This window comes from Sinohyriopsis cumingii, unplaced genomic scaffold (assembly GCF_028554795.1).
Source record: "Sinohyriopsis cumingii isolate HCF-2022 unplaced genomic scaffold, ASM2855479v2 utg002887l, whole genome shotgun sequence".
NCBI classification, from domain to species: domain Eukaryota; kingdom Metazoa; phylum Mollusca; class Bivalvia; order Unionida; family Unionidae; genus Sinohyriopsis; species Sinohyriopsis cumingii.
In genome coordinates this window covers 360,001-423,290 of record NW_028316330.1, presented here as the reverse complement: position 1 = coordinate 423,290, position 63,290 = coordinate 360,001, and the positions used below count along the sequence as shown (strand labels likewise).

Sequence of the window (63,290 nt, the reverse complement as noted above, 5' to 3'; positions counted from 1 at the left end):
GTTATTTGTTTTTGCCAATGATGGAATTCCATCCATCGTTTGTAATGTATAAAGTTAGCTTTCGCCCGTCCATGAGATCCAAAGTACAAGTATCAGGTCTATCCACAAGATGAGTCCTTTTCATCTTCTTCTTCCTCCTTATCTCGCAGCGCTCGGTAAAATACCTCAAACAAGTCCCCCAAGCAGCGCTCTAGTCACTATTTTGATCAAGGGTCCTAACAAGAGCATAAAAAACCATCCACGTTGCACCAGCATTGTTTTCTTTTGACCGATGGGTATTTTCTTTTGGACCATTTGGCGAAGAACGTTTCAATGCTTTGCTAAGTGTTCTTTATGGCATTTAGACAAATGTGTCGTTCCTTCCAAGATATTCAAAGAGCATTCACAAACGGTATCGACGATTTCTTGCGAGGCAATTTGAATGAGTTGTTTTGCATGGGCGGAGGGGATTTTGACAGGACCGACAACACGTCCCAATGTTTGTCTAAACGAAGAGGCAGTCCTTTTCTTTGTCCTTTTTTGACAGGAGGGTGTCGATGGTGGTGTGCAGTTCTTTTGGGTGACATCTGTTTTCTTTCAGGAGCAAAAAAGCACTGAAGTGAATTGTCTGGCACTGGTCTTCATACTGGAATATGTCTCCATTGATTGTATGTACATCGTATCATTTTCATGAGAAGCATAACTCGATGTTGAGAGGTGTGCAATGGACTAAATCGTGACAGTTCTTGCTTGGATAAATCCAGTTAACTCTGTAACACTCCTGATCTCTCTTGGACTTTGATCTTATGGGAGGGTACTTTTTATTGTCTGCCGCTGTGCCTAAAGAGGAAGATGATGTCGTCGCTGGAGGAGAAGTTCCTTAAGAAAGGGGTTTCCATTTTTCATCAAATCGGGAAAGACGATTGTCAAATCGGGTTTGGCTGACATCAAGATCAACGGCGAAGTGGAAGAAGCTCTTGAAGACACGGTCACCGAAGGTCGTGGGTTGGAGGAGTAAGGATGCGTCCGGGCAGCACTACATCTCTTTCGGGTAGAAACTGTTTTATTGGGACTTTTCTTTTTCTGGGGATGTGACCTAGACGTGCCACTCTTTTTCCTCTTGGAACGTCTTTGGGGATAGGCTTTTTTCTTGGGGGAGGGTGACTTCTGATGAGGCATTAGGATCCGATTTGAAGAAGGAACGAATGATGATACATTCTAGAGAGCCGCTGCCTCAAGGTTTCAAAATGATTTGCTTTTTGGTTTGAGTATCAATTCTGGGGTCTGCCAATTGCGACAAGTCTACTTTATGTTTGTCAAAAAAAGCATTTAGTTTTATGAGGAATGTGAATGATTCCGAGAAGTAATTGACATGCTGTCACAGTAAACCATTGCAAGACTTTGGGACTGGCTTCTAAGACACGAGCACACACTTATGGATTTTTTCGCGACTGACGCCGTGCAAGGCACAAATCAGTTTGGCTGGAGATGGGTTTGTAAGGAAGTCATGTTCGCGATTGTGAGACAGAAATAAAGTGTTATGTTTTTATATGTTTTTCACACCGATGGTGAGGTGAAAATGACAAGCCCTTCTTTTCAAAATCCAGTCGTGACAAAGATAATCACGAAATCGCAAGTAATCGGATGTGGTGGGTTTTAAATCGACAAGAAAATAGGCGTATCGTGTTTGAGAGGCATAAGTCTGAAAAGGAGTTCCTAACATTGTTTGGCTAACATTTATCTCTGGGATTTTTAAACTGATTCGCGTAATGAGCACCGAGACTGATGGTACGATGTGATTTACTTTGTTGAAACAAATTTTGGGTAAATTAAATGACACTAGCATTACGATGATGCTCTTTGCGTGTAAACCAAAGTTTTATTTCTACTTCGTCTTATCCTAACATATCGTCGAAGTTGACCAGTTGTGTTTGACTCGTGTCAGACACGATCCCGTCGTCTTCGCGAGGAATGCCTCCCACAAAGACGATGGAATCTCCCTGACTTTCTTGAAGGAGGCTGTAGGCCAACTGCCATTCTTTGCAACACCAACCGATGCGTTGGTATAGACGATCAATGGAATGGGTTTTGTGCCAGATCTAACGTTTGACAAATTCAGTTTTGCCTGAACAACTCGGTCCAGCAATGAACATGTCAAAGGGATGACGAGGATACGGTTCCTCCCAACTTGAAAGATCGAATTATTCGTCAATCACTTTGAAACCAGAGGAAGAGGGAGAAGAGGAAGGTGTAGAAATAGGAAAGGTGTTCAGAATTTTGAAAGCATAAACATAGAGAAGACAAGAGATTTTATATTTTTCATGACACGTTTATTGAGTGTTAAAATATAGCGATTTGACAACGATATACAAAAATACATACGAGCAAAATGGTTAAGTACATGGCTAAAATGCAAAACAAAACGATCAAAATGCAATACATACAAGTCACTGTACAACATTTTCGGTGGATGTGTGGAGTCCTAGAATTTCTAGGGACACTCTGTAATGTTCTTGAAGTCTCTACACTTTTGTCCTTCTCTAATTTTTCCTCTCAGAATGGCTTTTCGTTCGTGTCTATGTCGACGACGGTACAGCTGTCCTGAACATGATTTTCCTCTTTGACGGGTTCTTATGTAGTTTGACTAACACGGGATTAAAACTCTACATTTTTCAAAAATCAGTTACAAATGGCGTTGGCATAGTCATGCGTCCAAGCATCGAATGCAACACTTTTCCAGTTACGTACCTGCATCTTTCCAGTGAGGGTGTAGATCACATGCTGCACACACATCTTCGTAAGCATTCCAAAGTCGATAAAGTTTTACTAATATTTTCTTTACATAGTGGTTGAAAAATGTCGATATGAAATCGCAACGTTTTTAACTGAATGAGTGTCTAGTGCACATTTAAGGAGGAACGGTGATGTCCTTGTAGATACTATTCGTAATTAGTCCACAACGAATATGCTGGCAAACGAAATGCTAGAATAATACTCCAAAGTCTGAATATGGTCGTTGACTTCCTTCAAAAGAATCTGTTGCAAAATTACTGATACAGGTCATGGCATGTCAGCAAGCTTTTACTTGGTGCCACAAAAGGAAGATAGCGACAGTGCAGAGACCATCGAGCATGCTCCAGGTAAGCCGTGTCTGTCTGCCCCCACTTGTGAAGTGACACACCGCAACTGAAGCGCTTGACTTTATCTTCTTCTCCCATGCAGATAAATCCAGCTCTGGCTAATTCTTCGGGTGTAGGTCCTCCCAAATATTTCACGCCACTTTCCCTTGAACGTTTGGAATCGAATTGCAAAGTCGTAGTAGCCAGCCAAAGCCACAGACAACGAGTATTCGTCTTTGACGGGTGCATTACGATGAGGTGATGGTAATAGCCCAAGTAGTTTGCTCAGGCATGGATGAGAATCGTAGGGTGGTAGAAGCATGGTGTCACTTTAATGACTAAAATTGAGTGGCCGTGTAGCATTCAATCCGTTGACTGATGAACGGAAAATAAACGGCATCACTTTCGCATTCGTAATGTTTGACACTCACAGCATCACGCTTTTATGGTGGTACTAGTGTTGAATCGATGATGTCGCTGGGTACTGCATCGCTGAAATCCCACAGGATTGCACTCGAGTTTATCACTGAACTTGAATTCATCGTTCGCTTGTGTCTGTGTGAAATGATCCATCTTTCTAGCTCTGGACTTCACTTTGTACATTAAGTGATATTCTTGGAAATCTTCCCATTGATATACCGGTCAATATCGGCGTGTTCTTACAGTAAATTTAAGTGGTTGGGAAGTCACACTCACTTCTATTACACGATTTTATATTGTTTTTCCAAGTGCGACTGATGATTTGATAAGTTGGTAAACGTACAATTCTGTGCGGTTTGTTGGTGGTCACTCTAAGGTCTTGATCCTCTTCAGACTGCAAATCTTCTTTCAGCACACCAAAGTTCACCAGTTGACTGGTTCGATGATTCAACATCAACCCTTTGACTTTACAGTCGGTGCAATTCACCTAGTTTGACTCGGTATTGGTAGCCGTAATTTTTGGGACCGCCGCGAACAATACTCAGATTCTTGTTTTCGTGGTGCCCGTCCGTCCATGCTCCTAAACGGTCTCCTTCGATCTCAGGGTGAGGATGATCAGAGCGATGGATGTAGATTCAACTGTCCTTGTCAAAATACAGAACACAATCTCTTAACTGGTGTAAAGCTTCATACATTTCTGCCCGCAATGATTATATTGCTCTCTATGGATATACCCATAGTCACATTTCTCACAGTAGTATTGGTACTTGAGGAATCCGGTGATATTGGTGATGGTATCGAAATGTTCTTCGTGATGATAGACGTGAATATATTTACCGACTGAGAAATCGTCGCCACAAAACACCAGAGGTCCGCGCACTTCTTGAGCATGCACTTTTAACATTCAACGTGGAGCTAGGACATCTTGCAGTTTTTGCATTTCAGGAATACCGCAGGTAGTGACTTTGGAAAGGACAAACTTGCTGTAACGGCAGTTCAGCTACTCTTCGTTTGTTTGGCTCGGTCATATTGTCGAATGCCTTTCGATGTTCTTTTCCATTCTGCCATGCTGTTCTTGTCTTCATACGTTCTTCCCACGACGATGGTTCGGGCTCTGCTCTTGAGTGTTTGTTAATTTGGATGATGCTGCGGTTCGTGCTGGGAAGTTCGTCCACCAATAACGCTATTCTGCGTCCAGTTCCTTTCGGAGTGTAGCTTTCCCATCAGTGATGTGAAATATACTTGAAGTATCAGTGTGGTTTCTTTGGTAGCCGCCATATCATCATTCCTCGTCTCCACTGAAAGCGCATCCCAATACATCGTCTTTTTATTTTCAGAAATGCTCCATGTTGCATCGATTCACTGCGCATAGACGCTTGGGCACCTATATAGGGTATGTGACTTTTAATGTAGTTCTCTTCTGATTGGAAGTGAGATCTGCACTCTGACTGAATTTTGTAACGCGCGTTTGGATCGGTGAAAAATGTCCATCTTTTTCGATCTGGCCTTAAACAATAAATACCCGTGACGCGCCTTATTGATTTCACCTGTTTCTATGACAAGATGTGTACAAACGTTGAGTTCTCTACCCTAATATTGGTTACACTGTTCAGCACATACTACCCCATGTATGTGAAATCATCATGGGCTATCACAGATATGTCTATTTGGAAGAGAAAGATTTATGTAGAAAGACAAGGCTGTCTGAACAGAGTCTTGATATACAGTCCTTCTGTGAGACGGAGTTTAAGGAAGAGAAGATGACCAGTGCAATGTGCCGTATGTTAACTCGGGTTAAAAACTACCAAAGGCCCTTTTCAGGCCCCTTATTTGCCTCGAAAAGTTCGACTCATTGCCAATGTTTTGTCTTTATGTTAAATAAGAATTTATTTGTTTGTGTATGTTTATGTTTTTGTCCTTATAAAATCCGTATGACTCTATAAACTCTTCTGCCCTATAAAACCCATTTGTCCCTATAAGTGCTTTTGTCCCTATAAACATTTCACATAGAGTTTCCCATACCTACCAAAGGTATCGTGTATTGAGTCAACTCGAACACTGTTGCAAACTTCCCGCCCAATAGAGGTCAGCCCCTTGTAACACTGTTCCCATTTTGAGGCTATAAACCCTTTTGATGCTATTGTACCATTCCGATGCTAATATCCCGTTTGAGGCTATAATTTTTCCGCCATTTTTCCTTATACGAAGCCAAAGTTTCTTATATAACTACTGATGTAGGATACTTGTGAACATATATCTGATGAACACACAAAGGAAACCGGATATCACCGCAACACACAAAGGAATACGGATACCACAGTAACTGTTACCAAGGGTTTAGAATAATCCTGTCTTTGTTAAAATCATCACCTGTCTCAAAATTCATAATGAATCGATTCAATCTTGACTGCATCTTTTCCACAAAGAAAGATGAAAGAAAATGAAAAAGAAGGAAGTGTGGACAAATGAAGGTGTTTCGAAGTTCCATTGGCTAACTTTGGTTAATGTCCGACAATGTGCCTCCTCAAGCTCTTCTACATTTACTGGGTATTTTTTAAAACATTCCTGTGGCTGAATCTATCGAGATGTTTGGATGCGGTTTGTTGTTATCGACAGATGACCTGTCCAAATATATTGTCCATGTGCGCAAAATCCACTGGCTTTAACAGAAAAGAATCCCAAAAGGGAATGTCACCACACCCCACAACTGTCTCGTGATTTACCCTAAACTGGCCACTTGGGGTTTCCTTATATATTCAGTCAGGAGAGTAAGTGTATCCTGAAATTTGCAATGCTAAACTATGTTTTTTTTTCTTGTATGGCATAGCCTGAAGCATAAAAAAAACATGCCAAAGAGATAACTCGTGAGGATGGGGTATGGTAGGCCTAGCTGGCCCAACTCCTGAGGATGGGGTATGGTAGACCTTGCTGGCCCAACTTAAGAAAAATCAGGACACCATTTAAAAAAATTTAAACTAGTATCCGTTTGGGTGAATATATTTAATCAAATTTCCTGGAAAATATGTATATCTGGCTTGACATTTAGAACATTAAAACATGAATTGCCTGCTGAAACTGGTCGATGGACAAAATTCCAAATGAAGAAAGAAAATGTACCAAATTTCAGAATAGTTTTCTAGGTGACGAGTTCCATTACTTCACTGAGCGCAAACTCCTATGTATACATACTTCTGAAATATCAACGTTTAATGACAAACAAAATTAAAATAATGGTGACAAATCTAAGCATATTTAGCGGCGAAATTATGAATTAAATAGTCACTGAATATAGGTCTCGATAACTCTATCGTTACTCTCTAATATTTTAATTGAAATATAGATTTTTTAAAAACGTTTCAAGTTTATCTTTGTTATCTTTTCCTTTTGATACTGCGGTACTTGTCATTTTGGGGAAAAAATAGTATATGCTCTCTCTCGATCGAGAGAGAGAGAGAGAGAGAGAGAGAAAGAGTTACCAAACTGGATGTTAGAAAGTATATCCTGGCCAGTTTGAAAGAAATTCATCCCTTGCAATAAATATAATTGTATTTTTTAAAAATCAGTCCTATGGTACTCTGTCTGCTCACAGTTATTTATAAAACGGCTCTCAATAATTACTAAACTGGATGTTAGAAAGTATATCCTGGCCAGTTTGAAATAAGCTGGGATATGAAAGACAGACAATTCATCCACTGCAATAAATATAATTGTATAAAACAAAATCAGTTCTATGGTACTCTGTCTGCTCACAGGAATTTATTAAACGGCAAAATCTATGTGATGTCAACATGTGGCCCCTCTCAACATGTATCTCATCTCAACATCTGGCCCCTCTCAACATGTATCTCATCTCAACATCTGGCCCCTCTCAACATCTGGCCCCTCTCAACATCTGGCCCATCTCATCATCTGACTCGTGCTGGAAATTATACTTGCATACATGCTTGTTAATGTAAACTTCCGACGTGTAATATTGTCCAAGATGGAAATTATGTTTGTTCATATGTTTGATAATGTAATATACCGCGTAATCTTCTCCACGCTATCAAAATATCTATTTTGTTTCTTCTTCAATAATTTTTCGTTGATAAAAGACAGCGATGAAGAAATGTAAAATGTTAAATAAGGCTTAATTCTAGAAGTTGTTTCTAAATTATTACATTTCTTGGAATCAAAACATACCGCAAAACGTTAATTACAATTTAAAAAATCCAAGTATCGTATAACGCCTTTAAATCACGGGGTAGCTTCACTGTGATATTTAAATTCCTTTTATATACCAAATGGTATGTCCCATAATATTTTCATGAACAAGAAATTATTTCTTTACTTGTATAGACGACGGCATCTATTAAAATGTTTGTTTAGATTCAAGATCAGTGAAACTTAATCATTATATCATAATTTTAAAATCTAACCATTATATCGTATCATGTTTCCTTCATTATATCCATCTGTCGCAACTATTTGCAATTTCTGTCAAGTTGAAAATATTTATGTCGTAAAGAGAACTATTTAACGAGTGCATGATTAATCACTCCTCATTTGTAAAAGTCAATTAAAATCTGTCAAATGTCAATAAGGAATCATTCAACTAAATTTATTCCAATTAATGAGTTAATTCATATTGATGATTAAAATCGCAATTGAACTCTTCATTGACTGGTAGCTTTCTCTACGAAATAAATTAAAATGTAGAGAAAAGCTCCTCATTTGCTCATAAATTTGTCTGCTGACTTTCTAAGACGGATTCGAACTTGTTTATTCACAAAATTATTTTTTCTTAATGCAAATAGTTCTTTATTCACCATTAGCAAGCCTATACAGAGAAAAAGTAAAATGAATCTGTATCGTTCTTTTCGTCGTGGATATGGTTCTATTTAGAAAAAAATATTGTAATATCGAGAAAGGGATTTAAGAAATATAGAAATTCGCCATAACAGAGTACACTAAATGCAACTCTTTAGAACACCATGATGCAGTGCTACAACAAATTTCATCTTTTTTCGGACATCGTTCTTATTTTTCTTCTTCTTTGTTAGTTTTCTTCTGCTTTGTTTATTTCATCATCATCGTCATCATCGTCGTCGCCGTCGTCATCATCATCATCATCATCATCATCATCATCATCTCGGAAATTAAACCTTTCACTTGAGACAGTATACTAAGTTTTAAAACGAACCATGTCAATTAGAATGTGAATTGTTTCCAATGTCATTATTTTAGTCCGCTGATGATTTCTCTTTTAAGTAGTTTTTACTGCCTCTCTCTTCCTTTCTATTTACTCTTCTTTATCTGCTTTTTATTTTGTGATATTTATTTTTTACTCATTCAAATGTTCTACTCGCCATACGCTTGCATTATTGAGTGGTGATAAACTTTTAAGTTTTTATAAGATTCACATATTATTTCATGTCAATATGATGTGTAGGATAGACTAACAAGTCACAGTTTCTTATATTTCAAGTAACCCTTTTGCTGTTTAGACGATATCAAAGAAGGGAATTCCGAATTTATGAACTCAACTTACACTAACAAAATAACTGATCTTTATTTAATCATTCACGTCGAATTTTTTGTTCTTGTAGAGAGATAAAGCGATCCACGATAAGTGATACTTTTGCAGATCAAAGACACATCTGACTGTTGGGAACACTTGATACGTTGATAGTGATGCACCATCAGAACAGATTAATTGAAAGACTACTCTTATTGTTATCTCTGTTCTTTTTAAAGCGATGTTGTAGTCAATACCTAATACAAATGTATGTCCCTAAATATATAAAACCTTTTTTTGAGATTTAATAAATCTGACACTTAAGTTTAATCGATTTTGGAATACTTCCTCCCCTCGCTAGCATGTTTATTAGATTCCGTGAGTTCGACTATTTAGCTTGACAGCAAAATAGGAGGTTACTTAATTGCTTTATAGATAAAAGACCGACCGTGGATAGGTTTTAAATTTTCACGTCACCTTTTCCACTCTGTTGAATACGAATGACACTTAAGACGACAAGCAAATTCCTTTCTAGCACAACTTGAGGTTATGCCAATTTACCTAACAAGTTTGTTCTGGTCGTCGAATACAGTAGGCTACTTTTGAAGGACTGAAACGTGAACTAACATTTTAAGACGGCTCTTCACTTTACAGAAGACACACGGGCATGGCTTTTAAGGATGCATGTGGAGAATATGATAGCAAATACTGGTTAACTCCGGGCCATATTGTATTCAACTTGACATGAATATTTGAGCGATAACCTGTCGTTATCAAAGCGTCCATATAAAACATGGAGAGGGCCTGAGAGAGCCATTTTAGGGGCATATAATACGTATTGATAAAAACAATTGCACACAATATGATTTATAGATCCATCGAACCGCACGAACGCGTTGGTTTGATTTTTCAGAAATCTGTGGTGGTAGTAAACAACGTCATTAGTGTTACATACCTAGATTACAGTGTCTGATCGATTTACTATGGAGTACTTCAACCAGAGTTGCAGTTCTTTCAAGTACATTTGTTTCTTATTCTCCCTGATGTGAAGATAGCATCGTTATATTCGAGGGATGAGAAGAGAACAGTCACAACAATGATATCGACAGCAGTTAATAAAAAGGATCTGAGTGGGGCTTTAGAGCTCAAAAAATTCCAGTATGTCATCTGCTTTTGAGCAAATTTTTCAGGAGAGTTTCGTTCCCCTGGATTCCCGTAAGCGAGTTGGAGATTACGTTTTGGGAAGTATCATTGGTGAAGGATCCTTTTCCACGGTCCGACTAGGAAGGAATGTCAGTACAGGAGAACAGGTGAGAACTAAAGTCGGAAAACAACTTTATTTATCTTACTATTTAAATGCACAAGAAAAGGTGAGAAATCAAGTCTTAGTAATCTGTAATGACTAACCTATTGACTTTATAATAATATATCGCATCGCTTGAGACCTGGGCTTAATCCTACTTACACTGCATGTCAAAAGCAATCAATAAACACAGATGTATTCCATAGCACGTAGGTTCATGGTGTTGGTAAAAGTTTTGCTCGTTCATATCATTTATGACTTTTATCTTTGTAAAGTAAAATTTTTATATGTTAAAATCATTTATCTTTCTTGGTTTTATTGTATTTTTATATGTCTGTAAGATAGTGCAAACTTGGATCTGCTAAAAATGATGAAGAAGAAGATGATGATGATGTTGATGTTGATGATAATGATGATGATAATTCTAATGACACTACTACTACTACTAATAATAATAATAATAATAATAATAATAAACGAAATCGTCTGCAGACGGCGATCAAAATCATTCCCAAGAAGACGGCATTGAAGAAGCAGAGCGCCAGGCGGCGATTTGAAAGAGAGACTCAAGCCCTGAGGATAGTACAACACAGCAATATCGTCAGGCTTCTGGACGTCATGGAAACCGATGGAAACTACTACATAGTTCTAGAGCTGATGGAGGGAGAAAATTTTAATTCATATTTGAACAGGAAGTATGTATGTATGTATGTATGTATGTATGTATGTATGATGCAGTCAGTTTGATAGCTATGCTAAAGTCCCTTTCTATTACGAGCGTAAGACAGTGATCATCATGAGCTAAGTCTGGATGTTGGCAGATAGGTATGATTGTTGGAATTATACAGAAAATGTAAATAGTTCAAACAGCGATGACAAAATTGCACCTTGTCATTTTCCAAGTTTTCAGTTTCCTATTGTTTTGAACTACAAACTGATAAGAATACAAAATTAACTCTGGTATACAGTTTAACTGATTGGAACACAAAGTTAAATATGGTATTCAGCTACAGATTAACTGATAATAACACAAAGTTAACTGTGGTATACAGCTTAACTGTTTGAAACACAAAGTTAACTGTGGGATACAATTAAACTGATTAGAACACCGAATTAACTGTGGTATACAATTTAATTGATTGGAACACCGAATTGAATGTGGTAAACAGTGTAACGGATTAGAACACAGAATGAACTGTCATTTACATAATTTAACTGATTAGAACAAACAATTAACTATGCCATACAATTTAAGCACAAAAGCCTAATTCAAATGACAATGTTTATAGGTAAATGTCGGGACTATATAGATTTTGACGGACTTTTTAAATACAAAACTTATCACACTGCAGGGGTCCACTGGAGGAGAGAGAAGCACGTGCATTCATGAGGCAGATGGCCGATATAGTTCATCACATGCATAGCGTGGGAGTTGTTCACAGGTATTGTTTATTTTTTATCTTGAGAAATTAAAAGACTGATAGCGATGCCAAGCCTGAAACGAATAATCAAGCCTAAATTGAGCTTAATCGAAATGTTTCGAATGAAATAAGTTTATTTCGCTGGTGTTCGGTTGATTCGGTAATTTTATTTCCATTCATTTTCTCTCACCTAATATTTGCGGTTGAAACTCATTTTGTATTATTTCATTGAAATATGTGTATTATTTTGTTAATGAATGCTAATTATATCATGTCCATTTCTCCTTTCTAATCTTACGGGTTTCTTTCATGGTGGAAAAAGAAACTGGGTGTTCTCTTACATCATCGTTTATGTTTTCTTTCAGGGATCTAAAACCAGATAATTTTATATTGACGTGCGGTACGATCAAGCTAGTAGGTAAGAAACTTACACAGTAGTACTAGTAGTAGGGGTAGATGTAGTAAAATAAATTCACCAGAATACGATTCAAGCGAAAGTGTTGGAAAACTCCGCGAATGATAACATATAAACACACATTAGGAAAGCAAAACATTGTATTGTCCTAGCCGGAGTCAGACAAAGCTTTCAATACAAACTTTGAATATACATTTGTGTGTATACTTGGGAAATTCTTGCCACAATATGATATAATTATTTGTATAGGATCCAGGAAAGCAAGAAAGAATCGATGTCTTCATTGCTTTAAAAAGAATTATTTTTGAAGTATAACTGTGCGAGAGTAATATTACTATACTTCGTGTGTATATATCCCACATGCCTGCATATTATTGTATTATGATTTATGTATATAATCCGAATCAAATGCTGATGCTAATTCACACACACACACACACACACACACACACTGGTATTCCGACTGGCAATAAAACAGCGTCTACGTGAATTTTAGCATTTTGTTGACATGCGCTGACGATAAGTGCAAGATAATGGGATACTTGAAAAGCAATATTTGATAAAGGATAGTTGATTTCGGCGAGTATATTGCTATTTAAATGGAGAAACAATCCACAATTGTGAGATATTCACTTTGTAAGGCATCGATTTTCTCTTAACGCAATGGCCCACATATAGGGTATCATAATGGAGATATAGAAAATACGGTGTTTCAAAATGACGGACGTTGGTGACCATAAGACTAATTTGGGTACTGGTCGTGTTCTACGCATTAAATGGCTAGACAGAGCCAAACCGACCGTTTTGACGTATCACAATGATATAATCCAGAATGTCTTTGAATGAATTCATAATATCCTAAGGTAGTGTTTTAGTCCAAATAGTCAATGAACAGGAATTAATAATTTTGTTTACCACATAATTATATATACATTTTACTTTGCCTAAGGCTCAATCAAATGATCAGGATGTGGGTCACATGATCGCTTCAAGAACATTCTAAATTTGCAAAGAAAACTTGACCTTGAATTCGAATATCAGTAAAGAACTAATTTATAATTTACAAACATGACAAAAAACTGGTATACACCAAAATCTGTCTTCGGTCAAAGGTCAAACACACACTATTAATTAAATACACAGAATAAAGCAGTGCGATAGACGTGATGATAACGATCTCCTATTAAGTTTGGATTCTGTCTGGAACTTAAGTTTCATGAGTAAAATCACTTTGGCCTAATGATGTCAAGAATGAAGCAAAATTACAGAACCATTAAATTAACGTTGCATGCATTTGATTTACCCAAAATCTAATGTTTGAAAAATCAAATTAAAAATGTTTAATATCTATCTCTGTCAGTGCATAACGAACTAAAAATATGGCTCTTCTTTTCATTTTCAAGCTATGTTTGGTCATACCATATAAGTAATTAAAGACTTTTAATTTGAAGATAAGTTCATTAAAGTTTTAAAAGCTTCCAACTCGAATAGTATTATTCACTATCAAGTGTGTCTTTAAGAGCATCGTATGCTGTTTGTTTGTTCGTGACGGGTTTACAATCTGACGAACAAGTTTCTTCCATACTTCCTTGTTATTTGATATGGTATAAACATGGCTTAATTAACTATTATATATATATTTACTGTTCTGTAAGATGAAATATAGGTGTAAGGTCACACTCTAAATATGCCCTCGCTACCAAAGTAACTTGTCCCGGACTCGGCAACCACCAAATTACAGGTATGTCTATTAATGAATTATTTGCTGTGCAATGCTAAACGGAACGTTTCACTTCGATACCGGTAAATACACGAGCACGGTAGTTAGTCTACAGGTACGCTGTCGATAAGACAGGTATTTGAGACTTAACCCACGGCTTTTCTCTACCTTTTATCAACCAATATTGACTTATTGACAGCCGTATTTATTATGGGTGGACTCGTTAGTGACAGAAGTCACTCTGTAAAAAAAAAGGCCAAAGCACATAGGAACTAAAAGAGAAGAACCAATTTGAATGCCACAGAAAAGAAAACTGAGCCATCGTGCTTTGTTGTTGTAATAGGGTTTAACGCCATTATTCAGCACAAGATAGGCTATACATGGCGGCCAGTATTAATGGTGGAGGAAGAACACGGGAAAACCCCGGAAAGAACCACCGACCCACGAGAAGCTACCGGCAAGCTTTCTCACATATCCACATTGGCCGAGCCTGAGACTCGAACCTATGCAGACAGAGGTGAGATGGCAGTGATCCTTGACGGAGAGCTATTTAGACCACTCGGTCACTCGGGGCCCCTGAGCCATCGTGCGCAGGAGTCGCTGCATTATCCGATATATAATCGGTTTAACTAAATAAGAACGTTGTTATACTAGTTTCTATTGATTTGACCGCTATATACTCTGGCAATCAGATGGTTAAGTTAAGGGCGCGTGGAAGGTTTATCCTTTGTGTAGTCTTGATGATTTAATTTTCATTAGTGAGGATTTATCTCGATCTTGTGATATATTTGAATGAAACCGATTATTCGTGGGAAAGTAGTTTCAATGAAGGAAACATGTCAATATTTAAAATAATAATTTTTCTCCTTTGCAACTGTAAGCATCAAGAATCATTAAGCGCATAATTAAGATCGAAAGCTAAACTTTTATTCATTAAAAATCTACTGTGAAACAATTTCGAATGAGATACATAAACAATAAAGACCGAGACTGTATTAGATAAGATCACATACACGCACAAACACACACACGCTTATATATATATATATATATATATATATATATATATATATATATATATATATATATATATATATATATATATATATATATATATGTGTGTGTGTGTGTGTGTGTGTGTGTGTGTGTGTGTGTGTGTTCACGCATCCCCAACATTAGTAGGGAAACGTGTGTGTGTGTTCTTACACATGTAGAAGAGGGGTGCAAGTTATTGTCAGAAAGAAAGTGAATGAAAACACAGGGGGTTTTTTTTGTATTATTAACTCGTTTTATGAGACTGTAAAATTAAATGTGTGTACATCAGTCTGCTCTTTCCGACATCGACAGAGTCGAAAGGAAGATATAGAGTGAAAAGACAGAATTCCCTCTGGCAGTTGTGCAATTATTACAAAGTCAAAGTATATGGGTGCATAATTAAAACAAAGACAAACGTTGTGTTTGATGCTGGCCACTTTCGTGACTTTGTATTGAACATAAATGATACTAGTGAACCAACAATTTGCTATGTATTTACAGCATAAGATAACTATTTCTACAAAGTCTACTGAGTAAACGTGTAAAGAAATTTAACAATGAGACATAGCGTATAATACAGAAAATTGTTAAGGCTGCAACCGCCATAAACAGAAATCCAGCAGAGTTTGATGCATATACACTTTTACTACGATCTTCATTTATACGGTGTTCGTATAGGTAAATACTCTGATTTTGAGGTAATTTATGTAGAGAAAATCACAGACTCTATATAATAGATGACTGTCATGAGCAGCATTTCATGTACTAAAATCACTCTTGAAATGCCTTTGGACAAAATCACAACACAGTCCTGTTTTATCACAATGTATGATGTTTTTCTTTAAAAATGTCCGCAAGAATCTCACCAGTCTCGAAGGGGGTCTTTTTCTAGTTGATTAGGGGGAACATTCGAATGGGTCTATTTCTGGTTGAATATGGGTACCGACGAAGGGGATCTTTTTCTAGTTGATTAGGGTGTACATTCGAATATGTCTATTTCTGGTTGAATATGGATACCGACGAAGGGGATCGATCTTTTCTAGTTGGGAGGTTGTAAACACATTCTCATCCTCATCCGCAAACTTAAAAACCAACGCCTGATACGTCAAGGTTCAGACATCGGCTAATCTAACTTCAGAAGTTCAAGTTCAGACGAAGTTAGACCACTAGCTTATTTGCATAACCTCCAGGACAGGTGTGTGCATACCTTCATGGAAACTAATGGGTAATCGAAAGTACATGTCTGAGTCAGTGAGTCAGTAGTCATGTAAACTGCTTTCTAACCATATTTTGACCCTTAGCGCTGCGACTGTAATGACATCAGTACTGTAACGATCATCACTGTGCTAATTGCTTGATCTCTGTCCAGATGTCTCGTATTGTATTTATCGCGAAGTTACAGGAAACATGTATTCTTTTATTTCAGATTTCGGTTTGAGTGGCTTTTTGAAGGAAGGTTCCACTCTGTCCACCCAGTGTGGCTCCCCGACATATACAGCCCCTGAGATATTCGCCCTCCGACCGTATACACATGCTGTCGACATGTGGAGTCTGTAAGTCCATGATGAGTCTTGTGGTAGCACATCATAAATCACACCAATGAAATACGTATGGCAACAGGTTCTGTATGGCAACTGCTGAATGTTATGCATATTTAATTTGCATTGTAGGTTTCTTTATTCATTGTATGATATAGATAATTGTATTTTGTATTTGGTCTTGTCCAAAATCAAGTTCACTGTGCTCCTGACGAGAGACGCTGATAATGTTTTATTTTGGTAAATAATATTTTTCTAAGAGTGTGGGTTAAACATTAGGATCATTATCTTGGTCCGAGTTAAGTAAATTATATTTACCATGTTGTTTATTATAATTTTAGTAGCCGAATCTTCCAGAATGGAATTTTCCATTAAGCAGTAATTTTATTTAGAAAATTCTAATTGTGACCCCGGTCAAGTAGAGGGCTTCATAATCTTGTTTACCTGAGAAATTACTCGTTCGTGCTGTTATAAAATGCTGAAGCAGAATCAGTCTTACTGTTGTATTTATTATCTTGATTTGGGATAATATTATTATTTTTTTCAAATTATTATTCTCTGGAATTACAAAATGTTCAATAATATTCTTGGGAAAAAAAAACATTAATTTGAAATTATAGTGAATTTAAACAAGGATATATTGGGTTATATTAGTGTGAGTCATCAAACGACTGTTGGCACATCATCACTGTTCAGGCCACTGTTGCATTAGTACATTCGAGACTACAGGCATATCACCAATTCAGCGTTGGATCTTATTTGGAATAACACTAGAAATAATTAGAATTGTATTATTTAAGACTGGTAATGTAACATTTGGACTATTTGGGATTTACTTCGCATTACTGTAACTTCTTTTTAAATTTTCGCGTTGTATTCTAGGGAAATAAATTATTTGCTGAATGTACAAAACGTAATGAGTTTCGCTCTTTTCTTTTACTTTGTTTAAGACCATAGAGTCGTAATAGTACAGACCATCTGCAATTTTATTTTGTTATTGGAAATGGTTGTATCTTTGTATTTTTATGGAATTCTCGTCAGGATGTTGACCAGTAATCAACTGCATCTGATTTTAACTGTTTTTCACTGAAAGGAAAGTCAGATGTTACTGGATTCTGTTAATATTTCCGATTAGTTGAGTCTTTGCTTCAACGTGCTATCATTAATATTTTATCAATAGGTACATTCGCTGTATCAATTGGTACTTTAGTTGTATCAATTGGTACTTTAGTTGTATCAATTGGTACTTTAGTTGTATCAATGTGTACCTGAGCTGTAGCAAAAAGTACCTTGGTTGTATCAATAAGCACCTTAGTTGTATCAAAAAGTACCTAAGCTATATCAATAAATACCTTAGCTGTATCAATAATTACCTTGTTTGTATCATTAGGTACATTAGCTGTATTGATAAGTACCTTAGTTGTATCAATAAGTACCTTAGCTGTATCAATAAGTACCTTGTTTGTATCATTAGGTACATTAGTTGTATTGATAAGTACCTTAGTTGTATCAATAAGTACCTTAGTTGAAAGACCAGAACCAGTAGATGACAATGCTATAAGTCATTGTAACTACGGCCTGCTAAGTGGATTTCAGCCATCTTCAGCCAGCATCCCAGCACACTGCTCACTGCTAACCTAACCAGCACATTGTTTGCTTTCACCGCAATATAAGAGGGCCGTGACTGTAAAAAGAAATCTTTTTTTTAGGATATAATGATAGTGACTGTACAAAACCGTTTATCCAGGCACACTTATATATGATAGTGACTGCAAAAATCCGTTTATCTATTCATAACTATATACTAGCATGGATAGCGACTGTACAAGGTCGTCTGTCTAGCGCATAAGGTGCTATGCGAGTGATAACCTGCATGTTTGCGCTTAACACTCTGTTCTAATTTACATTTCTAATATCGAAGTGATAAAGGGTGTGTCATTTTTGCCCACAAAGCATTGCCAGAAGCATAACTAATTAGCATGAGAACTTTCAAAGAAAGAACTTTTCATTGAGATTGTTATTCTATGATTACAATATCAACATCTGCTACTACATTCTTTAGTGAATTCGGTTAATACTTAATACTCCTTTCTTACACAATTTAAGTAATGGGTGGTGAGAAAAACTGGAATTATCTGACAAAATAATGTGAGATTTAGTTGCATTTTTTGCACTATATAACTCAAAATTCGTCGTTATTGCACTATATCAGTCAAAGGTTATCCTTATTACACTATATCCAAGTCAAAATTAGCCCGTATTGCACCATATCCCGGTCAAAATTAATCCTTGTTGCAGTATATCACAAAGATAATCCTTATTGCAATATATACCGGTCAAACTTAATCCTTATTGCACTATATCCCAGTCAAAATTAGTCATTAGTGCACTATATCACAAAGTTAGTCCTTATTGCACAATATCACAAAGTTAGTCCTTATTGCACAATATCACAAAGTTAGTCCTTATTGCACAATATCACAAAGTTAGTCCTTATTGCACTATATCCCAGTCAAACTTAGTCCTTATTGCACTATATCCCATTCAAAATTAATCCTTATTGCACTATATCTCAGTTTATTCCTTATTGCACTATATCCCAGTCAAAGTTAGTCCTTATTGCACTATATCCCAGTCAAAACTAGTCCTTATTGCACTATATTGCAGTCAATATTGACCCTTATTCCACTACAGTACATGTATATCCCAGTCAAAACTAGTCCTTATTGCATTATATTCTAGTCAAAGTTAGTCCTTATTGCACTATATCCCAGTAAAAAGTAGTCCTTGTTGCACATATCCCAAACAAAATTAATCTTTATTCCACTATATTCCAGTCAAAATTAGTCCTTATTCCACTGTATCCAAAGTTAGTCCTGATTGCACTATATCCCAGTAAAAGTTAGTCCAAATAAAAGACAATTAAACATCCAAGCATTGATGAATGACTCTGAAGTCTATAAAACGCAAGAAAACCACTACTAGAAGCATGGGAAAACTAGAATAAAAATAAGAATTACATGAAACTCGTGTCTAGCGAAACACAAACTGACCATCACTTTTGACTTGTGTACTGACAAATCATGTGACCCATATTTCATCTCGCGGGATATCTTGGGGTCCAAAGGGTTCAATGAAATAAGAGACAGAGGATTGATAACTTCAATAATTGGCTTACTAGACTATGTAATTATGTTATGGCCATTGTCACAACCCCTCCACATTATTAGGGCATTTACATTTTGAATGACTTACGATCCCCCAGTTATTAATGCCGACAGCCTGAATACATGAACAACTCAAGGTACAAATTTTAACAAGTTAATCAGTATTAATAATAAATAAAACTATTCAAGTAATTTATGGATATATAAATCTTCCAATTACACTTCACTCATAAATTGATACATTAATTGGCCTGTTAACAAATGCCTTTCTTTATTTCATCAAAGGAGAGTTAACGTCCTAATTGTGAGAGTCTCCTTTTAGTGAGTAGTCTCTTTTTACTCATCTGTATTCGTTTCTCTCTTCTTCTTCTACTCTCCCTTCTTCTTCCTTCTGCACTCTTCCTGTGCCGCTTCTTGTACTATTTCTCCTTCTCCTGCACCCTTCCTGTACTACTCATCCCTTCCGCACCCCTTCTGTACCAGTTCTCATCACCTTCCCTCTCTTGAGAGTTTAGTGCGGTCTCTTACGTGCACCCTGGGAGATTCCTGAAGAAAATATAAGGGACGTACATCCTATTATCATTATACACATCCTCGTAATCTATCACTCTCTCACGGACTTCTCATCACACAAATGGCGAAAACTTTACCAAATAATCTTATACCATTCCTCATATATCAATATCTTCCAGCATAACACTGTGTATTTCAGAGGAATGATTCTGCATATGATGCTGTGTAATACATTGCCGTTCTCACCTGAAGAGAGGAAGAGCCATCGACGCATCTACAACAGAATACTCCGTGGACTGGAACTGCCAAGATACGTATCTCCTAGTAGGTACCCGATTATTATAGACGGCACTTTGACAATACTAATCATCGATACAACTTTTGTTTCCATAAAAATAGTTAACCCGCTTCCTCTGAAAATACGAATTTATATTAGGATAACTGCTTGAAACGCATTTGGCAGAAAGTGAATTTAAGGAACTGGAACAGTATTAGTACAGCAGGATACAATAATCTAAATAAGAAACGAGATGACAATCGAAGTCTTACTAGGACTAAATGGTAAGCAAACGCTTGTGACGTGTAAACGAATATTTACAACTTTGGTAACGAACATTCCCTTTGCTGTTCGTACTCTGTTTTTACTCATATGATGGTATCGGCGCCGGATAAATCTTCTCTAACCCTGGCGTTTGCATATGCGAAGAAGATAAAAACAAGGATTTCCCTTTCTCGTCTTTAACATAGCTAGAGTCGTGGAAAGCCTTCTTCAGTCACTTCACCTGTAGCTTATTTATTACAATAATTACTTCACGATTATCTTCTTGATTTACTGTTATGCTGACACCTCTTAGCCCCATCCCATCATGACATGCTGGTTAGGACTTAGAAGTGACACTGTGTTTCCGAAATAGAAAATAATTTTTTCCGCCCTGGTCCTCCCATTATAAGTATTTTGTGTTTTGAAAACTAAAGTTAAGTTTAAATTTTGAATAAAGTTTAGAAGGGTTGCTTTGATTTCTGTTCTGTCATATTCTTGAGTTACATTATCCCAATAACTGCTCTAGCAGGGTAAGTACTCGCTTCCCTCTGTCGGGCTATAGTGGGTCTGGTTTCATGTATTCTTGCCTCTGCATTTAGATTGTAGAACATGGCCTCGTACTTCCCTCACTTATGGGGCTGGGCCATAGAGTTGATTTCCTTCCTTTAATATTTTTGTTTTCTCTGCGGACGATACACATCAGAATCCCGAATCAAAACTGCTTCGGGCATTTATAGACACTGGTACCACGTGACCTATACCGTTATTCGACGCAAATGGACCATCCCATTCTTAGTGCAGTGATACCTATCGGCCGACACAAATGATGCAGTGTAAAATCGCTACAGGTATGCAATAGTTCGCTTTGGTTGCGCTCCGGAACAGGGATGATACAAAACGACACTTGTACACAGTGAATGAGGGATTAAGGTTGAAGATTGTATGGAAAACCGAACTGAAAATTTAAAGAACAAAATGGTACGATATGCAAATGGCTGAACGCACACGCGATACTCTAAATGGTACAGTGATGGCCCTATATATAATTTGACTAAAGCCAATAAGGTAATTCCCTTCCCAGAAACATCTGAACATTATCTATTTGTTAAAAATCTTGTTGAAGGTTTCATGTCATCAGACATATTCTGAGCATATGTGACGATGCGTTTATTGATGGCTATGTCAGTGCTTTCATTTGCCATTACTGTCACAAATGACGAATTTTGCGTGTCACACATAAGACTATCATCAACAATGTTTGAAAGGCGCTCCATTAACTGAACAGATAGTAGCCGAGTCATACTGATGGGCAGAGTTCTTACAAATACCAATGGCATCAATTTCTTCAGCCGCTAAGTCGTGTATTAAATTAAGAAGATATTTGAAAACATGGAATGTCTTCTACACTCAGCCAATGTACACACTTAAGTTGCACTTTCCCTACTATGTCTTGTTTGGAAGAAAGTTTTTGTAACTCTGCATTCATATCTGCCTGGTGTTGTGGACCTTCAATCAGCAGTTTGTGTTCTGGCAACCCTACATGCCTTGCCAGTGTACTGCTCTGAAAGTTATTGTTTTTTTGCACCTTTGGTCATTGTGGGTTTTTTAGCCTCTGTACATATATGGCAAATTATAAAGGCGTCTTAATTGTCACATTCTTCATCCGACTTAACTTTTTTTTTTGAAAACATTACCAGCTGTGTTTTCAATCATTGCTGCACAAACTACGTTTTATCTTACGAGTAACCGTTACCTCATATTTGGATGATGAAGGCTCCACCAGTTCGATAACAATACAGTATTATCATCGGTCGGACATAAATGTGGTCCAAAAGAGATAATTTCGTTTGTTTTGGATCTATTTTAATTCTTTTTGCCTTGGATGCCTTTTCAATCAAACGCTGACAGTATGTTGGAATAACGCAAGGCATAAAATTGAGTGAATGGAAATTGTTGCTTCATTGCTTGACAAAAGTGCGCATAAAATAATAGTCTGTCGTGAGAATCACTTAAAAATCACATGTTTATTTTCCACGTCTTTCTTGGGTATGGTGATTATACGGTTCTAACATCCTGTTGCTACAAATGATGTGACAGTTACATGTCACACAAGGTCAGCTCCAGACTCCACACTCAGTTTTAACCCTATATGTCATGATAACAATAGCATAAGAAACTGATTTGTGCGTGTTTTCCGTTTGTGGGAGTTGTAATCTAGCCATTAAAGTAGTTAGATCAACCTTAATTTTGTTTTAATCAACAGAACATGACATTGGATTGCGTCAATTTATCTACTGGCGACGATTTTTAGACCGAACCTTTGTTTTTTGTTAATGAGTAAAACGTAACATTCGGGTGCGTCAATTTACGTACCGGCGACTAGTTTTGTACGTCAAATCAGAAAAGTCTGTGTATTTGACTCATGACGCGTAGGTAGATAGAACACTGAATGGGTACAAATATTTTCCAAATATTGTAATTTATTGCGTATAGTTTCATCATGGTTTGTGGAATTGAACTTTTATCCATCGCGAATAAAAAGTTTGAACATGCATTTTTTCCGTATCTTGAAGGATGAGTTGGCGTGAAGGTTGCAAATATATATTTTACAACAAGTGCACCGCGGAATGCTTTGTCTCACCTTTAACAGTAAACAGCTTCGACAGAAACGTTAACACTGAACTGAGGCCACTTCTGTGCTTCGCATTTGTGTCTCACCTTTTTTATGAGTTAATGAGCTTGGACAGAATCGTTATCACTGCACTGACGCCACTTAAATGTTTCGTACTGGGTCTCACCTTCTGTGGGAGCTGTGAGCTTGGACATCAATGTTAATCCTGAATTGAGGCCATCGCCATGTTTCGCATTTTGCCTGGGAAAGAGGTAACAACCAAACTCTTGCGCTTGAAGGTAAACATTGCTTTTGTCTGTGATGTGATATTTTGTGGTAAATGGTTTTTTAATCACATGCACGGAGTGCTACCTGGTTGTTTGATTTGCAATGCAGCATAAACCATTACCAGAAAAAGACACGTGAACTACCAACAAAGATTTTCTTCGTGGTACTCATACGAGAGCTAGGAATCCACAAATAATTTGTCCCGCTACTCAATGAACAGCAATGGCTGTGTTTTTCGTGGGCATTTTTTTTCTTCTGGTTTATGTTGATACATGTCAGATGACAAGGTAGCAAGTGTATATACACACAGGGGCGCCCGCAACATTATTTTCGAAGAAGTGGAGGGGTCAAACTTGCCGTGGTGAGCTATTACGTTTTGCGGCTGTCGGGAAAAACATGTTTCGAGCTGAAATGGAGGAGGGGGAGCCTTGTCTCTATGTCCGGGGGCCCTTGTAAACACACGAATTGAACACACGTTAGACCCCAGCCTAAGCAAATCATGAATTGTCTCCCTCCTTACTTTATGCGGCGTACTCGAACTTGAGTGCACATATGACTTTCTTCGCGCTGTCACCGAAACATTGGTCTTCTCTTCTTGATTACTGTTTTGTTGTTGCTGTTTTCTTTTTAGTTTTCTTGCACTAACACCACCATGTTCTGTTTTGTTTGTTTATTTGTTTGTTCATTTGTTTTTCCTTCCACACCATAGTTATCCGACTTATGATACCGTTGATATTGGATCGGAATAACTCAATAGTAAGATCAGATCATGGAGTTACCATCTAAATTTCAACCAGAAACGCAGAGTCTTGCCTTCAAACAAACTGGCAAAATACCATTCTTTTTATTTCTTATTTAGATACAAAAGACATAACAAAAAGTTGTATTTCAGAACATTGGATTAATACCAATATGACATTTTCGCATTTAACGAATACAGTAACATTATTTGATCACATTCGACTGAGACGGTAAAAATGTTATATTTCAGTCGTTCGATATGCTGTTAATCCTGGTACGCCGGAATGCATATGCCCGAGCAGTATCACAATTAGACCGATTATCTCGTGACATTTGGCGGAATGTTTCATAGCATACAGGGTCGATCACTCAATGCGATACAGCGCACATGTATTCCGTTATTACCATTTTACGTTCTTTTTGGGTAATTTTGTGCATCGTACGCTCAACATATTGCCATGCCAAAAACATAACTTGTACGCTTAGCCGAGGGCATATGTATTTTGTTCACAAGTTTCCGCTTTATTATGTTCATTATATGCCAGACTAGAGAGTTCTGTCGTGTTTAAGTTCCGACACGTATGTGAGTTATATTTACATTTTATTATTTATGCAGATTGTAAGGACTTGCTGTCACAGTTATTGAAACTCAGCGCAGATGAGAGATTAGATGCCACGGGTCTTCTTCAACATACCTGGCTCAAAACGTAGGGGTTTCCTGTCGAAAATATTACTTACCTTAATATATGCAGCTTCTTATTGCAACTTTTATGGTGCAACAATAGTCAAGAGAGAGAGAGAGAGAGAGAGAGAGAGAGTCACTTGTGTGCATATTTAAGTTTTTGTGTCAGATACAGGCAGCAACCATGAATGCACGAAAAAGATTGTTATGTTATATATTTGTAATGAAGAACATGAAAAAATGCATACCGATTGAATATACTAAATACATACCGGATTGAATATGCTGCATATATACTGATTGTTATATTGTTCAGAATTTATTTCTAAGAATGTATGGCATGCGACAGAGGTGTATCAAATCTTGCAGGACTAGTAGTTCTCTTTAAAGCCTTGTTATTGTTCTCTATAACAACATTATATATTAGATCTTCTTAAACGTTTGTTTTACATACAGAAAACTCGTTATTTTCCGGTGGAAGTAACAATTTCATAAAGTGAATTCATTGTTTTCCGGTGGGAGTAGTAATTACATAAAGTGAATTCATTATTTTCCGGTGGGAGTAACAATTACACAAAGTGAATTCATTATTTTCCGGTGGGAGTAACAATTACACAAAGTGTATTAATTATTTTCCGGTGGGAGTAACAATTACATAAAGTGAATTCATTGTTTTCCGATGAAAGTAACTATTACATACAGTGAATTCACTGTTTTCCGGTGGGAACAACGATTGTATACAGTGAATTCAATCTTTTCCTGTGGGAGTAACACTTACATACTGTGAATTCATTATTTTTCGATGGGAGTAACAATTCCATCCAGTGAATTCATTATTTTCCGGTAGGAGTAACAATTACATACAGTAAATTCACCATTTTCCGGTGGGAGTAATAATTACAAACAGTTAATTCATTATTTTCCGGTGGGAACAAAAATTGCATTAAGTGAATTCACTATTTTCCGGTGGGAGAAATAATTACATACAGTGAATTCACTGTTTTTCGGCAAGAGCAACAATTACATACAGTGAATTCATTATTTTCCAAGTAACAGTTTTGTTGTATTTCTTGGTTGCAAAAACCACGAATTTAAAGTACCATAAACAATGACCTCACTGTGGTAACAGTAGGGTTTCTTTCCCAATCCAGACCTTTACGTACCCCAAAAAATTAAATGAATTCGTATGCCTAATTGATTAGAAAAGATAAGCACTTATATTTAATAATAATTGTTGGAATAAGTACTGCTAGTTAAATTTTTACCATAATTGTGATTTGTTTTTTAGTTTGTGTTCAGTGGGTCAGAGTAAATAGTGTGTGTGTGTGTGTGTGTGTGTGTGTGTGTGTGTGTGTGTGTGAGAGAGAGAGAGAGAGAGAGAGCTGTATAAAAAGTGTCATAAATGTTGTAGTCAAAAAGACATTATCCATGAATCACACGTGACATGCATTTTATTAAAAGGCTCAGGGAATGATGAAACACATTTTATGTCGATATCAAGGTAATTTGTTTTTTTTTTTCAAATCAACGCTTACTATGCAACTAGGCTGGTAACCTGTAACTGCTCCGGTGGCCTAGAGGTTAGAGCGTCCGCCTCGGATGCGGGAGGTCGTGGGTTCGATACCCGGCCGAGTCATACCAAAGACTTACAAAAATGGTACTAACAGCTGCCTCGCCTGGCGCTCAGCATGAAGAGGTTAGCGTTAGGACTGGTCGGCCTGGTGTCAGGATAATGTGACTGGGTGGGACATTATGCTACATGTCTTCAGCATGATGCCCCAGTGCTAGACATCACTATAAACTGTTATACTGCGGACATCGTAGCAATATGACTGAAAAATTGTTAAAGCTACGTTAAAAATCCAGACCACACACACACACACACTGGTAACCTCTCTTTTAAGGCTACAGTGTGGTTGCTACAGACAGGCCTGAAACCGGGCTAACTGCGTAGCCCAACAAGAAGTAATTATTAAGGTGGCGCTCTACAGTTTTATTTTACTTTTTTTTATATAGATTTTTAATGGAAAAACAATCTCGCAGGTATGATTACAAGAACTTTTAATTCCCTTTACTTTTTGGTGTGTGATTGAGGGGCTGTAGAATATACTTACTTTAGATTGGCATCTATATAAAAAAACTGCTAGCTCCACTTGGTCATTTTCACTTCCTGGACTTAAGAATTAATTTGTAAAAATCAAACAGCCGATAGTTTGTTTACATTTGATATATTTCGTAATTCATTCATTGCACTTTTAGAAGTTAGGCACAATTTGTTCCATTGTGCATGTTGCAAATGAAAACTACTTCACATTACACCTGTTACTCTCTCAGAAGTTCGTAATATACGTAGAGCGCCAGCAATGTTATGACGATAAAAATTTGAAGCTATTATTTAACTAGGTTCCGCTCTACAATGGCATATTTTGCGTAGATTTTTTATAAAGAGGAAGAATTTCTCAGGTTATTCACATTGGTTGGCATGGTTATTAACACAAAATCTAGTATATCATGGATATTGTTCAAATAACTTTTAATTTTCTTTTATTTTTGATGAATGATTGATGGGTGTAATTTGAGGTTATAGAGTGTACAGCTTGGCTTTACTTTAGATGTGCATCTATCAAAAGACAGCTAGCTCCGCTTGGTCGTTATAACTTCCTAAACTTCAAATGTTAGCGAGAGAAAAAGACGAGCCGGTATCTTTTTGTACTCTTTATATTGTTTATAATTCATTTATTGAGCTTTTATAGTCTGGTAGTTCCTATTCTGGCAAAATTTATTTTCCTTAGTTTAATAACTGCTGAAATTGGTGTACATTAGTCGAGTTTATGCTCATTGTTTGAGCACATGGGAATAACCATTTTGATAGCTGTTTGTTTTAGAGCATTGTTATATAATTATATGATGTAAAGAAATTTTAGTCACAGTCTGTGGAAGTAGCATAGCGGTACGCCATCATTCTTTTCAATGTGTGTGTTGCCAAAATACAAATAACTTTATCGCCGACCGTCTCTCCTTCAGAGGTGTATAACTGCAGAGCGGAATCATGATTGTATTATCGCGCAATGAATACTGCGAGAGACTGGTCTTAAAATGACATGGTTGCAACTTCTGTGTCTTGCTATTGAATGTAAAAGAAAAAATGTTATATATTTTGTAATAATCGCAACAGTAGTCTCATGAAAGAAAATATTATAGTCAACAAAAAATATATGAAATCTTTGAAAATCTTTAGCGACTTACCGTAAATATTGATCGCAAAGGCTTTTTGTTGCAAAAACCGATGTAACCTCAGTAAGTGTGTCACACTAATATTCGATCACATACGTTTCCTTTTCTTTGTGTGTTTGACAAGAAGAGTCCGTGGTATTCAACCTGTGCAAAATTTACATTTTGTGTCTTCATTCAGCTATTATTTTATAGTCAATTAGTGATTGCGTAATTGTTACATTTCTATGTAATGATCCTTACTTAAGGATATATATTTTACAAGAAATTCACACCAACCATTTCATTTATTTAATGAATTTAGAATCCTTGAACTATCAACTAAGTGAACATATCAACCTTTTAAAAGTTAAATACTCCAATATTTTACACACGATCATCCTTAATTCTTCATTGAAGTATAAGTGAATAATGCACTGCCATTATGCATTCCTAACGAATGGGAATTATTTGAAGAATGCACACGTTTAAACTGTGCAGAATGTGTGTCTATAGTGTCTATATTATGTGGTGCAATTCTGTACCCATGAAGGGAACATATATGTTAATATGTTACCAAGATATTCAGACTTGTGAAATAAAATTTAAATCATTAACTTTGGTTTGGCTTGCCATTTGACCTTTTTCAAAATAAAGAAAAGATACAATAAACTACAAAATGTGCGACCCACTTATAGTATATACATGTACTAATCATCTTCTGTCTTCACACTACACAACGCCTACTGTCCCTAACGAATCGCCATATTGACGCTGCACAACCCTCACTATTCCTGACGAATAACTATGTTGATACTGCACAACGCCAACTGTCCCTAACAAATTACTTTCTCGATACTGCACAACGCCTACTGTCCCTAACGAATCACTGTCCCTAACGAATCACTATCTTCACATAGAATAACGCTTACTGTCCCGAACAAATCACTATCTTGGCATTGCATAACGTCTACTGTCCCTAACGAATCACTATATCTTGACATTGCACAAGACCTACTATTCATAACAAATTACTATATTGACAGGCTACAATGCAAACTGTCCCTAACACAACTATTTTGACACGACACAATGCCTACTATCTTCATACAGCACAATGCCTACTACCCGGAACGAATCACTATTGTCTGACGCAGATATCGATCCTTGACGAATCACTATTGTCTGACGCAGATATCGATCCTTGACGAATCACTATTGTCTGACGCAGATATCGATCCTTGACGAATCACTACCTTCTTAGGGCCGATGTTGACCGTTACCTTGAGCTGATACCGCCAACACACTATTCCCAACCTAAATAAAAGCTGAAGATGGTGAGTGGTCAGAAGATTATTCGTAATCTGTAATATATATATTAGTACTAAACATTTGGGTCTTATTTCACAATTCCAGATATTTTATAATGAGATATTTACGCCTTGAAAGCATACAAGTTTTTCAGTGTCAAGAAAATATCTGAAAATTTTCAATCATCTGACTACGCTAAATTGCGGTATCGTCAGATATCTAAATACGCTAAATTACTGTATCATCAGGCATCAGACTACACTAAATTATTGTATCATCAGCCTGTTAACTAGGCTAAATTATAGTATCATCAACCATGTGACTACCTTAAATTACTGTATCATCAACCATATGACTACGCTAAATTACTTTATCATCAGGCATCTAACAATGTTAAATTACTGTATGATCAACCATCGTAACAATTCATCAAAAGATATACAAGGGAATGAACGGAGTGAATTCAAACCTCTCTAGACAAGAAGGACTAAAACTGCTAATATTCTGATAACATATATTGGACATGATTTGACAAACAAGATCATGAAATAAAAACTCATTCATAATCATGACGAATGATGCAGGAAGTGGTCTACTTCACCTATTGAAATAGTTTATGGTTTTTGTTTATCTGTTTTGTTGCAGTATTGACACTTCTGATTTTAAAAAAACGCAAACAGGCCAACTTATACTAGAACAAGCAAACGACAAATCATGACCTGCTCTTTTACTTTTAAAGCTATCCAGCAGTTCCTGCAATTTTAGTGTTTTCGATTGGCTCTATTTCCTTCATGATATCTTGATATTCTGCATCCCTTATGTAATATTTCCTTGTCAGTTTTCATAGTCTGGAATCGACAGCTTCAGCAGCATCTATAATCACTTATTAACTCCCCTTGAAGAGCAAACAATCTGGGTTTCTTAATTCCCTTGGAAGAATAAATAATCTGGGCTTCTTAACACATCTTGAAGGGTAAACAATCTGGGTTTTTTAATTCTCCTGGAAAAATAAATAATCTGGGCTTCTTAACACATCTTGAGGAGTAAATAATCTAGTCTTTTTAATTCCCCTGGAAGAAAAACTAATCTGGGCTTCTTGACACATCGTGAAGGGTAAGCAATCTGGGCTTCTTAATACATCTTGAAGGGTTAATAATGTGGGCTTCTTAATTCTCCTGGAAGAAAAAATTATATGGGCTTCTTAACACATCCTGAAGGGTAAACAATCTGGGCTTCTTAACACATCTTGAAGGGTAAATAATCTAGGTTTCTTAATTCCCCTGGAAGAATAAATAATGTGGACTTCTTAACGCATCTTGAAGGGTAAACAATCTGGGCTTATTAATTCCCCTGTAAGAACACATATTCTGGGCTTCTTAACAGATCATGACTATTAAATAACCGGGGCTTTTTAATTCCCCTGGAAGAATAAATAATCTGGTCTTCTTAACACATCTTGAAGTGTAAACAATCTGGGCTTCTTAACACGTATTGAAGGGTAAATGATATGGGCTTCTTAACACATCTTGAAGGGTAAATAATCTAGGCCTCTTAATTCACCAAAAGGAATAAATAATCTGGTCTTCTTAACACATCTTGAAATGTAAACAATCTGGGCTTCTTAACACATCTTGAAGGGTAAATACTCTGGGCTCCTCAATTCCCCTGGAAGAATACATTAGCTTGGCTTATTAACACATCTGGAAGAGTAATGTGGGCTTTTTAATTCCCCTGGAAGAATAAATAATCTGGGCTTCTTAACACATTTTGATGGGTAAACAATCTGGGCTTCTTAATTTCCCTGGAAGAATTAATAATCTTGACTTCTTAACACATCTTGAAGGGAAAATAATCTGGTCTTCTTAACACATCTTAAATGGTAAATAATCTGGGATTCTTAATTGCCCTGGAAGAATAAACAATCTGGGGTTCTTAACACATCTTGAAGGATAAATAATCTGGGCTTCTTAATTCCACTGGAAGAATACATAATCTGGTATTCTTAACTAATCTAGAAGGGTACATAACACATCTTGATGGGTAAATAATATGGGCTTCTTAGGACATCTTAAACGGTAAATAATCTGGGCTTCTTAACACGTCTTGAAGGGTAAATAATCTGGGCTTCTTAACACGTCTTGAAGGGTAAATAATCTGGGCTTCTTAACACGTCTTAAAGTGTAAATAATATGGACTGTTTAACACGTCTTGAAGGGTAAATAATCTGGGGTTCTTAACACTTCTTGAAGAGTAAATAATCTGGGCTTCTTAAAACGTCTTGAACGGTAAATAATCTGGGCTTCTTAATTTTTTTTTGAATAGTAGACAATCTGGGCTCATGGTATGGAAATTCTATATGTGGATTATATTTTGGGTAATCGTCTATTGAGCTATTTGTTTCTTTTACTTGCTTATAAAATGGTTCATTTGTGCTGATGATTTGCATTTCTATATATTTTGGAGTTTGTATTGGTTGTGTATATTTTCTGAGGGGGGTTCTTTTACAGGAGTTTGTTTTAATGGTTGTTGTCGAGGTCTTTCTAGGTGCTTACGATTTAATTGTATCCACTATGTTCTTCGTCTGCAGGGCATAATGACCCAAAGAAATTACTTCCACCATTATTTGTAGCTATTGAGGTAGATATTAAGATATACTGGGCTGCCATTTTTCAGACATGGTTTGGATTCTCAGCGTGTTAAATGTTCAACCAATGTTCCCCCCAAAACACTTTCTATACGAGTCCTAATTATTTGATATTTTGCATCGTCTGTATTAATTGCGTATTTAGCAAATTATGTTTTTATCCACAGAAGTTGTAGGTAGACTATACTGAAATTGATAAAATCTTTAATTGTTGTTCCTGTAAGTTGGTCCTTGAGCATATTTCATATGTAATATGTATCATCTTCTCAAGCTCGTCACAGTCTACAATTTGTACATAATTTAAATGGATAAAAGAACTTGAAATACAATTAAGATTCACGGGAGATAAAATTGACATGGTTTAATTTTCTCGAAAATCTGACGATTACAAACAAGAGTCAGTATCGTAAACGGAACCTACAAAGAGATTACTGGTAAAACTTTAAACGAAAAGGATTTGGCGAAAATGGATGAGAAAATAAATATATTAAAAATAACTACGAAATATTATCACTGGAAGATCATCTAAATTATTACGTCATTGTTAGATGTCATTATTCAAGAAGTTACATCTTTGATCAGACCAGAGGAGGGCATGAAATCAAATGTGCCATATACTTTACTGGCTTTCATCAGTCACTTTGGGAGTAACCCTGTCAGAAATATATGCTAATTTTTTATATTAAAACTCTTTAATTTTAAAGGTCAAGAGAGGAAACACAAAACATAGAAAAAATATTAAATGTTTACAGGATAATAGATGCATTTATATCTTTGTCAGTCAACAATTGTAACAAACCGCTATTGAATAGTCTTCTGTTAAATTTAAAACGTTGTATAGGTCATTATGTTTCGTTTTAATGTGTTTGATATTTTAGTATTGTATCGAAAATTATCCTGAAATTTCTTGATTGTTGTGTCTTTATTTAATATATTAATTCTTTCAGGTTTTCCTTTTTGCCATTGTTAAAGTCGTCACTGTTTGTTTTCTCCAATTGTTGAGTGTAACCCTTCTTATTTCTGATCAGTTTATTTTAAAAAAATACTCATTTTGGCAAGGTACGCAGCAACCATTACCTTTATAAAATATAAGAGAAACGGCCTGGGAAACCAAACGTAATTGAAAATTATTTGCGATCCATTTAACAAAATATAAACGCAGAGATATACGCTTTCAAGAGCTATATGGAGAAAATTTTGAAATCTCTTAAAGTAAACGTATGTAACTTGATTAAACATTTGGAAAATTACATAATTGCCAACACTAAGGCTATGTTAAAGCTGAAGAAAAAATGAATTCCATAAGCCATATCCGATATAGCGAAAAAGATTAAGGACAATAATAATAATAATAATAATAATAATAAATGTGTACCTAAAATTATGATAAGCGCATAGCAAGTTTAAAACTTGTCAACCTTCTATTTAAACTGAAAAATCAAAATTTTATTAGACGATTACCAAAGATTAGTTAACTATTGTGATAAAACAACATAAAAAATAGCTGTTGAAAAGCAACATGATCGCAAACCATTTTATAACATTGGTATATTACATTGCCAATTGAGATATGAATAGGTAAAATGTGCGAGCTAAGATCTAAATGATTTGAAAGAAAGGTTTGTGACGGAAATAGCTGTATTCAAAACTGAATTAAACAAGGAACGAACTATACAGTCTTGTATGTAGTGCTTGAAATTTATACATTATAAAGAAAGCCGATAGATAGAAAATGGCATCTCAGGACAAAACCAGATTAATGGCAGAATGTGTAGTGAATTTTAAATCAATTGTTCTTTCCATTATAACTGTAACAAATATTCTACATGATGTACTACAAATGAACTGAAAAGGAATGAATTTTTATACAGAGAAAGGTCAGCCAGAAATGCCGTTTAGTACGGCTTATACAGTGGAAGGATTACCCAGCATGCTTTGTGCTCGTAGATATAAATTTAAGCAGCACTTGACAAAAGCAACATGGTATTTATTTAAGAGCAAGAAAAACACAGATCACAGTAATGTATGTATAAATTATGTTACGTGTCTAGGCTCGACTAAACAGTAACACAAGAAAGAGTGAAAACAACAAGCGTTGAAAAATATAACAAATATTATTTATTTCCCTGGAAAATTACTATAAAAATGGAAAAAGTAAGAACTTACGGTTTTAAGAATCAAATCCAAAAATAATATTTTAGAAGTCCTAATAATAAAATGTTCTAATGAATTCAAGTTCGAGTTCCGACGAAGAATACAAGATGGAAGGCGATGACATATGCTCTAACCTGTACTGTTTTGAAGTCTACAGTTCCTTGTAGAAACACAATAATTAATCCTCCGGTTTTGGAAATCCAAAGAAATTTTTTAATAAATGTCTTTGTTCAAGAATTCTGTATGAGTACGAATTAATCTTTAAGAATACAAAAAATTAAAAATAAAACTCAAAAACTCAATACTGGTCACAACAGAAGAAAACAGCTTGACATCAAGTGTTTAAAGCGAGCAAACCTCTGAGATCTCTCTCTAAACATCACCATTAAAACTAAGTATTTCGCAATTTTGGAAATGCATAATTGCGAAATAGAGGATCACGTGATCATGTTTACATATAAAAATCACGTAGCCCCTGTATGTCCTTGATAAGAACCAATCATTTTACTCCGAGAATAAAAGTTGTTCACTTGACCCTCAAACAAGGCCAGAAACAAAGTCAGAAATAGAAACAGTGTTTCTATTATTAGGTATTTATGGAAAGATTCAGGTCAAACTAACTTTTCTGGAAAATATCAAATTCCTAGCAAACAAAATTACATTACATTGACATGTAAAGAAAATAAAAAGATTCCAAAACCCCCAAACAATCAAATCAAATCAAACACAAATTTAAAAATATATAAATTAAATGAAATATACGTAACAATTTTGTATTTATTGTTAGCACTGATATTAATAATTATACTATATTAGAAGGTACAAATCATATATTAGAAGGATGTATAAAAACCACGAGTAACGCGTGGCTTGAAACAATTACAATTCCTGAAGGAATAAGAAAGATAAAACCGCTCATAGCATCGTGTGTTAATCACCAGTTGATACATTTGACACGTTAATAGCCACTTGATAGAGCTGAAAAATAGAACGAAACGTATATTACCAAACTAATGCCAGGTTAAAAATACAAAGGATAATACGGATTGAATAATAAAGGGTAATATAACAGAATCGAATGTTAATTGTGACAACATTTCTAAGGCATGACTTAAAGAATTGTATATTGGTGTACGAGATAATTAACAAGTTAACATCTAATCAGTAAATAGAAAGAATGCTGCTTTAGTTATGGAAATACTGAAGTTTGCTAATTCCGCAAAAATTAGACTTAACAAACATCTCAAAATGTGTCAGTTCTTCCTGGACAAGATATTTGCATGTATATTCCACACATATATAAACTTCGCCAATACAAACAATTGCTATAACTAAACCAAACTCATCTGAGACATAGAAGGACTTTCTGGATTATGTAGAAAACAACTGCGTCATGGTAAATACCTCTTTTACAACATGACGGATTCCGTTTGCAATACTGCTATAAAATTTACATTTGGCATTAATAAATGATGTATTGAAAGAATCTCATAACGTTATTATATGTGGCGTTACACTGCGGGAAAAGTGGTTTGCAGTGGATCTGAAAAAATCTGAATAAAGGCACCTCTTTAGCATAATTGTAATTACTTTTATAACCTTTTTGCGGAACAAAACATATAATAATAAGAAATTACATTTTACAGACAATTTAGTTGGGATAGCTCTTTATACCAAGTCAGATAAATCCAATGATTAACGTTACCGACGATCTGAGTGATTAACTGTGTACAAGTACAGTCTATTATGAAAGAGTTCACATCTAATATAATGTTTTTATTTGCCTCCTCGTGCAGCAAAGACAAAAGTCTATACAGAGTATATTGATACTAATCATAACATTCCACGCCATATGAAAGATCAGGTAACTGGAATTTTAGATGAAACAAAATGGATAAGCTGATAATTCGTCCCTGTCATCGTATGCAGATCAATCAATTTTGTTTTATCTCTGAAGTAATATTGTGTAGCTAACGACTGTATCATCGTATAGAATCCATTCTTGATAGTTTGCTACAAAGGCAATACTCGCATATACTATATATATATATATATATATATATATATATATATATATATATATATATATATATATATATATATATATATATATGAGAGCCATTTTGATGACATTTGTGTCACCCTTGCATGCTTTCATTTGGTCATTATAAGATTTTAAAATATAACATTTGTTTCTAAAATAACAAAAATCTTTTATAAGCGCACTACATAATTCATCTTTAAAGAATCCAGATACCGTTTTCTTCACTGGAGGAGCACCAAGTATGTTATCTTTCTTGTAAACACTAGCATCAAGAACCAGATACCATAATTTACGTCACTGTAAAAATTATAGCTCTCTGCTGGAAATTATAAAGAACCCGTATCTGTCATAAAGAAGGAACTAAATAACACGTGTATGTTATGAAAAATTTCATTCTGCCACTATATTGGTTTTTATCTAGTTGTAGTTAATTGTATACACCAACCACTTATATAACCACTTATATAATGATAACACTTTACATCATTCATAAATGGTTTTTGTTAATTTAAGTTTCATCAAACACCAAGTTCCCGTATATCACTGTTCTTGCTGCAAAGGACAAACCTTTCTAATATTTACAAAAACTGGTTTTTGATGAGCGCATATTTATATCCATGTTTATTAAGGAAAATGTTCATCTGTTTACCAAACACAAAAATATTCAGGTGTTTGGGAAACACCGTTTTCATTCGCTGCTTTTTGTATCCAACTGGTAAATATTTTACCTGAAGAATTTGAACCGCAGTTGTTGTTTAAGTCTTTTTACGTTGTGTATCCATAATAATTTTAGAATTATATGTCGATAACGTTTCAGGTTAAAATAAATAATGAATAATTATCCATTATCTTTAAGGGACAACATAACTTTAATATTAACGGTCTTGAAGCCTTTGTTTCTTTTAATTTATTTTATAATGGTTATAAATCGCATTAATGTAGAATTAATATTTCCGATGCTAATGGATACTATTTGATATTGTCTAATGAGTAATATTTGATATTGTCTAGTGGATACTATTTGATATTGTCTAATGGATACTATTTGATATTGTCTAATGGATACTATTTGATATTGTCGTGTCTCTACCTCTAAATAAAGCATTTCTAAAAATGCAAAATGACTCAATATCTGTACAAAAATTGATTTCAATTTTTAAAAAAACAATGTCCAAAAGGATCATAAGAGAGCTAAATCTGAATACTTATCAAACAAATTGGAAGAAAATACAAATAATCATTTCACCCTCCCCAACTGTGGCAACAATTAAAATCTCTAAATTATAATTCCAAAGCCAAAAAGGGATAATCCTATAACCCTGGCTATTGATGATGATATGGCGCTAATACAATATCAATGTTTCCATGAAGTTGTTCCAATTGTCGCATCAATGTTTGTATAAAAGCTGCCTCTCACTTACAATTTTTTTTTCAGATTCAGAGAACTTTAAGAATATTTTTATTTAAAAAAAGCAAATATGAAAATCAATCACTTTAATTTAAAAAAACAGTCAAAGAAGAGTTCATTTGTTAAGAGTTAAGCATTCTTAGCATTGAAGAAAAGTACAGGATGGATAATATACCTACCAGAATCGTACAGGCTGCAGTCGTTTTCTTTATGGTTCCATGTACCAGACTCATAAAGGCTGGAACCAGTATGTTTATGGTTCTATGTGGCCATATAGGGAATCTGTCTTTACTAAGTAACACTATGCATGACGAACTAAAGGTAGAAATGGTAAAACACTTGTTAAAGAAAACAATCAAGGGAGTCTATAACCAATTGGAAACACGTTTAGTTTAGGTCAATATTATGTATAAATATCAGCCTAGTTTGTGGAATTTGTATTACATAGATACACGTCTAACTAATTTGGCACACTACAACAAAACACATACTTCCTATATATACAATGGTATGATCATGTTAAAACTTACAAGCTACTGGCCAAAGTGAATCAATCCATTTTATCAAAGAAAGTATATGCTAAGGAATCGTTTGGTTTAAATCACACTTATGGAATTTATGTTAATGTAGATGAAACAATGTCTGAACCCATGGAGTCACCCGTGGGATGTCTTAGGGTAGGATAATCGGACCCTCTTTTCTTTCTTTGTTACATACATTAAATGTTATAAGAAAAAAATTGGGACGGTAAAATACTGGTTAATGCCGATGATATCGCAAATCTCATTTTATACCGAGATACTAATTTCATATCGCGAAAATTGGGACAAAAACTTAAGTCATGGAATCTGTGGTTAGTTGATGATACGTTATCACTTTTAAAACAGAGTACATTCCCTTTGTGTTCCAAAAGAAAACTTAAAAGATCAAGAAAGATTGGAGCGTTGAATGATATTGTAATGTGATCAAGTCACAAAGATCAGTCAAAAATGTGGGTCTTTTTTGGATCAATATGTATCTGGGGAGGTAATAATTATCGGTGTTGTGGAGAATGTTTATAATAGGCTACAGTTATCTGTGATCTGCATTGATTCAACGCCATGTTGATTGCTTTCTTGTTGATTGTGGTTTTCTGGACTCAGTACAGGAAATACAAACTTCAAATTGCTCAAGATAAAGCTATTTGCTATCGAACCAAGAAAAGAAAAATGAACAAGGATCTATTATTATTTGTCAACCAGTCGTTTCTAGTGCTGGGATATTAAATGTGGAAAACAGAGTTAAATAACTTATGCTGAATCATGTATACAACATTATGAAATACAGCGGTCCAGCATATTTATCTAGTAATTTCCTATCAGACCATCACCTTTATAATAATATGGGGTAGTAATGAAAACTTTGTAGTACCAAGAGTAAATAGTATTTTGTCTTTTATTATAATTGAAACTAGTAATAACATTTCCAATTGAAACAGGTTTAGTAAAGTCTCACTTAACCAATCAAGCTGCAATTACTGATAAAATGATTTCATGTAACTGCTTCTTTTTTATCAAAAAGTAAATACTATGCTTATTTTGTTAAAGCAAATAAATGACGTTAAGACATTTATTCTCTCCAGTGAACACTTTGATCTACATTTGACCTCATTATCTTGCAATCTTCCACTTTAATTATTTGATCTTTTAAGGTTGAATTGTTTACCATAGTCTGAGCTGTTTCTTTTGATCGTCAATTAATTATGTATGCTGTATTAATGTTTTATAACCTATAGAGTATCCCTTCATTCTTACCTGTTCTATTAATTTCCTTATTTTCTTACGAACTGATATGAAATTTTGCCCCCTAAATCTTGAATTACTACTGGTAATCCTAAGTTTAATGAACATGTCTTGTTTTCCTTATGCAATGTGTACCTCTTTGTATTATGTATTAGCATGCATTTTTGTATACGTATTATTTTCAATGTTAACTGTTGACATCAAAGCAATATGAATGAAAAATTGTTCAAGCTACGTTAAAAATCCAAATCTCTCTCACACAAACACACACGAGCGCGCGCAAGTGTTAACTGTGACTTTTTATACTGTCTTATGTTATTTACTGCATGTTTCATGTCTTATCTCGAAAATTTACATTTTGATTTTACCAAACAAACAATACTACTATTGCTGCTGCTACTACTACTATTACTACCACTAATGCTATAACCACCACCACTTGACCTGAAATCCCACATTTTTAGCTGCAAATGTTTGCTATGGTCAATAGAAATAGCCAGTGGCTGGTCACGAAAACAAGACTCATAGTATTATTACAGTTCCATAATACTAATGCATTGTAAGACCACAATGTCTCAGGACACGCTTCTGGGATTAACATTTCACTAATTGACAAGAGCTCTAATTTTGTTCATGGCCCATGTATTGTTTTGAAATCTTAAAATTGTTAATAGATAGATAGATAGATAGATAGATAGATAGATAGATAGATGTGTGTGTGTGCGTATGTGTACTTTTGCAACTGGTGATTGTCAAGTAAAATATTTTTTACTTTGTATGTTGTTTTGATACATTAAAATACTACATAATGTAATATATGTGTATTATATACATTCGTCGTATGTGAGAAAGCTTGCCAGTAGCTTCACGTGGGTCGGTGGTTCTTCTCGCGCTTTTTCCGGGTTCTTCCTCCACCATTAATACTGGCCGCCATGCATAGCCTATCGTGTGCTGAAAAATGGCGTTAAACCCCACAACAACAACATGAACATTCGTCGGTGATATCGTTGTCCTGCATATTTGATGATGTTTAGTACTTACCGAGGGACGGTGGCAGACAGGCAGTCAGTGGCGTATCTAGAGTAAATGGCGCCTGGTGCGACGATGATGACCCAAATGGGTTTTGGCGCCCCAAGACATCTGGCGCCCAAGGCAACACCCCCCACCCCCCGGGTTAGTACGCTACTTGTAGCAGTCATTTTTAGGGTAATGGCATTCTCTGAAGCGGCCATGAGAGAAGATTCGATTTTCACTACCATCATCCTTCACTGGTAATTATGGACTGAGCTCTTTTTTTACTTTACAGCAATAACAAAAGCAACCTACAGTAATTAAATGCAGCGTGTCCATCAATTTAAAACCTCTTTCTATAAGGTGTCCATGTGGCTTATAGTACCGTAAAGTATCAAACCAAACCATAATGAGAATTTTATCTCTCTCTCTCTCTCTCTCTCTCTCTCTCTCTCTCTCTCTCTCTCTCTCTCTCATTAACATCAGCACATACTCAAAACAGTTATTTCTAGAATGCAAGAACAAATATTTGTAGCGTTTATGGGGCAATATATATTTATGCGAATGCTTGTCTTTCAACATATTTTCGCTAAGACTTTAGTGTTACGTAAGTACAAAAGTTAATGGTAGCGCCGGTGCTTACAGTTTACATGTCTTGGGGCCGATTTCCGAAGACTTCATCTCGCATAGTAAGCAGGCAGCCAAGACTTACTTGAAAATCACCCCTCTCCTTTACCTAATGTCATTATGACGAAAACATAAGATGGAACATCTGTTTCTGTACGCAGCATGGACTTAGGCTGAAGCACCCTGAGTCATTGATTTCGCAGTGGTCAAACTTGGTGTCTCCGCGGTTTCGGATTCGATTCACTTTTTGCGGCACGTGTCATAGTCAGTGGTCGCCAATCTTGGCAGCTGGATTTACGTTCTCCAGTTTCCTTATATTGTGCCGTCTATAATGTGGAGTGTAAGTTATTAAAACCTGTCAGTTCTCGTATAAAAAATTACAAATAAATTATAACAAAACAACGTTTACACGTGTAAAGCACTTGACAGATGCCGCTACATGTTCTATTACCGGCATTATTATTATTATTATTATTGATGTTGCTGTTGTTGTTGCTGTTTGTTATAATTGGTAATGAAATCTACTATTCAAAATGGCGTAATTGTTTCATCAGCTCCAGCTATAGTTAGATCTGGTCCTATTCGGTCTAATTCGGTCATTCGTCATTGATTTAAAATGTCTGACGAATGGGGTATGAATCAGAGGGAAATATACATTTTCAAACAATGTACAATGGGTTTATTATTGTGGCAAGTCTTTGCTCTCGGACAATGACACTGACTGAACCATGATATCATCAGATTTACGTCAGGCACAATTAAGTGCGGGCTCGCTAAATAATGTTTTAGGGAAGGAAAGCAGTCACTGGTTTGGGGTACAGAGTGTTATGTTTCGTGCATATTTGTAATTAATTTTAATAAACACCCAATATATTTAATAGAAAAATATGTTTGATATAAAAATGTAATACTTTAAATTGACGCACAACATTTGATCGCAAATTTTCGATATTTTTCCTCAAATATTATATTTTTGATTTTATAGTTTCGAATATTAGATATAAATATACAATGTGAAAATACTCGAATATTTTTTATAATGAAAATATTCAAAAAATACAACACAGCGTATCACAGAAGCAGGACTTCCCCTGTCGCCAGAGTACAGGAGAGGTCTACGTAAAGAGCCTCTTTCTGAAGTGGAAGTGAAATGTTGGTGGATTCCTATGGAATTCCTATGTTGACAGAATTGATCGAAATTGCATTTTGCCACTCTTTTTAGTACAATAACAAAATTATTTTCTATTCTTTATACTTTCTGTGTCTGTCTTCACTAAACAAGTAACCCATCGTATACAGATAAATGTAACAATTTGTTGTCTGCAGTACGCGGCGTATCGACAGGAAACTGCTTTTATGACTCGGGTATCTGCCTGTCCAGGCGAGACAGGAATTCCTAGAATATCTGGATACACACTCTAGACATATATACTGGATACACACACTAAACATATATTCTGGATACACATTGCAGACATATATACTGGATACATACTCTAAACATATATACTGGATACACAGACTAGACATATACACTGAATACACACTTCAGACATATATACTGGATCCAAACACTAAACATATATACTGGATGCACACACTAAGCATAGAGACTGGATACACACTCTAAACATATATACTGGATACACACTCGAAAAATATATACTGGATATACACTCCAAACAAATATAATGGATACACACACTAAACATATATACTGAATACACACTCCAGACATATTTACTGGATACACTCTAGATATATATACTGCATACATACGATTGACATATATACTGGATCCACATACTAGACATATATACCGGATACACACTATATATATATATATATATATATATATATATATATATATATATATATATATACACTGGATACACACACTAGACATATACTGGATACACACACTTTACATATCTAATGGATGCACACGTTGGACATATATACCGGATGCACACGCTAGACATATATACTGGATGCACACACTAGACATATATACTGGATACATACTCTATACATATATTCTGGATACACACTCTAGACATATATACTGGATAAACACTCCAGACATGTATACTGGATCCACACACTAAACATATATACTGGATACACACTCTAGACATATAGTATAGATACACACACTAGACATATATACTGGATGCACACAATAGACATATACTGGATGCACACACTATACATATATACTGGATACACAATATATATATATATATATATATATATATATATATATATATATATATATATATATATATATATATATATATATATAGAGTGGATACACACTCTAGACATATATACTGGATACACACTCTATACATATATTCTGGATACACACTCTAGACATATATACTGGATAAACACTCCAGACATGTATACTGGATCCACACACTAAACATATATACTGGATACACACTCTAGACATATAGTATAGATACACACACTAGACATATATACTGGATGCACACAATAGACATATACTGGATGCACACACTATACATATATACTGGATACACAATATATATATATATATATATATATATATATATATATATATATATATATATATATATATATATATATATATATATATATATATATATAGAGTGGATACACACTCTAGACATATATACTGGATACACACTCTATACATATATTCTGGATACACACTCTATACATATATTCTGGATACACACTCTAGACATATATACTGGATACACACTCTATACATATATACTGGATACACACTCTAGACATATATACTGGATACACACTCTAGACATATATACTGGATACACACTCTAGACATATATACTGGATACACACTCTAGACATATATACTGGATACACACACTAGACATATATACTAGATGCACACACTAAACATATGTACTGGATACACACTCTAGAGATATATACTAGATTCACACTCTAAATATATAGGATGGATGCACACTAGACATATATACTGGATACACACTCCTGACATATATACTGGATCCACACACTAAACATTATACTGGATACACACTAAAGACATATATAATAGATATACACTCTAAACATATATACTGGATCCACACACTAAACATATATAATGGATACACATTCTAGACATATATACTGGATACACACTCTAAACATATTTTCTGGATACACACACTAGACATATATACTGGATACACACACTAGACATATATACTGGATGCACACGCTAGACATATATACTTGATGCACACACTAGAAATATATACTGGATACAAACACTAGACATAGATACTGGATGCACACACTAGACATATACTAAACAAAGTTTTCATTTGAAGCAACTAATACGGAAGATATGTGACTTTGGATAAATACCCCGCAAAAAATAGCAACAACTATCTTGTGCAAAGAATTTGAACAGAAAAAATTCGTCTGCATTATTCTCGTTTTTAAGTAATATCTGAAATTGTATATTAGATTTCTAAAACTCATGTCAGATGATGATGGTTGGTGTTAGAATGTGTTTTGGGGTTTGAATTCAGGAAGAAGTGATTGTAGAATCCCGGCACTCTGAAGGATTATTTTTTGTATATATGCAGTTCCGCAACATCAGATAAAGCACACACATACTTCGTAATTGATTTAGTTCTGATTTCATTGAATACCAATACGCCACGGTGTTGACAGCTAGGCTTCTTATGTGAATGTAACTTTTGAATGCCCAGTCATTCGATACAGTTTTGAGCAAAGCGAATCGAAGGTAAATCATTGTCTTTGGTAATGCAAATGGGACATATGGCGAAAAGGAACCTCTGAGGGGTAAATCATGTCTGTCACAATCAATATGCACTTAAATTCATCATAAATAAGACAGGACAACAGTGTAATGATATGACACCATGTATAGAGTCCGTGTCAAGAATGAGACGAAAAGCAGGACATCGAAAGGACTTAACATTTTCAGCATATTTTAAAGAAATTAATATTGAAACTAGCTTTTCTCTGTTCACTATGTGAAACTTACAGTTTGGGACGCTGCTTTGTTGTCTTTATTCATGCTTTCTAAATGTGATTTAACACCGAAACCTTTTAAAACGTGTTGTGTTTTTTTTTTAAAACAGACCATGATAAGTTACGCTCTATTATGCAAATGAAGACGTGCGATGATTAAGATAGTATGGAGCAACGCTGACGCATGACGTAATGGATTAATTACGAACGTGATGACGTCATAAATCACACTTTCTTCCCAACGAGAGAAAGCTCCGTAGGACCAGCATGACTTCGCCCCGAGTAAGGTTTAATTTGGGTGATGAAGAGAAGAAGGTTGAGCGGGGTCTTTCCCATAATCTACATCCGGTTCAGCGTTTAAATGAGGTCAGAAGTGCAAGGTTGCCAGACCGAGCGAAGGGTCCAACCAGACAAAAACGGCTTAATCACTCCACTGAAAATGGATTGCCAGTCATACAGGAATTAGAGGAAGGGTCCCAAAAGAAAAGGCATGTAGATTTATCAAGCGTGCCCGTTATTTCCCATGGAAATATTGAAAGTGGAAATAAAAAGTGTTTAAATATTGTTTGTGAGAATGATACAAAACAAAAGTCTCGAAAGATTCAGAGCCACGTTAAAAATTCCAACGTGTGGAATTCATCAGAGTCCCTTGAATCTCTCAACGTTTCGGAAAATATCGTCAGTGGAAGAAGTGAATTTCAGAAAGATGGAAGAAATAGCAAATTATCGTTTCAGTGCAACCGGGAGATAAAGTCGCAGGATGGCACCCACAGTGATAAAAGTAAAAAACAGGAGATTAAAAAGACACAAAAGAAAGAAAGTGAACCGAGAACTCTTGCATCAGACTATGGGGATTTATTTAATGTCTCTAAGAGTGATATCAGTGGAGAAAAGAAGTCTGGAAAAACTAAAAGCAAGGCAAAGATATCGACTTTTTGTAGTTTGCAGTCTATGGAGTCGTCTGATGGTACTGATGGTGGCATCAAAAGAAAAAACAAACTTCAGAACACACAGAGCAATGAGAAAGTGTCAAAAATGAAAGGGTATGAATCGCTACGGACATCTCAAAATGTGCAATTAAAATACGATCAAGCCCAAGCTGAAATTGCGTCTCAAAGTGTGCAATCAAATTACAATCAAATCCAAGCTGACACTGATATTTGTAAGAAGAGAAAGGATTATGGTCATTTGTCATTGTCATGTCTCAGAATGGTGAAGCCTGCCAAGGTGCGTAATCATGGGAATGTCAAGGATTGTAAAACCATCGAGCCTAAACCATGTATATGTGCTAATGGGGGCTGTGTAACGTGTCTGATTGGGAGAGCATCTAAAGCAATGGCAGTAGATATAGATAAGCTACTGTTAAAATCCGTTTTACCCCATGAGTTTTATGATAGATACTCAAGGATAACGAGAAACAGGCAGACAAGTGTAAATCAATCAGTACCAGAAGTTATTCAAATCTGCAAGCCGATGATATCATCTGTCCTTGCACCACACGCGCCATCTCCTGCTCGGCCAATGTCTTCTCCACCAGCGCCACCAAGTTCCTCTCTTGAAGGAGGCTCGCAAGAAATCGGATCAGAATTTGTTTTCTCTGAGACAGATTCGAAAACTTCTTTCGATGTCACTTTAGAAACGGGTTCACGTAAATGGAATGCTCATGCGCAATGTAAGCGAAAATGTAATCCCCTAGTGCAAATGGACGAAACTACTGGCACGCGCGTGGCAATCATTCGGAGACCTAAAAGTCTGGTGTTGAGAAAGGTACCAAATTGCACAAAGTCGAAACATGAAGAAATTATTGAATGTAAGTATAAAAACATTCAGACTAATGCTTGTTGTGTCTCAGTCTGATTTTGATTGATTTGATGTTTGCAACACATTTTCTGCCGAGTGGCATATAGCATTTACTCTCGCTCTCTCTCTCTCTCTCTCTCTCTCTCTCTCTCTCATATGAGAATATGACAAAGGGTTTGAAAAGTTTTCGGAAGCTTACGTTATTATAATTTTGGTTGTACAATATGACCAAATATTGTTAATAGGTGATCAACGTGTATATGTCATGTCAGCATCTACAACGCTAGTTGACAGTTTCCTCTGTCTTGAAATCATTTTTGTGTGCCTGTGTGTGTGGCTATTAACGTAAATAGACATCAAAACAAAAAAGGGAGGGGCTATGTTCAAGAATGGTAACACGGTCTCTTTCATTTCATTTCGTTTGATTTCTCAATGTTTTGTAGATAGGTTTTGTATTTCTTCGAATCCTCGGAGTGGGGTGGGGAGGGAAGGCGGGGAATGGGAATACTGAAACAGAATTTTATTCTACCTAGAAATCTTTTGACACGGTATGGCATGACGGATAATTCTATAAACTTTTACAGATCGGTATCAATCACGTACTATGGATTGTGATTGTCAACCTAGATACAAATATGTATAGCAGACTTTTCAGTTCAATAAGAATTTCTAAACAATTTTCTCGGTGTTAAAAAGCACACTGTAAGGTGGAATAATATCCCTTTGGCTTTACATTGTCTTTATCAATGAACTGTTTGATATTTTAACAACTTGCAACTTTGGTTTTTTTATTCGTCGACAACCCGTGTCATTGTTCTACTGTAGCAGATGATACGCTTCTTCTGGGTCTTTCAAAAATGGCATCAATCACTTACCGAAGATAAGTTTTCAGTACTCGATAGAATTTGGGATGCAGATGCAATTTCAATAAAAGTAATATTAGTGTTTGACTGAAAGCTCATCTGACTACAAAATAAAAAATACAGGTGTTGGTTCCTGTGATCTTATGTTGTACTAGAAACAGACTCACGTAGACGTTTAGGCTCAAATACATCTAAGTACAGCAAGATCGATTTTAGGATAAAAGAAGTTTAAGATAAACAACAAGTTCCCTGTTTATCTTTATTGATATTAGAGTTAAGGAGCATGGCTGTACTTGCAACCAACATTCTGTATGAAACGAGTGCATTACCCGCGCATTGTATGGTTATGTAACCTGGTACAACCCCAGCCCCTAGCACTTACATTTGAGATACGTTATCGTATTGCATTAAGCATATGCAGTTACTATCTGAATACAGATGAACTGATATTGCACTGATTTTACTGGGTTTTGTACCCATTGAAGTTTACATATATATGAATAAGATGTTTTCCCTGGAGCAACTCTGTAGATTGCCTGTAGCCTATTTTTCAAAAAAAAAAAAAGCATTTTTACTCTGTCTCTTCAACTATCAAAACTCAAATGTCAAAACAAAACAAATTGGTTTTATTCCTGACATTTATAAAATACTGAAAATTTGACTTAAATAAGTGTATTGAATCGTTCATAATGCATGGTCGATTCCCATTTTTTTAATAAAAAAAACCTCACTGGAAACGTATTGTTTAATACAAAGTTCTTACATCATATGAAACTGTTTTGAAATGTATACTAGCTGAAGATGCATCGCTCAAAAGATTTCAGAAGTTATTGCTTGATAGCAGTTTGATCCCGTTTGTCTTATGGGAAGTTCCTAGTAAGTTTCCATCTTCTCTTGAATCATGTTGAGTTGTTGCCAATATAGTGTCAAAGTTGTTTTCATCTGCATATGATGCCTTTTGTAATCGCTGTCATACCTTGTGTATCTATGTTGTTGGTCATTTCATAGGAACATATGTCGTCCTTACATCAGACTTGGATAGGTTTTGGTACCACATTTTTGATCGATTCAGAGTACACTTTTACATGTACTTAGGCTAGTTGTCTGATATTTCTTTTGTCCAGACCTACTAGCTCTTATAAGCAATTATCAAATTATGAATTTTCATCTCCTGTGTATCACAACTGTTGCTTCCATGTGGAAAAAGTACACAAGAAACGTTGACAAGGCGCTATTCTGATATCCAGTGTGTTATATACCCCTATTGCTCATTTAAAATGTATGCTTAACGATGCGATGTAAGCTTCTGAACTCCTGTCTTCTATCGCATTTTACGTCCTCAGGGTGCAGAAAAAGGAATCATCTAATCATATTTGCCTAAACATCTGAAATGCTATCGCTTACTTCTGTGCTGGCGCAGCGTCCACATAATCACGTCAAAAGTTACGTTTTCTATTTAATACTTCATAGTTTCTTTTCTCAAGTAGCCGCTAAGATCTTGTATTTGTATGGCTGATTGTACTGTTTGCAATGCGGAGGAATCAATCAATCAATCAAACAATCGATCGATCGATCAACCAATCAATCAACCAACCATTCATTCATCAATTAAATCAATTGCCTGTAGCTTCTCGTGTGTCGGTGGTTCTTTCCGGGGTTTTCCCGTGTTCTTCCTCCACCATTAATACTGGCCGCCATGTATAGCCTATCTTGTGCTGATAAATGGCGTTATACCCTACAACAACAACATTCAATCAATCAATCAATATGAGAATACGATAAAGGTTACGAAAAGTTTTCAGAAGCTTACGTTATAATAATTTCAGTTATGCAATATGGCATAGTAATGTAAATGGTTGATCAACGTATGTCTTTCATGTCAGCCTATACAACGCACGTTGACAGTTTCCTCTGCCTTGGAAATCGGATTTTATTAATATGCTATTAAAATCAATAGACGGTCAAATGCAAAACTGGGGGGTGGGGGCTGGGGATTTTTCGTTTGATATCTGATTGATTGTTAATATGTTCAGTATTTCTCCGAACCCTTGGGGAGTGGGGGTAAAGTATACTGAAGTAAAATTTTATTCTTGTGTTCCAATGACTAAAAACAGAGTTTCTAACATGATTCGCCATCAGTAAAACTTAGTCAAATTAAGCAACTATCTATAATATTAAATATTTATGTAGTTCTGGAAGAGAGTAAAATGTATTGCAACACCACGTATTTTTGGCGCAATAAATGCTTGAATACATGGAGTCATTCCGATTTCAGAACCCACTGCATGTATACTAGAGTAAAAGTTAGTAGACCAGACAGACTAAAGCATTTAGTGATGCTGATCTACTTTGAGTAGAGAGCAGCGATTTTGGCTGCTATTGTACAGGTAAATAGTTCAGGATTAGAAATAACTATACTACATAACTAATTTTAAATAGTAAAATGTTATAATAAATTAATAAATAAATACATAAATAAATTCTAGTGTCAGTTTTTTCTGTTATAAAACTAGCCAACAATTTCTGAAACACTCATATTTTATATAAAGAAACCTACGCTCAATTCCTATACGCAATAAATAAAAACAAAATTATGTAACTCAGAAATAATTTCAGCACCGTTTTTATCTGCAAATATATCAGAATCCTTACTATAATTATATTTAAATCAGATTGTTTAAATAATTGAATACTACGAAATAAAGACAGACAGTCATTCGATGACAAGATAAATGCACAATTTGTGCCACACCAAATATTGTTGGTCAATGTATTGGTCATTATTGAATTTTATTGTGTTACCAAGAAAACGATAAAAACATCGTCGAAATCTTATTGCATTGAATCTTTCTCTTTGATGTATATATCTGAGAGCAAGGTTCAGTTGGGAACCAGTGCAATCTAAAGCCGGCCATTAAGAAAGCAATATACCTTGTATGGCCAATAAGGAGGTTGCGATAAATCAATCCACACAACATCGGGGTGTGGAAAAAGATTGAAAAATTTCTATAGGAAATGCGTCCACCATCTTGGACTGGTAATTAGTGAAGTTTCGATTTAACAGCCCTACTTGCAGAAGCTTATAAATCTTGGGATCAGCATTTCGAATAAAATTGATAACAATATTAAATAAATTGCATTTCTCACATATTTTAAATAGTTGAAGTTAGATATATATATATATATATATATATATATATATATATATATATATATATATATATATATATATATATATAAAATTTACTTTTAGTTAAATAAATCAGAAATAGATATCATCTTTTTAAAATCTTGCAACTAGAAAAATCAAGAAAGGAGATGTTGCTACTGGACAAATACTAAATATATGATTGACTGTAAAACAAAGTCTAAACTTAAGAAAAGGCCATCGATAAAAAAGAAGCAAAGTACAAAAACAAAGTTGAATGAACCTGAAAAGCTGACATTATCGTCACTGAAGAGATTTGGAACAGTGTTGTTTAATATTTTTTCCATGTGAGATTTTAAGAAATGTTGATCGGCTTCTCCTGTAAATACAACTATTATAATAATTATAATAAAGGTATAAAAGCACCAACAACAAAGTAACCGCAAACATTTTGTTATCAAGCATATCTGAAGAATTTATATGTTCATTGTGTTCTGTTCGCCTTTTGAGATATATATGCTTACCGTTTCTAAACTGGTATTATATGTCACCACAGAACAAAAGCATCAATATAAATTATTGTTTGTTTATGTCATAGTCAGTATGTTTCTGTTATAAATTAACACGTGTCTTTTGAATGTCCAAATATAGGAGAGCATCGGCACACCTGATTTAGACCTTGTGTAAATCCCTAACATCATACTATAATGATTCTTGCTATATAATTTGTACCAACTTTCTCTTCTTTTTTGTTCTCATAAATTTCTTGGGGTCTTATAACGGATTGTTTATCATCTTTTGTAAAACCGCTCCTGATTACCTCGGTATTGATGGCATGGGTTTAACCCATTTTCAAAGAGTAACTCGATTTCAGTAAATTGCTGTTGTATCGAACCAGACTATATAGTTTCATCATCTTGTAAATCGTTACCGTCATCGGCAATAACATAACACAATTTCATTTTTGAATGTGTCACATATTTTGGTAAATTTACCATTTATTGTCCATTTGTAGCTTTGCTTTCTTAAAGTCAATAGTTCCATTTACGTTTTAGCTGTGTTCGTTAACCTTACAAAATATAGTGTTAAATTTTACTTCAGTTATTTGAGTTGAATACATAATGGTTGGATTGAGGCTTCTTACGTTCAGATTGCAATTATCTCACCGGAATTAACATCAAATGATACACTCATTAGACTAATTTTCACTCATTTGACTACTTTGGTACATTAAACTATTTTGACCCTTTTGTATTAAATATCAGTAGGAAATCCCACTAGCTGAGCTGTTGTCAGCAAACTTAGCAGTTTAGTTGATTCTACCAAATATTCAATGTTACGCCGTGCTCTTTATCCGTTTATAAATTCAACACTGACCAATCTTAAAGCATAGCTATCCAAAGTGATTAATGGGTTATACGCAGAAATATTTTCATTACAATGTAGTTTGATTTCGTTAAACGCATTTGCTAAATTAACTTTTTTAAACCGAGATGACCAATTTATTTCATTAAACGGAACAGCAGGACAATTAGGTGCTGTACATTGTTAAACTTTATAAATCTTAAGTCACCATAGAAGATGTGGTATTCCAAAGTGAAAACACAGCAGTCGTAGAGTGTATTACTTTTGGGCCTTAGTCATCTAACGTTTGTAGCCGTTTCTTTGTGTTCAAAAAAACTTCATATTTTACGTGTCTATGATTTAACATAGTTAAATTCATTTATCTATGTCAGACTGTTAGTTTTTGCTAACTATAATATTAACACGAAATTGGATTTGCTTCAGTTAATACATTGAGCCTTTTTAACTGTTTTTCCTTCACACTCTATATTTCTCTGCTGATTTTTTTCTCTGTGCTGTTTTTCAAATAAATGTGTTCATTTGCTCCCTCCTTTACATAATCTAATATGTCTTCCCATACCTACTGATTTTGTTAGTTTTATGGCAATTTGTTGTCATTGAAGCTTATATGAATGGGATACGATTGTACATAGTAAAATTGTGTCTTCTTGTAATGCACAGCTGATTGGGTATTTAATTAAATCCATCCAGTTCAATGTGAAAAAATGTTAAATGTTGTCTTGATTGCATCAACTAGCATTTCATCGGCCTTTCTCTTTATGTTCAAAATTTCGTACATCTGTTTTAGTCTTTTACGGGGTCTTTTTCTTTCTCTTCATGTTGTGATAACCAGCTTTATAGTTTCAGTGACATCTCCTTTGTTTTAACTTCTTCTGTGACGTCATTTCTTACTCAGTTGAAACATTGGCTATGTTGTTTTTCATGTGAACATTTATGTACTTAACTTTAATCTTTTAACGGATTTCCTATTTCTTGTTACCTGTTTTTTGTCATCAATACAATTCACACACCGTGGATTTTTTACACCCTCATTTTCTAACATATTGTTTTTTTTTTCTTCAACATTTTTCACGTTACAGAAACTCGTTATCTTTCATAACCTGAATTTTGTGCTTCCTGTAAGTGCTGTTCATGCACCCTTTTTGAGCAGTCTCCAATGGAAAAAGTGTATTTTGATCATATATTTTAATGGAATAATATTCGGCTGTTTGCCAGCCCTTGATCGATTCATCCTTTTCACTTTGCAAACATAAATATTTTCGTCTTCAAAATCCTTTAAACATTTTATCTGTCATTTTACTTCGCCGTATATAGGTAACTCTTTAGCATATAACTTGCCCTCTGTATCCTCTCCATTTAAGTCTTCCAGTTTGTAAAGTACCTGATCACTTCAAATTATTTGCCTGATTTTAAAATTGTCTGAGGTAAAGTCAGTAACATAGCTGTTGCAAATATTATTTAATACTTTGAAATTCAAACTGCTCCACCTGTTTAAATTTAGCATTTCAGATAAATCAGTTGTTAGATACCCAAATCTATGATTCCATAATTTTTATATTTTTATTCTTTACACGCCTTTACTGGAGTTATGTCTATTGATGTGCGTGTTGTGCTATTATAACCATCGATTAGCTTTAGTAACACGTTAACCCATTTTCTGCTTTTATTTTGAGTGAAATAGTTCCAAATTACTGTGGTAAGTTATGTTAAACCTTTTCAGTATAGATGCAAATTAAAAAGCACTTGATGTTTCCTTTTTCAACAAATCCTTTATCTTTTGTTGTAAAACTATTTTCCACCCATCAAATTGTATATTTTTAGACTTTTGCTCTATGAAAATTGATTAGAAAGCATTACACACACGCGCGCGCGCGCGCACGCATGCACGCACACACACACACACACACGTGCGCATGTAACCTCCCTTTTTCGTTTGACTTTCATACCAATAATGTCTGCCTGCCATTGGTCATCCACTTGACTAGGATCGAAAATCTTCTGCAGGAAAGTCGTTTTCTCGCTTGTTTGTGTAAATTGTAGGCTGTATGCATGGTGTTCAGTTGGACAGTCTTTAAAATTATCATATTTTTGTCTTTTTGCTAATATTAAGATTAATTTAGCCCCAAAATGTTTGATTTTAATGTGTAGCATTTGGCTTTCACAATCGTAGCATAAGTGGCTTTAAAATATTCTTTTTTGTCCTGCTCTGAAAAGTATACCGTAGGAGTGGTTACATCGTTTTAATGTTGACCATTTAAACAACAAAAGCTTTCCTCAACACGAAATCTTGCTTTCAGCAATTTGCAGGGTCTCAGAAAGAAAGAGTTCCCTGATTTTCTGGGTGTATTGAACACACAAGTGCCATACGTCAACTCATCAGAGAGACAAGGATTCAAGATGACAAGCGTGTGGATATATCTTGTCTATGGTTCAATACCTACAAGCAAATTGACTGAGCTCTTTTCAGTTACCAGACTTGCTGATTTAACGAGCTTTTGACGACCACTAGAAGTGTAGAACAGTTACTTAGGATGTATTACAATAATAATCAGCTACGATTTACGGTGGAGAAGTCCATCGCTTTATGGATTGCGCTGGAAAGTGGTATCATCACAGGATCTACCATCTATTTTGTACTATATGTCATGGACATGAACCTCATAATCAATACACCAGAACGGGAGACAAAAAGGCCAAAACAATGTTATGGATATGCATGCCAACCATTCATGGATGAATGGATGACCTGACAGTCACCACTGACACGCATGGCCAGGAAAGATGCGAGTTGAAAGCGCTGAAGGAGACTGTATCGTATGCTCGCATGAGGTTTAAGTCAACGAAGTCCATGAACTTGGTGATAAGAAGCGATCGAGTCACTTCCCAGTTATGATGAAGACGAAAGATAAGGAAGTCCCATCTATCTTGAATAATCCTATCTAGTGCGTTGAAAAGTTGTTTGATGCGAAGCTGACAGACACGAATGGCATCAAACGGCTAACGCATCAGGTAGAAGTGGTTTGAAAGATTGACAGATTAAAACATCCCTAGAAATTCAAGGCAACGTTGTACCAAAATGGACTACTGACTAGACTGCTCAGGCAAGTAACGATATACGAGATAGCAACGACAGCTGTGGAGATCTTAGAGAAAACAAACAGCAAGTAGCAGACAGCTCGGAGACCCACCATCCTTCATAGAAGTTTGCTCTACACCAGGTCCGGAATGATCAATCTAACATTGGCATCAGTGGTGGAAGAGTACAATGTGGTCAAAGCAAAGATACTTATGATGCTGAAACACTCGCATAACAAGGAGATCGCTGCTGAAGGCAGGAAGTCAGTACTGGTAGAAAGTAGTGTCCTATGGAGTTGAATCAGGAGAAAATAGTCTCCGGCACAAGGACAGTTAGAACAGGCTACTTTGCCCGATGGATGGAATTACGAACCTCAACGGATCCAGTTAAGGTTCTGTTAAATCTTTCCATCACACGTGCATTTGTGTCTGAATAAGTTATAAGTAGTCGGTGTTTTTTTTTTCTTCCAGCAAATGTGTTTATTGTAAGTCTTTTTGATTCATCAAACTGTATCAATCTTAGTTTCTAATATAATCGTGCATGTGATCTTGCTTTTAACTTTTACTTGATCAGCCGAAGAGTATTTTAGAAGTATCAGCACTGTAAAACTGTATTTTATGCATGTGTTTTTGTCACAAGCTTGCATGTCAACATATGTCTGCCTGCTACTGTTCATCCACGTGACTAACAAATGCAATTCTATATCGCATCTTGTTTATTTGTGCAATGTGTTGCATTCAATGCTGAGTGAACCGTTCTTTAAACTCATTGCATTTTGTTTTTGTCACGTTTAATTCTTTTATTGTAAGCACCTGGACATTCCAGATCGTACTCAGTGTTGGATTACCAAATAGGCAGAGTAGGAACCGACCTCTGGACCCCACGCCTTTTAGGGACCCCGCGAGAGAACGGATCAAAATAATATTGATTTGATCTCGAAAGAAAATTACAATCAATTTTTCTTAAATTGTTTCCAAAAGATATTAAAAAAATGAATCAAAGAAACGAAAACTTTACGATAAAGACTCCTTAGAGTAATTAATGTATTAATGTAATATACAGGGGGCCCCAAGATTTCGACTTCCTAAGGGCGTCCACGGGGTTTAATCCGGCACTGATCGTACTAAAGATTTCTAAAATGTTACTTTTGTACGTCGTAAAAAAAAAAACACCCTCCTCCCCTTAATATATGTCATGATTGATAAATTATATCTGGTTGTTATAAACAGGCCAACAGGAGGACAGTCTATATTGTGTACATTTATTTTCAGCATTTGCAACGTTTTCAATCCTTTCCAAGAATGCATGGTTTTAAATTTATGTTAAATTTTGCCATTGCGACAGCTGCTTCTAAACTAGCCACTTTATTTAATGACTCAACATGTACCGTCAGAAACAACCTTTTTCATATAATTTCTGTTTGTTTTATTGAATATGGTGTTGGTTAACCTTATAAATTTTACATCCTTAAGTCGTACTGCAAAATGTGGAGAAAACAAGTTTATTTGCCGGCATCCAATACATAAGTATATTCCTGTTTTATATTTACTTGTTTTAGCCATCCTACACAAAGGATGATATTACATTTTACAACGTCATTATCATTGAAAATTAATTTTTAAATCTGCACCTTTTATCGTACAAATGAGTGAAATGTTTTTATGTGTGAAACCCACAAATGCTTTTACTTTGTTTTGCTTTTTTTTTTGTAAACCGTCTAGCTTTGGCCATACTTCGATCCCATACACACCTATAAACAAATATGTATTATCTCTTAATACCTACATTGTTGCTTTCATATCTTCAATTCAAATTCATTTAGCGTTTTGATGTTATTTATGATATGTAAAAAGCTGTCATATTATTATTCTGCGTTTGCTGTGCTCCACTCAAAACAATGCAGCTTCACGAATTATTTTAGTTTGTCTGGTCTAGTAATATTTTGAGAACTGCACAATTAATGAATTCTCTTGTTGGAGTTCCTAGTGTATTGATTTATTGCTTGCAAGTGGGCGAAGACCACTCTAAAATTACGTGTAGTCTTATTAAATTTTACAATTGTCTACATCGCCAAATCTATCGACCTATCTTTGAACTCAGAAGGTGAATTAGCCGAGTTCATACACATTAAAATCAAAATAACTTGTTCAAATATTTGCATTGGAAGTGATTGGTATTTTATCTTATAGCAAATGGAAAATGCAACAAAAAATATAAGCTCTCTGGAGATTTGTTTGTGCCCTTGAAGTACACCGTGTTATGATTCTTTTGCTAAGTAAATTTTGAGTTTTATTTAATTCATATTCGCACTTATATCTACATATCGTTCCAAGAATATATTAATTTATTTATGTATTCCCATATATCTGTGTTGTAGCCCCGTACGCTGTGGAAAGCCTTGGCGTGACCTTCTGTATCCCTGACTACAATCCTTGGATGAAAAGGAAGCAGTCAAATGAGCAGAAACTTGTACCCTCCTTTGTGGAAAAACTCTCCAACTTAGCCCCGCGACCAGAGTATCAAGTCCTGTTTACTCCATTTTCAGACTAAAGAGAGAAGAGCAAATAAGAAGTGATGTCACTACATTAAATGTGCATTCTTCGTGTATTTTTGTTCAATAATGAAGCCATAGCCAGTGAGATTACATTTAAATGTATGGAATGTGTTCTTTTCCAGTAAGCTATATTTACTGGCTGCTGTTTGGTTATGTTTGATTTGTATTGACTATAATTTCAATGTAATGAATGAAATTACCTTCCATCCAAGTCATCCATTATCACGCTATTTTGCAACACACTATTTTTATTAAATTGTTCCAAGGATGAAATTCAGTTAAAATGGACGATCTTAGTCTGCAGCCTGACATAACCTACCACGTCTTAAAATTTCGTTTGGATGGTATACGTCATGACATTCAGAACTGAACAACAGGCTTTATTGATCCCTGAATTTACATGTCACAAGTGGTCTAGAATATTCACTTCTGGTGGATGTATTTTTTTGGAAAAGAGGTAAAGAAAGGCGCTTGAAATCATGATCGTCCTCGACAACGTGTAAAGAAGTATTGATCAATGCGTACGTTTTAGAAATAGACAATACTCTAGGCAATTTAGACATTTGATATGAGATAAACCGATCAAGTAAATGATTGGATTAAAGTCCAATCATACGATTGTAATGATACAACTATGATTTCTATAGGTTCCTACATTACTAGTGAACAAAATATCCACTTTTTATTTTTTTAAATTTATTTTGTAAGGTTGCTGCTTTAGTCGATACGTTGTAGTATCGAAGTAAATTATTGTTATGTAATAGTTCTGTTTTTGTCGAAGTCTTTCTTTTAATGTATTTTGCCTTTGCAGGCAATGTATTATCTCATAGATTTTGCCCTTGCAAACAATGTATTATCTCATATAGATTTTGCCCTTGCAGACAATGTACTATCTCATATAGATTTTGCCCTTGCAGACAATGTACTATATCATATAGATTTGATATTATCTCATATAGATTTGATAATTCTATTTATTCAAAAGCAACACGAACCAGTGCCAGATTAAACCCTGTGGAGGCCATTAGGCAGTCGTAATCTTGGGGCCACCTCGCAAATTATATTCTAATAGGTTTTATCAATATTATTTTGATCCGTTGTCGCGAAGCCCCTAGGCCGGTGCCTACTTTGCCGATTTGGTAATCCGGCACTGACACCAACTTTAACAGTGAAAACTCAAAATCCTACACAGGCTAAATAAAGACCATGCTAAAAACCAAAAATATAATTGGAAATGATCTGCGGAAGTTTAAGGCAACTTCCTTGTGTCAAATATGTATTGAATGTAGTAAATATCCAGCCACTATCGTGCAAACCTGTCACTCCCTAAGTTAAAAAGTCATCGGTTTGCCTACTTAAAGTCATTCTAGAGTGGTCATTCCTTGAATAGGAGTGGCGCAAAATTCAGTTTATCAGCAACTACTGGAGCGGATGTGCACGCTCTTTTAGGCATTTCATTTCGGGGATGGCATGAGAGGGTGCAAACGTATTGGTTATGCTGTACTTTTATTATGTATGTCTGAAACCGAGAATGGTGTAAGGTGACGTTGTTTGCATTTAAGAGCTATTGGTAATACGAATTGGCTTAACGGATGGGTGAGTGGGTGTGGTGTAGTTAAATATCACGTATACGTACTGAGTTTGAAGTTATATATTATTAACTTCAAAAGCTGTCATTTAAATGTTCAGGTATAATCTTTTATGCGGAATATGCATTTAGTTTAGCTCGAGTAGGCAATGTGATATTGTATTTTACGCGCAGTAGATCGCGGCATTGAGATGTTATTGAGCTGTTGCATTGTAATTATCGTGTTGTATGAAGACTAAGCAAGATGCAAATAAAGTTATATTTTTCTTACATATCGGGCCTTGCCTACAATACACGTGGCAAACATAAAAAAATACACGAGAACTGTGTTGCTGTTTTCATCATAAAATGTTGTTTGTGGCCAATACAGGCCTTCCTACCTTTTTATGAACTATTGGCAAAGGTTGTTCAGGACTAACGAGAATCCATTTTATTTGCAAATAGCAAGTGCAGAATAACAATTCATGTTAAATTTCTCGAAATTTTATTCAAATTCCACTCCTCTTTCCCACTAAAAAATTATTCATAAGTGTCAGTGGCATTTCATTTTCACCACATACATGTCCATATTGCTGTACACTGCATCAAAGTATGTTGACAAAAAGGTATGGAATTGTTTTTATTATAAAATTATTCTTTCACACACTCAGTGTAAAAGGGTGCATGATACTTGCATGAAAGAAATGGAGCATCACTATTGCTATCATTTTTAACCGTTTCTTCAGAGTACCATCCTCCACTCACATGTGTTGAATTGTACATTACCAATAGCCCTTAAACATAGTAGAGAGAATATTGACATACTTCCATCCCACTTGCGTGTACTGTGAATGAAATTTCTGTATATGTGTTATATGTGAAACAACAAACTGCCTAAATCAGACATTTGGTCGAAATGTTTGCTCACGTGTGCTCAAACAGTACACTTGAAATAGCCCAAAGTACGCTAACTTTAGCAATTATGGTAGTATAATATTGGGACTTCGAGAACGTCTGCTCACTTCAATTCCCGTGCCAGAAACCCCATTAGAAACGTCCCATATCTTTTCTCCATTGCATACGCGACCATCTGTGCTTGCAGCCCACTTGAGTCCGTATGGCAGCTTTGTTTGTCGCTGTAGTCACAATTTCAGCACCACCAAGGCCAGCGGTGCTTGCGGTGATGATTTAGAAAATAGCATCTGCGAACACACAAATGCATTTACATTTCGAGAGTAAACTGCTGTCACTGCGATTTCACCACGTATCTGTAGTTCCGCTTCAATTATATTTTCGCATCAGTAGCTTTGAGGGTCCATCATTGTTCTTCTATTAATATTCTCATTGTGAAGTATAAACGCTTCACTGGCTGGTCTTGTTCGGGTGCAAGATGCATACGCACTTCCAACCAATTACCTTGTTTCATTGGTATAACTGTCATGCACTTGTAGAAAATATCTTCTTGTGGAATATTTATGTCTGCATCGTTTGTGAATTCTGGGGTTTAGCACATTTCGTTCATTTAGAAACACATAGATTACGCACGTCTCTAGGTGTTCTACCTTTCTCCCAAGAAATGTTATACGGACAAGCACCTCTTTTTTAATAACAGTCGAGATCTTTCTTTTCTTAGTTGACTCGGTGTTGGTTTAAAGTAATCAAAGCGGAATATACCCGGTGTGGATTTATCGGTGAATTCCACACGCTATAGTAATAGGAAAAAAACCTAGGTGTTTTTTTTTTTATGCCGGGTGGTGTAGTCTCGCGTTTTTGCGTGCTAATGCAATGATTCCAGGTTTGCATCTACTTGGTATTGGCACACCAGGGTGATGGTCCCAACGGTCTATTTCTATTTGACCCTTGGCAATGTATTTAAGTGTATACGAGGGTTTGTTCACATTATTCTCACACAGATAGTCATTAAAAAGCGGAACAAAATCGCCATCAGTGTTGGCATCCCTTGTCAGCTGATCTAACACTCCATCTGCAAACTCCACAACATCATCATCGCGTATCATTTCAGAGTGCTTCACGTATAAGTAATGACAAATCTCGAATAAATTCGCCGAAGAAGGTTAAGTGCCCTACCGAATAAACCTTGAGTCCATGGAACTGAATTTCATCTGCAGCGACTAATGATTTTGATATTGTATATGTAACAAATTCGAAAAACAATAATGCCTCGTTTGTCAATAAGTGAAAATATTGGTGACAAAAATAAAAACATTGACATTCTAACCCACCAACCTTTATTTCTAGTTAAGACAAACTCTTATTATGCGGACTAACACACCTTTAAGATGTTACTTATAGGCCGCTCAAAGCCGTTTCAATTCGGCGACTTGTTCAACTTAAGAGATCAATTATTTTACCCTGATTAGCTGATTGATATTCCTTGAATCTGGATCCATAAGCTTATTACACATCTGGGCGGACTTTACATGGAATAACGTTTTGATAGACTCAAGCGATACAGCAGAGACGCTAATTTCCAATGCTTCATTAAAGTAAGCCATGTGTTTTGGTGTGCCTTCTTCGGCCTCAGAACAACATTGCTGAAGTCAACTTTGGACGTTTTAAATTTTCCGTTTGATTCTGAGAAATCACATGCTTGTCCGGGTCAACGTTAACGATAATGCGTGTAAATTCAGTCAAATCGGCTGTTCGGGTAAACCTGGTTAACTCCTCGGGTAGCTGAAAACCTTTTCCTTTTCTTATTCGTCTACAAGACACTTTACGGCCACAAAATGATCCGCCACCAATCACCTTTTTGAGTCATCCTTGATGGGGTTCAGACTTCTTCTAACTCAGCCCCTTTTGCAAAATCGGGATCCGCAACCGCCAACAATGCTGGAGTCGCCTTGAGGAATGGAAATATTCTATTGGTATTTAGCATTTTCATCACCTCTGACTTCGATAGTTGTAATATCACTGAGGTCTTCTTTTGTTGTGGGCTCGTTGAGTTGATTAGCTTGCGCTTTGGTTAGCCTCACGGGGATATTTCTAGTTATCTTAGGCGGAAAAAGCCTCACTGTGAACCCGAAATCGTTTCTTATGGCACTCTTTACTCGCGCAAGAAGATTTTCACCAAGTCCGACTTTAAACTATGTTATATGAGATTATTTTTTGGAAACGTAACAAGTTTAATTGCGAGTAGGAGAAAACTTTAATAGTTTTCCAATGGCTCGGTAATGCCCCTATCAGGCCACCCATGCCCTCCAACAACAATATCTTATTAGAAAGAATCACATCAATACATCTGTAACGTGGAAGGGGTGTTGAGATACAAGTGCATAAAAATACAAGTCAACCATGGACTGCTTAATCAGGTCCCGGTGTGCCAACGAAAAGTAGTAAATCAGGTGCAACGTACTAAAGTTTATCTGTATTGTTACGAGTCTATGCTCTTAAAATAATTAACAGAAAAGAGTGAAGACAACAAGCTTTGTAAAATTTAACAAATAATTTATTTCCCAAGAAAACAAAGCGAAAAATGAGAAAAAAGAACTTACGATGTTGCGAATTCAATCCAAAAATAATCCAAGAATTAAAGACACAAGTTTTAATAATAAAAAGTCCTGAAAAAACTCAGTTCAAGTCCTGTAGAGATCCAAAACTGAAAGCGATGACGTGTCTGTTATAGCCTGCGAAATACTGATGTGTCAACGGTCTCTTGTTGAATCACAGAAATATTCCAGGTTTGAA

At 35.5% G+C, this 63,290-nt stretch overlaps 1 protein-coding gene across 4 annotated transcripts; it reads left to right on the top strand.

The window, feature by feature from the left end:
• The first annotated feature begins 9,550 nt into the window (after nucleotides 1–9,550).
• Nucleotides 9,551–59,878, top strand: LOC149769997 (hormonally up-regulated neu tumor-associated kinase homolog A-like). 4 transcript variants are annotated; one of them, XM_089949571.1, is made up of 7 exons: nucleotides 9,551–10,325; nucleotides 10,811–11,013; nucleotides 11,671–11,760; nucleotides 12,105–12,157; nucleotides 16,336–16,462; nucleotides 20,327–20,451; nucleotides 57,842–59,878. In XM_089949571.1, the coding sequence occupies exons 1-7, from the start codon at nucleotides 10,176–10,178 to the stop codon at nucleotides 58,012–58,014; spliced, it is 921 nt and encodes a 306-aa protein (XP_089805697.1). In that variant the 5' UTR covers nucleotides 9,551–10,175; the 3' UTR covers nucleotides 58,015–59,878. The 4 variants fall into 4 exon arrangements, with proteins under 4 accessions (XP_089805697.1, XP_089805699.1, XP_089805698.1 ...); XM_089949573.1 differs by lacking the exon at nucleotides 57,842–59,878 and adding an exon at nucleotides 24,559–24,913 and having other exon boundaries at nucleotides 9,553–10,325; XM_089949572.1 differs by lacking the exon at nucleotides 57,842–59,878 and adding an exon at nucleotides 24,925–28,817 and having other exon boundaries at nucleotides 9,561–10,325.
• The last annotated feature ends 3,412 nt before the right edge of the window (nucleotides 59,879–63,290 follow it).

What these genes read in the sequence shown, in the direction of transcription:
- LOC149769997 (XM_089949570.1), top strand. Translation starts at nt 45,480, where the DNA reads ATGACTTCGCCCCGAGTAAGGTTTAATTTGGGTGATGAAGAGAAGAAG. An exon ending in ACATGAAGAAATTATTGAAT is followed by an intron (nt 47,023 to 57,841) that starts GTAAGTATAAAA and finishes TCTGTGTTGTAG; the next exon opens with CCCCGTACGCTGTGGAAAGC.